Source organism: Astyanax mexicanus, chromosome 6, assembly GCF_023375975.1.
Source record: "Astyanax mexicanus isolate ESR-SI-001 chromosome 6, AstMex3_surface, whole genome shotgun sequence".
Taxonomy (NCBI): Eukaryota; Metazoa; Chordata; class Actinopteri; order Characiformes; family Acestrorhamphidae; genus Astyanax; species Astyanax mexicanus.
The window spans coordinates 7726275-7779531 of record NC_064413.1 but is presented as its reverse complement, the minus strand read 5'-3'; the positions used below and the strand labels follow the sequence as shown (position 1 = coordinate 7779531).

The window sequence follows — 53257 nt, the reverse complement described above, 5'->3', positions numbered from 1 at the left end:
AGGTGGTTATATTTAAGACCCAATAATTGATTGTAAAAAAATAACAAATACCTGTAGTGTGTTACTGAGTTCATCCTGTGGTGTTACTGAGTGTGCTTTTGGTGTATTATTGATTGTGCCCTGTGGTGTGTTACTCATCGCGTCCTATTGGGTGTTACTGTGTGCAAGCTGTGGTGTGTTGCTGAGTGTGTTAAATGGTGTGTTACTAAGTTTGTCCTGTAGTGTGTTTCTGATTGTGTCCTATAATGTATTACTAAGTGTGTCCTGTCTTGTATTACTGAATGTATGCTGTGGGGTGTTACTGAGTGTGTCCTGTGGTGTGTTAAAGAGTGCATCATGTGGTGTGTTAAAGAGTGCATCCTGTGGTGTGTTGCTGAGTGTGTCCTGTGGTGTGTTACTGAGTGCATTAAGTGGTGTATTACTGAGTGCATCCTGTGGTGTGTTACTGTGTGCATCCTGTGGTGTGTTACTGAGAGCGTCCTTTTGGGTGTTACTGTGTGCAACTGTGGTGTGTTGCTGAGTTTGTTATATGGTGTGTTACTGAGTGTGTCCTGTAGTGTGTTATTGAGTGTGTAAATATTTTTGGTGTATTATTGATTGTGTCCTGTGGTGTGTTACTGAGGGAGTCCTATTGGGTGTTACTAAGTGCGTCCTGTAGTGTGTTTCTCTGTGTTCTATAATATATTACTGAATGCATCCTGTGGCGTGTTACTAAGTGTATCCTGAAGTGTGTTACTGAGTGTATCCTGTAGTGTGTTACTGAGTGCATCCTGTGTTGTGTTACTGAGTGCGTCCTGTGGTGTGTTGCTGAGTGTATCCTGTAGTGTGTTACTGAGTGCATCCTGTGGTGTGTTACTGAGTGCATCCTGTGGTGTGTTACTGAGTGCATCCTGTGGTGTGTTGCTGAGTGCATCCTGTGGTGTGTTGCTGAGTGTGTCCTGTAGTGTGTTACTGAGTACATCCTGTGGCGTGTTACTAAGTGCATCCTGTGGTGTGTTACTGAGTGTGTCCTGTAGTGTGTTACTGAGTGCATCCTGTGGTGTGTTGCTGAGTGTGTCCTGTAGTGTGTTACTGAGTGCATCCTGTGGTGTGTTGCTTTGTGCATCCTGTGGTGTGTTGCTGAGTGCGTCCTGTAGTGTGTTACTGAATGCATCCTGTGGTGTGTTGCTTTGTGCATTCTGTGGTGTGTTACTGAGTGCATCCTGTGGTGTGTTACTGAGTTTGTCCTGTGGTGTGGTACTAAATGCGTTCTGTGGTGTGTTACTGAGTGCATTCTGTGGTGTGTTAGTGAGTGCATCCTGTGGTGTGTTACTGAGTTTGTCCTGTGGTGTGGTACTAAATGCGTTCTGTGGTGTGTTACTGAGTGCATTATGTGGTGTGTTACTGATTGCATTATGTGGTGTGTTATTGAGTGTGTCCTATGGTGTGTTACTGAGTGCATTATGTGGTGTGGTACTAAATGCGTTCTGTGGTGTGTTACTGATTGCATTATGTGGTGTGTTATTGAGTGTGTCCTATGGTGTGTTACTGAGTGCTTTATGTGGGGTGATGCTGATCTGAGCATCTGTGTTATGACCTTTCACCCCAGGCTATCAGTGGCTTTTGTGGAAGTTACGCAGGTATTTTATCCAGAATCAATCAGCCAATCAAATCAGCAGCACACCGACCCTCTGGTTAGAGTAATGCAGCAGGACAGCTGAAGACACACCACAGGACAGGTCTCCGCCGGGCAGTGTCCTCCTGTTGCAGGACTGAGCGAAGGTTTGGACTGGTGGTTAAATTCCTTGGATGGTAAGGGTTTGAGGATGAGCTTGTTTGCGCGAGTTTGTGTGTGTGTGTGTGTGTGTGTGTGTGTGTGTGTGTGAGTGATTGTTTGTGCCCATTCGGCATTAAGAGAATTGGGTGAAAGGTCTTTTAAAAGGAAATTTTACCCAGAGTTCAAAACACAAACCAGATGTGTGTGTGTGCTCCTGTGTGCATGTGTATCTGTGTGTGTGTTTGTGTGCTTGTGTAAGTGTATGTGTGTCCCTGCTCCACTCCTCCCTCGTAATCACCCCATCACCATACCCCCCCTCCCCCCGATCTTTATAGCCCCCTGTTCTGCTGGACTCCCTCATTAGCTCTCCGCTCAGCAGAAGCGAATGATGGACAAGTCTTCACTCTTCCTTCTCCTGCTGAACCTGTGGACCCTCAGCAGCCTGGCCCAGCCACCAGGTGAGTGCATGCTGAGTGTGTGTGTGTGTCTGTGTGTGTGTGTGTGAGTGTGTAACTGCATAGAAAAAAATATAAAAGAAAGTAAGAGCTGAAACCAAAAAGGTAATACTACCACTATGCCTTCTCTGTAACTTACACAAACTCCACCATGTATCCGCAATGAATTCTTCAGTATTTGCTTGTATTCAGTATGTACTATGAAATATTTAGTATTTTTTTTAATTATCTAGTATTCAGAAATAATTATTTGGTATGTACCATAAAATATTTTGTAAATACTTGAATTAGCAAGTATCCGTTATGTATTGTTCAATATATGCTATGAAATATTCAGTAAATACTTAAATTCTGATGTATCCACAATTAAGTCTTTAGTATGTACAATATAATATATTCTGTAAATGATTGAATTCTGTAGTATCCACATTGTCACGCCTGGCCCTGTTTCCTGTCTGTCCTCGTGCCTGTGTTGTCCCACGTGACCCGTGCCCCTGTGTTCTGCCTGTGATTTTCCATTACCTCATGTCTCATTTGTAGCTCCACCCCTTCCCCAGGTGTTTCCACTCCCAGTGTGTTTCCTGTTATGTTATAAAGCTTTCCTCTGTCACCTGTCCTGGTCGGTCTTTGCACTGTCCCCCGTTGTCTGTCTCTCTGCGTTTCTCTGTCTCTCTCTGTGTTTCATAGCCTTAGCCCGAGTCCCTTGTTCTTTGTTTATCTTCTTGTGTAATTCTTGTTTTGTTCAGTTGTGTTTTGTTTGTCTAGCTTTAGTTATTAGTTTACTTCTGTGTTCCCTAGTCACCTAGTGTTTAGTCTTTTAGTAGTTTATTCCCTAAATTTATACAGCTCTGCCTTGTTTAGTTTTGTATTTATTCAGTTCCTCGTTTGCTTTTGTCAGCCTCCCTATTTGTTTGTAGTTTATATTTATCTTCCTGTTTATTCTGTTATTTTCTAGTTCCCTGTGTTTTCCCTAGTTTATTCCCTTGCCCTGTTTTAGTTTATCCTGCCTAGTTTTATAGTCTCCCCGTTTGTTTATCTTTAGTATCTCTTGTTTGTTTGTTAGTTTTAGCTCGCCTCTGTTTCTTGTTTTTCTTTGTTTCTTGTTTACTTGTTTATTTGTTTATTTATCATTAGTCTCTCTCTCTTGTTTATTCCTAGTTTATTTTCCAGCGTTTGTTTAGTTTTATGTTCTCTAGCCTCCCTCGTTTGTTTAGTTATTTTGTTGTTACGTGTTTACTTGTCTCTTTGTTTAATAAATTCTCACCCTACCTGTGTTTACATCCGCCTCCTCGTCTCTCTGCCTGGGTCTAAAGCCTGACAAAAAGACCGACCAAATGGATGTAAACCGGTGGCATGCTGCTCGGAAGGCGGACCTGGAGTTTCTCCGCCTCCTCGCCGAGCGAATCCGGGGCGATGACCCGCTCCCGGCGCCATTCCTCGGGTTGGAGCCCGTGAACCCGGCTTCAGCGGTGCCCACCGAGACTCATAAGGGAAAAAAGTCTCGGAGGAAACAGGCCCGAAAAGCCCGCAAGGCGCGGGAGGACTCCCTCCGGAGCGGGGAAAATTTTGGGGGGGCGCTGGGGGTGTGTGCTGTCAGCCTCGGTCCTCGCCCCGAGGAGGAAGGGGGTGACTTGGATGCAGGCTGTGAGGAGTCCTTTCTCTGGGACTACTCCGATCTCCTCACACCTGCGTCCAGCGAGGAGGAAGAGGACTATCCTCCTGCACCAGCCCGCCTGCCGCTACTTCCTTCCACGGTGGCGGTGGAACCGCGCTCCGAGACCCCCTGCACGGCGAGCCAGCCGCGGTCAAAGACTTTCCCCGCGCTCCTCACACCTGACGCTGCACGAGAGAGTAGGAATCCAGTCCGGGTTTTTACTTCACCCGCAGCTTCGGGCTCCAGTGCTGCAGCGGATCTCTTCATGCCACGCCCCGTGAAACACGCGTCTGAGGCGCTGCACCCCATGATACGAGCGGCGGCCGCGCCGCTCTCCGAGATTTCAGCGGCGGCCGCGCCGCTCTTCGAGACTTTAGCGGCGGCCACGCCGCTCTCCCAGACTGCAGCGGCGGCAGCGCCGCCCTCCGAGATTTCAGCGGCGGCCGCGCCGCTCTCCGAGATTTCAGCGGCGGCCGCGCCGCTCTTCGAGACTTTAGCGGCGGCCACGCCGCTCTCCCAGACTGCAGCGGCGGCAGCGCCGCCCTCCGAGATTTCAGCGGCGGCCGCGCCGCTCTCCGAGATTTCAGCGGCGGCCGCGCCGCTCTTCGAGACTTTAGCGGCGGCCACGCCGCTCTCCGAGATTTCAGCGGCGGCCGCGCCGCTCTTCGAGACTTTAGCGGCGGCCGCGCCGCTCTCCGGGACTTCAGCGGCGGCCGCGCCGCTCTCCGAGATTTCAGCGGCGGCCGCGCCGCGCTCACAGACTGCAGCGGCGGCGGCGCCGCTCTCCGAGATTTCTGCGGCGGCCACGCCGCTCTCTCAAGCACCAGCAGTCCCAGCTGCTCCAACTCAAGCACCAGCAGTCCCAGCTGCTCCAACTCAAGCACCAGCAGTCCCAGCTGCTCCAACTCAAGCACCAGCAGTCCCAGCTGCTCCAGCTCCGGCCCCAGCAGTCCCAGCTGCTCCAGCTCCGGCCCCAGCAGTCCCAGCTGCTCCAGCTCCGGCCCCAGCAGTCCCAGCTGCTCCAGCTCCGGCCCCAGCAGTCCCAGCTGCTCCAGCTCCGGCACCAGCAGTCCCAGCTGCTCCAGCTCCGGCACCAGCAGTCCCAGCTGCTCCAGCTCCGGCACCAGCAGCTCCCAGAACTATGTTTGGGCCCAGGCCCCGTATTTCCAGGCCTGCTCCTAGGCCTCCTGACTTTGCCCCCAGTTATGTGCCCAGGCTGTCCCCACAGACTTTTGCCAGTCCTGGGCACCCACCTATGTTTTTGGTCCCCCTGTCTCTCCCTGTCCTGGTCCCTGTATCTGTGAGTGTTCCAGTTCCTGTCCCCGGTGGTTTCTCTGTTCCTGTCCCTGTTACTGTGTTTGTTTCCGTCCCCGTCAATGTTCTTGTCCCTGTTCCCATGTCCGGTCCCGTCCAGTCTCTGTCTCATGTCCAGTCTCCGTCACCTGTCCAGTTCCCCGTCCAGTCTCCGTCACCTGTCCGGTTCCCCGTCCAGTCTCCGTCACCTGTCCGGTTCCCCGTCCAGTCTCCGTCACCTGTCCAGTTCCCCGTCCAGTCTCCGTTCCCCGTCCAGTCTCCGTCACCTGTCCAGTTCCCCGTCCAGTGTCCGTTCCCTGTCCAGTCTCTGTCCCCTGTCCTGTCTCCATCTCCTGTCCGGTTCCCTGTCCAGTCTCCCGTTCGGTCTCCTGTTTTCCCCGGCCTCTCCCTGCCGCCAGCCCCCGGGGTTTGTTTTTCCGCGCCTCGGGAGCTGCGCGTTTAGGGGGAGGTTTCTGTCACGCCTGGCCCTGTTTCCTGTCTGTCCTCGTGCCTGTGTTGTCCCACGTGACCCGTGCCCCTGTGTTCTGCCTGTGATTTTCCATTACCTCATGTCTCATTTGTAGCTCCACCCCTTCCCCAGGTGTTTCCACTCCCAGTGTGTTTCCTGTTATGTTATAAAGCTTTCCTCTGTCACCTGTCCTGGTCGGTCTTTGCACTGTCCCCCGTTGTCTGTCTCTCTGCGTTTCTCTGTCTCTCTCTGTGTTTCATAGCCTTAGCCCGAGTCCCTTGTTCTTTGTTTATCTTCTTGTGTAATTCTTGTTTTGTTCAGTTGTGTTTTGTTTGTCTAGCTTTAGTTATTAGTTTACTTCTGTGTTCCCTAGTCACCTAGTGTTTAGTCTTTTAGTAGTTTATTCCCTAAATTTATACAGCTCTGCCTTGTTTAGTTTTGTATTTATTCAGTTCCTCGTTTGCTTTTGTCAGCCTCCCTATTTGTTTGTAGTTTATATTTATCTTCCTGTTTATTCTGTTATTTTCTAGTTCCCTGTGTTTTCCCTAGTTTATTCCCTTGCCCTGTTTTAGTTTATCCTGCCTAGTTTTATAGTCTCCCCGTTTGTTTATCTTTAGTATCTCTTGTTTGTTTGTTAGTTTTAGCTCGCCTCTGTTTCTTGTTTTTCTTTGTTTCTTGTTTACTTGTTTATTTGTTTATTTATCATTAGTCTCTCTCTCTTGTTTATTCCTAGTTTATTTTCCAGCGTTTGTTTAGTTTTATGTTCTCTAGCCTCCCTCGTTTGTTTAGTTATTTTGTTGTTACGTGTTTACTTGTCTCTTTGTTTAATAAATTCTCACCCTACCTGTGTTTACATCCGCCTCCTCGTCTCTCTGCCTGGGTCTAAAGCCTGACACACATAAAATTATTCAGTATATGCTATTAAATATTCAGTATTTACTTAATTCATCAAACATCCAGAAAGAACTATTTGGTATATGCTATAAAATATTCAGTAAATCCTTGACTTCTATAGTATCCATGATTAAATATTGAATATATGCTACGAACTAGTCAGTAATAACTTAATTTATCGAATTTCCAAAAAGAATTATTCAGTAAATGCTATGAAATATTCAGTAAATACTGGAATTCTCTAATATCCACAATGAAATATTCGCTATATGCTATGAAAGATTAAGTAATTACTTGAATTCCATCGTATCCACAATTTAGTATTTAGTATGTACTCTGAAATATTCAGTACATCCTTGAATTCTGTAGTATCCACAACAAAATATTCAGTGTTTGATATGAAAAGTTCTGTAAATACTTGAAATTTGTATTATTCACAATGAATTATTCAGTAAATGCTATAAAAATATTTAGTAATTACTTAATTTATTGAATATCCAGAAAAAAAATTATTCAGTATATGCTGTAAAATATTAAGTAAATACTCAAATTCTGTAGTATCCACAATGAATTATTCAGTATATGATATGAAAAATTTTGTAAACACTTGATTTCTGTAATATCCACAATTAATTGTTCAGCATATGATATAATATATTCGGTAAATACTTGAATTCTGTATTATCCACAATGAATTATTCGGTATGCTATGAAACATTCAGTAAATACTTAAACTATCGAATATCCAGAAATAATTATTCAGTACATGATGTGAAATATTTAGTAAATACTTGAATAATCAAGTATCCACTATGAATTATTCAGTATACGCTATTAAATATTCAGTAAATACTTGAAATCTGCATTATCCAGTATGTACTATGAAATAACTATGAATTTATATCCACTATGAATGATCTAGTGGCCACTATAAATTTAATTTAAAGGAGACTTTGGAATGTTGGGGGTAAATGGAGGTGGGATATTCGACAAAAGTTTGTACTCGTTATCATGTTTCACTAAAACTCAAGTTCATTTAACACCGGATTTTTCATTTAAATAAACCCCTAAAAAGGTAGTAAAAAGCAATGCCATAGAATAACTACACTGTAAGAAACCTTTTCATAGCAACAGATGTGAGTGTAAAGAACCAGCATATACAGTAACTGTGTACCAACTAATACAATATAATAACATAGTAATATAATAATATAGTAACTATTTTAGATTATTTTCCAAACCGACTTACACACATGCTTCATAGTTTCATACCCATAGCTAGTTTTTAGAGACTAGAATTAAAAGCTACATTAAACTAGATGCTGCTGAAGAACTACTACGTTTCTGAAGCTGAGATTGTGAGGGTACAGTAGCTGACAGAGTTCACATGTGTGTGATTCTCAGAGGAACAGTACGTTTTGTCCCAAATCCCAGAAGCCCCTCCCCCTTCCCCCAGCCTATACATACTGTATATGTTAAAACTGAACATCAGGCCCCCATTGGGAGGCCCTTCGTTAGCAGATGAAGGGAGTTGGCTGGAGATAGGGTTTCCTCCAGATCTGGCAGTGAGCTCTGGTTCCAGATTAAATATTGGTTAAGATAAAAGACTGTTTATTCATTATTAGAGACTTCTAAATATTCTATATATTCTATAGGACAAAACTCCTCCATAGTCCTTCACCAACATTCCAGTTATCAGTAAATGGCAAACTAGAGGAAACTGCTGAGCTCAGCCTATGGATTCTTTGCATTGTCTTCTTATCACTGCTCTGCTGGAAGCTATGTAGTGGTTGATTGACTGGACACTGTGTTGTGGGCCTGCATAGGATTGCAACAACCGTTGGTTATTGCAGGTTAAAAAAAACAAAAAAAAAAACTTGCACACACACCAAAGGATAACGAAACTTTACTTTTATATTCATTAATTTTACTTTTTTTTAAATTAAATTTAGAGTATTCTAAGGTATTCAGAGGTGAAATGAGTTTTATCTTTTTTTCTTTTTGAAAGGCCCTGCCTCTGCTTTCCTTTTTTTGGGGGGGGGAAAAAAGCCTTTATTTGACAAAAATTGACAGTTACAATATCACAAAAAATTACACAGCACTGCTACTAGACTACTAACCATAGGGGTGTTCTAAAACTTTTGACCAGTAGTGTATATGTTTATATGTGTTTAGATCCCGGTTAATTTCAGTGTTCTGATTTGTAGGTTCCTTGGTTCAGAACTGATTCCAATACCTACAGTCAAACCTGAAACATGCTAAAAAAATGGGAGTAGTTTAGTGTAGTTTGGGGAGGGGCACTGGATGATGTATGGTTTTAGAGGCAGGGCAGGAGGGAGAGCTGATTGGCTGAGAGGCTGCAGCAGCAGTGTGCCTCTGATAGCGGTAAGAGGCAGATGGTTGGACGTCCGCAGGGTGGAGGTATTATTGATTGACTGATCTGCATATCCTCAGCTACAGCATAGTTGAACCTAAGAGGCCCATGCAGAGGCAGAAATTACCACAATAAAAGTGTTTTTTTAAAAGGTTAGGAAAGGTTTATAAAAAAATTCAGCAGGACTGGTTTGTTTCATTGCTTCAAAGGAACATATTTCAGATTTTAATGCGAGAAATATGGTTTAGGGTTCAGTGGCTCTTTAATGAATGAAAGTAAAAAAAAAAAAGTAAAAAATGTATATTATTAATGTAAATTGTAAATTACATAATAATAATAATAATAGCAACAACAATAATAAAATAAAGTGAATTTGTTTTCTTGCGTTAAGACGGACAGTTATATTGTGCTAATGTTTTTTGTGTTTATTTTGTCTGTCTTGTCCTCTAGCAGAGGAGATCGAACAGTGCCCAGATAGGATTCTGGGTAACGAACAGAGGAGAACCTGCCCCAAAAAATGCCAGCAAGACAAAGACTGTGGCAACAAGCGGCAGTGCCTGTGTGACGGGCCGTGTGGACTCAGCTGCGTGGTCCCAGGTCAGACCATTAAAATCATAACACAAGACCTTATATCCATAAACATCTCCAAACATCTAACCTTATATAACATGTCATAACACTGCTTTATTATATTTAAAGGTATTTAAACTGTTATTATTAGGAAAATTCTATCAGTAAAGTATTGTTTTTATCACATACAGACCCTTGCTGTAAATTCAGCTCCCCTATGTAAGAATTTCCTACCTACAGTAACTAACTGCAAATAGCAATATTTAATTCAAATGACAGACAGACAGACAGACAGACAGACAGACAGATAGATAGATACTTTATTTATTACTTTGATAGAATAGATAGTATAAATACTAGAGTTTAAAATATTTCTGTAGAAGTTGAAGTGTCAACTCAAGCTTTTTACTCTTCAGTTAATAGTGTAAAAGTACTTATTTCAAAACTACGTAAAGTATAAACGTTACAGGGACAAACTACATTTAGGACAAAAGCTTAGGCATCGTCTGCTATGTTCTTGCTGGAGTTGAAAGTGGTGACGTGTGCAGGTGTGATGGATGGTATAAACCAATAGGATGTCGAAATGGTATATGTTTATACTTCTCATCCAACCATATATATTTATACATATTTGTATATTTATGTTTATTTGTATATTTATCTGCTTTGGGGTCACACCCTTTACATAAATAAATCATGCCAGATGCTACACTGTTAAACACCCCTGAACTCAAGTTGTAGTCAAAAAAATCTAACATTTCTACACATTTTACAAATTTGAAAAGAAAAGTCCCTGGAAAAGTTTTATTTGAAAGATTACATTAAAAAGACAAAAATACAGATAGTGTGAAGAGCTGTCTTCTCTTACTTTGTGCATCTTGTACTATTTTAGAGCTAGTAAACCTCACTCACCATCAGTGTGTAGTCTTGCCGACCAGGACTACCCAGAGGTGTCAAAAGTATTTTCATTCAGACAGACAGACAGACAGACAGACAGACAGATAGATAGATACTTTATTCATTACTTAGGTAGAATAGATAGTATAAATACTAGAGTTTAAAATATTTCTGTAGAAGTTGAAGTATCAACTCAAGCTTTTTACTCTTTAATTAATAGTGTAAAAGTACTTATTTCAAAACTACGTAAAGTATAAACGTTAAAGGGACAAAATACATTTAGGACAAAAGCTTAGGCATTGTCTGCTATGTTCTTGCTGGAGTGGGGGGGGGGGGGGGGTGGATGGAGGGGGTTGACGTGTGCAGGTTTGATGAATCGTATAAACCAATAGGGTGTCGAAATGGTATATTTGTATATTTATCTGCTTTGGGGTCACACGCTTTACATAAATAAATGATGCCAGATGCTACACTGTTAAACAGCCCTGAACTCAAGTTGTAGTAAAAAAAAAATCTAACACTTACACATATTTTACACATTTTAAAAGAAAAGTCCCTGAAAATGTTTTATTTGAAAAATGACATTAAAGTGACAAAAATAAACTCTTTACTGAATTATGTAATGGTTTTTAATCTGTGTTTAATCAGGCCGGGCGTGTCCGTGGCCTCTTCCACCCGGTGAAAGCTTCAGCGTGACGCTCCTTTCTCCATCACCTTCATTCTCTGCTCTGCTGGAGGTTCGCTGCCATCCAGGCCACACCATGGCCGATGGTGTGGATGCCATCATTCGCCGCTGCCAGGGTGACCGGCAATGGAGTGGGAATGACCCTGTCTGCACAGGTAATATAAGGCTAACAAGTGCTGCGCTCTGGCTGAGATAACGCAAAGTTAACACAAAATTCTAACAGTAAAATTTTGGCAGCATGTTCTACAACTGATTATGACCTGTTTTTGAAGTTCAGGTGTACTTGGGTTTCTGCAGCAGGACAATGATCCAAAGCACACAAACATAAAGTCTACCTCTGAATGGCTTAAAAAACTGAACAAAATGAAGGTTTTGGAGCAGCCTATTCAAAGTCTGACTGAGATGCCGTGGATGATCTTAAACTGGCTGTTCATACTGGAAACATCTCCAATGTGGCTGAATTAAAACAATTTTGTAAAGAAGAGTGGACCAAAATTCCTCCACAGAGATGTGAGAGACATGTTGCCAGTTATCGGTAAAGCTTGACTGCAGTTGTTGCCACCAAGGGAGGCACAAACAAGTTGTTAGATTTAGGGGACAAACATTGTTCACACGAGGCTACATTGATTTGGATATTTTTTTTCCTTTTAATAAATAAAAATATAATAATTTAAAAAGTGCTTTTTATATTTACTTAGGTTATCTTTGTCTGATATTAAAGTTTGTTTGATAATTAGAAAAATATCAGTATGACAAAATATATATATATATATATAGGTCGTAGGCACGAGACGAAGGCAAGTGCTGTAGATTATCACAGCTGTGATGTTATTCGTGATAACACACAACCTTGAGTGTTCTATTGCTTTTATACAACCTTTTTTTTTTACAAAAAGAATAAAGAAAATAAATCAAAGAACTTTAAGAAATTAAGTATGAATATGCTTTAATATGGACTGTGCCTTCCGCCAAAAAGTAGTTCCACAACAACTGTCACAGAATTAAAACTTAACTACAAAGCGGTGTATAGTATATACAGACTTAACACCACAAATGTTAGCTTGAAAGCAAAATTGGGAATAAGTGAAGATGGTAACATTAGGAGGGTGAAATAACGCTAATACTCTCCTCTCCTGCTCCGTGGAGTCGTCTTCAGGTGAACACTGCACATTTTTAGAGCATTTTTGCCTGTTTTGCTGGGTGGTGTTGGTTAGCATGCCGGTGGTAGGACAATTCAACAGAACACCGGCTGGACTGTGGTTAGTGTAGGTTAGCGTAGCTTGCTTTAGCTCAACATTAACTTAGCCTAGCCTAGCCTACCTGGTTAAGTTACCATTCTGGCTGTCAGACGGCATTAGCTGAGCGATTTTCTTTCCCTTTTTTCCACAAAAGATGAGCCAGCTCTGCGGGCGAGCGTGCCGTGGTTGAGCGCTAGCCTGTGCTAAGCTAACACTGCTGCCGCTGGAGGTGATGATTCAAAACTGTACTGTGTATATACGCCGTTACTCGGCAATGCATCAGCAGAGTGATACAAGTTTAGTGTGAGAAGGCCGTGATGTTATCACGAATATCAGCACGGCTAGAACACTTCTCAACCAATCAGATTGTGAGGTCGGAACTAACTGTTGTATAAATTTATATATATAGTACATACATACAACTATGCTGAAGTCTAGTGTGGGCTTTCAGCACCACAGTAATCAGAAGCAAGCCCCAAGAAGCACTCAGCCGTACTGTACCACACACACACGCACACACACACGCACAGGATGAGATGAGAGATATTTCCAGGAACAAAGCAGCATCCAGAGAGGCACTGTGGGCGTTCAGAGTGAGTCCTACAACACCTGCAGCTCACACACACACACACTGATAGAACACACACACACAGTGTAAATGTGTTAGATCCCCCCCCCCCCCCCCACTCCCAGTCTCACCAGTAAGTCACCCACACACATTAGAGGCTGTCAGATCTGAGTCAGTGGAATGTGTGAGCAGATCAGAGCAGATGGATGATCCGAGGCTGCGGCTGCGTTTAAACCGGAGAACCGTACACTCGGCCTATTCATCTGCAGCGCGTCCCACCTACACACGCCCGCCCACTCACTCACCCATCTGCCCACCACCGCCAGCCCTCCTGCTCACTCGCAGGGAAGCACGTCTTTCACCTTTACGCTTCCCAACTGCCGAACCCGAAATAACTCACTACCGCACATTCCCAACACTCCTCTCTCTCTCTCTCTCTCTCTCTCTCTCTTTCTCTCTCACACTGTACACCAAAACGGATCTGCACGCCTACTCACACTCAGGCCAGAACATTATCAGGGAATCGGTCCCTGTTTACTGCACTAACAGCCTCTACTCCTCTGATCGGAGCTTTTTTTGCTGTGTCTTTTTGCTGTCTGTGGGCAGTGGTGGCTCAGGGGTTAGAGCACTAAGCCATCATCCACAACAAGGTTGTGGGCTTGATGCTCTTCGGTGAGGCCCTTAACCCTCAATTCTCCCCGGGTGCAACAGCAATGGCTGCCCTCTGCTCTCGGCACATGTTCATCATCACTGATCTGGGAATAATAGTGAAAAGTATTTTTTTGTTTAGTATAAAACATCTCCTGCTTGCCTTAATTAATTATTTATTGTAATCAACATAAAATATGAAAATCATTAATCTCACATATTTGCAACCATCCCCTGCAAAAACTGGGTTATATATATTGGTCTTTCAAAAATAATAAAAAAACTAGTGAATTATCCTAAATAAACCACTACCTGTTAGAGGTAAGGAACATCACTGAACTTAATACTGATAGAATAATTAGCAATGGAGTTAGTAATTAAATAATATTCACACTGCTTATTAGGATTTTTTGGTTGAACAAAAAAAAATTAAATTACATCGTAGACTGCTGCAAACTTTTGCTGATGACACCCCATTTCATTTGTCACTTCCACCTGATGACCCATTAATCTCTGCACAGATATCACAGTGTCTCTCAGACATATCCTCATGGATGAAGAAAAAACACCACCTTCAACTAAACCTTTCCAAGACTGAACTTCTGGTTCTACCAGCAAAACCATCCATTCAACACAATTTCACCATAACCATCGACTCTCTCTCTCTCTCTCCAACAAAGGTTGCTAAGAACCTGGGTGTTATTGTTAATGACCTACAATCCTTTAACGAGCTAAGCGCTGCCACTATGAAGGGGAGATCGCTGATTTAAATCCCGGTCATGCATCTAGCCATCAGCAGCCTGAGCCCCGAGAGAGCACAAATGGCCTTGCTCTCTCTGGATGGGTAGATGGCACTCTCTCCCCACAGCACTCCAAAGGGTAATGTCAAACAGCACGAGGCGTCTGTGAGCTGATGTATCTTATCCGATTCATATTTCGCATAAATACATATGCCTAAAATGAACAGCTACTTTCTCTTGGGCTTTCAGGTAAATTTGATAAAATAGTTGGTTGCCTGGACACTCTATTGTAGGCCGTAAGAACAAGTTATGCTGACAGTATTTTACAGTTCATTTACAGTAAAATACTATACAGTGTTTGATTAGCTATATATTTTTTTTCTCCCTCTTTCTCTCTCTCAGTGGGCGGTGGTTTTGGGGAGAAGGTGGTTTCAGAGGCTGGGGGTTCATGCGTTCTGCCTGATGATGAGCTGCTGGTGGTGCGGGGCGGTACTGAGGTGGGAGCCTCAATCCAGTACGAGTGCACTGCAGGGTAAGACACACACACACACACACAGTATGTAAGTATGTTGACAATATGCAAATCAGTCAATCAATAATACCGCCCCCAAGGACGTCCAACCATGTGCGTCTCACCGTTATTAGAGGCACTCTGCTGCTGCAGCTCAGCCAATCAGCTCTCCATCCTGCCCCACCCCTAAACCCATACATCAACCAGTTCCCCTCCCATTTTTTTTGCCTTTTTCAAATTTGAGCTGAGGGTGGAGTCAAACCCCTCATATTTTAGTAAGTACAGCCTTAAACCTGAACTTTTAACTACAATTCTGAGTTGTTTGAATGGGAGAAATCTGTTCACAATGATGTTAATGACCAGTGCAACACAAAAGAAACATATGCCTGTTATTTAAGAAAGCTGTTTACTGTGGTTGTGTAAAAAAGGTTTTTCAAACAGCTCTAGTGGACACAATTTTCAAGTTATAAAAATCTAATTCTACAAGTTTCTAGAACACATTGATTAATTTCAGAATTTATGCTTTACTAACTGATATAATGTACAGTTTTTTTTTTCGTAAATCTTCGTACACATTTTACCCATGGAAAATGAATGGTGGAATGTTCAAATATAAGGATTCTATTCCACAAAGCGCTCCAGTACTGTGTTTGCCAGCTTTTCTCTATTAGCCAAACATACATTTTGCATTCCAACATCAAGCAACACCTTAGCATTGACCTAGCAATCACATCGCAAACCTATAGCAACCACACTGTTGCACCAGTGCTCCGTGATTATACCATTCTTGTTATAACTAGCAGCTTTGTTTATGATCACAGTGTGATTTGATACTGGTTTGAATCCCTGTCATGTAGCTTGCCATCAGCTGCCAGAGCCCTGAGAGAGCACAATTGGCCTTGCTCTCTCTGGTTGGGTAGATGGTGCTCTCTCCCCTCATCAATCCAAAGGGTGATGTCGATCAGCACAAGGCGTCTGTGAGCTGATGTATCGGAACCGAGTTGCTGCGCTTTCCTCCGAGGCGGTGACTAGTTGCCGGTGTATGGCTTCACATGTATCGGAGGAGGCATGGTCTAATCTTCACCCTTCTGGTGTTGGGGCCTTACTAGTGATAGGGGGAGTGCTAATGAGTGGGTTGGGTAATTGACTTATATATAAAAATGTATAGCGACGTCACAGAGCATTTTCTTGAGCCTGAGGAAACGATGAGACAATTGTGTATTGGGTCGGGCTCTGGACACACCACACACATACACACACACACACACACACAGGGAGAGATAGAGTACAGTGTGTAGCTGTTCAGTTTTCTCAGCCTGTCTGTTCCTCCCTCACAGAACCGTGCTGCTCGGGAACTCTGACAACGTCTGTCTCCAGAACCAGACGTGGCGTTACCCTCACCCCATCTGTCAGCGTAAGTGTGTGTGTGTGTGTGTGTGTGTTTGTGTGTGTGGGTGTTTGTGTCACTGGCAGACTTTTGGTGCCCCAATGGTGGAAACAGCATCACTAAAGTGCCCTCTAGAGTGACAAAAAGAGACAAAGTGCCCTTTTAGCTGCCCTAGTTGTGAACAAAAAGTGATCAAATGCCTGCTAGTGTGCTACTTCCTGCAATACATTACGATGATGTGCCTCTATATCAGGAAATTTGTCCTTAGGTGCCTTTTACTCCACTGTCTACATTGTAAAATGTGATAAGTTGATTTTATTTGAGAGAATTTAACAAACGTCTGCATTAATAAATGGAAGTAAATATAAGCGCTATTTTCACATTATGTTAATGATCTAATTATCTTATTATCTACTATCTAAGGATACTTAAAATACATATATACAGTGGCATGAAAAAGTATTTGCCCCTTACCGATTTCTTTTGTTTAAGCATTTTTGTCATACTTTTTTTAGATTATCAAACAAACTTTAATATCAGACACATATAACCTGAGAAAATATAAAACCCCTTTTTAAATGATGAATACATTTATTAAGGGGAAAAAACTATCCAAAACCAACTGAATAGCCCTGTGTGGAAAAAGTGTTTCCCCCCAATAAATTAACTGTGATTAACTGATTACTGCCAGACCTGTAGAATCAAACAATCACTTAAATAGAACCTGTCTGACAACATGAAGCAGATAAAAGATCTCAAAAGCAACATATTATACCCCAATCTAAAGAAATTCAAAAACAGATGAGAAAACAAAGTCATTAATCATCTATCAGTCTCTGGAAAAGGTTATAAAGTCATTTCTAAAGCGAGAACCACAGCGAGAGCTATTATTCACAAATGGAGAAAACATGGAACACTGGTGAACCTTCCCAAGAGTAGCCGGCCAACCAAAATTACTCCAAAAGGGCATGAACAACTCATCCAGGAGGTCACAAAAGAACCCACAACTGCAGGTCTCATTTAAGGCCTTATTTAAGGTCAGTGTTAATGATTCAATAATATGGGAGAGTTTCAGGATAAAAAAAACACTGCTGACCAAAAAGAACACAACAGCCCATCTCACATTTACCAACAAACATCCTGATGATCTGCAGGATTGAAAATAAATATTCTTTAACATTTTTATAAATCTTTTTCCAAAGTTTAATTTATTCCATTGCTAATTTTTATTTATTTATTTATGTATTATTTTTTGTCTCCAATGTACTAATATACTACATTATAAATTATTTTTTTCCCCAGAATATTATTCCATTGCTAATTTTATTTATTTAATTATTTATTTATTATGATATACTAATATACTACATTATAATAACTGTCTATGTTGTGTATATTAAGCAAATTATTGTTATTCTGTGAATTGTTTTTTTCATTAAAATTATATTATAATATAATGCATCATGCATGTATAAATACAATGGTGTATTTATATACATATCCACAACAGACATATAAACACATTGACATCATATTAACACCCTCTTATCCACTACATACAGCTGTGGAGGTGTTGGAGATTGTGCCTGAGGTATAAACAGTATTAACTGGGATTATTCTGCCCTCTGCTGGATCAGTGGGGAATTACACTGTTTAGTATTATTCTTTTGCCATCTGGTGGCCAATACAGCACATTAAAGCTGTTTTCATAAAGCCTGTATGTGAGTTTGAATTAATTTGGCCCTTTAAAGTTTTTTTATTGAGTTGTTGTAAATTAAGCTCCTCCTCTGTATCTCTCTGAAGAAACTCTCTGCTGCATTAATATTCTGTCCTGTGTTTGTGCAACAGGTGTGTTCTGCCCGCAGCCGCTGGAGGTAGATCGAGGCTACCTGGTGGCCGTGCAGAAATCTGAATATCAGGTGGGCGACACCGTCTACTACCTTTGCAAGAAGACCTACCTACTGGACGGACCGAACCAGGTCACCTGCCAATCAAACGGCACATGGAGCACTGTACCCTTCTGCCGAGGTAATCAGGGAGATTTTAGACTTATTTAGGTCTGTATTATTTAACATTTTTCATTTATTATGAATTATTTGTGTATAATAACTCTAGGCACGTATTTTATAATACTTTATAAATAATCCATACTATTTACTGAATAATTGATACATTGTGTATTAAGTATAGTAAATATGGAATAATTATACTAAATACTAAATCATTCATAAGAGAAAAAAAAATCATGGTTGAGAATTCATAATTCATAAGAGATATTAAATAATTTACAGTGGATACTGAATCATTCATATTTGATACTGAATCATTCATAGGGGGTATTGACCAATTTAGAGTAAAAAACTAAATAATTCATAGTGGTTAAAAATAATTCCTAGTAGTTACTGAAATAATCCTTAGTAGATGCTGACCAATTTATATTGGATAAAAAAATAATTCATAGTGGATACTGAATAATTCATATTTTATACTAAATAATTCATAGTGAAAACTACTATAGTGGATGCAGAATAATTCATAGTGAAAACATAGTAATTTATAGTGACTGGACAGTAATTCCTAGTAGTTACCGAATAATTCATAGTGGGTACTAAATAATAGTGGTCAAAGAATAATTGCTAGTAGTTACTGAATAATTCATAGTCGATACAGACCAATTTATATTGGATAATAAAAAATTCATAGAAGATACAGAATAATTCGTATTTTATACTAAATAATTCATAGTGAAAACATAATAATTTACAGTGACTGGACAGTAATTCCTAGTAGGTACTTAATAATTCATAGTGAATGAAGAATAGTTCCTAAACGAATAATTCATAGTAGATACTGACCAATTTATATTGGATAATTAATAATTCATAGTGGATACTGAATTACTCATATTTTATACTAAATACTGTATTTCATGGTAAAAACAAAAAACTCTATGGTGGCTGCAGAATAATTTATAGTAAAAATTTAATTAATATAGTATTAATTGTGACAGGACAATAATTCCTAGTAGTTACTAAATAATTCCTAATGGAGTTAAATCATTTATAGTGGATACCGAATCATTTGTGTTTGATACTGAATAAATTATAGGGGGAACATACTAATTCAGAATTAAAGCAAAATAATTCATAGTGGTTAAAGAATAATTCCTAGTAGTTACTGAATAATTCATAGTAGACACTGACCAATTGATATTGGATAATAAATAAATCATAGTGGATACTGAATAATTCATGTTTTATACTAAATAATTCATAGTGAAAACTACTAAAGTGGATGCAGAATTATAGTGACTGGACAGTAATTCCTAGTAGTTATTGAATAATTCATAGTAGATACTAACCAATTTATATTGGAAAATGAATAATTCATAGTGGATACTGAATAATTCTAATTTTATACTAAATAATTCATAGTGAAAACTACTAAAGTGGATGCAGAATAATTCATAGTGAAAACTGAATAATTCATAGGGGTTGGAAAATAATTTTAGGAGTAACTGAATAATTCATGGTGGAGTAATGTATAGTGGATACTAAATCATTTGTGTTTGATACTGAATAAATTATAGGGGGGAACTGACTAATTCAGAGTGAAAACTAAATAATTCATAGTGGTTGAAGAATAATTCCTAGTAGTTACTGAATAATTTCATAGTAGATACTGATCAATTTATATTGGATAATGAATAATTCATAGTAGATGCTGAATAATTAATTGTAGATACTGAATAATTCATATTTTATACTAAATAATTCATAGTGAAAACTACTATAGTGGATGCAGAATAATTCATAGTGAAAACTACTATAGTGGATGCAGAATAATTCATAGTGGCAGGACAATAATTCCTAATAGTTACTGAATAATTCATAATGGATACTAAATATTGGATAGTGATTGAAGAATAATTCCTAGTAGTTACTAAATAATTCATTGTAGATGCTTACAAATTTATATAGGATACTGAATAAGTCATAGTGGATACTAAATAATTAATGTTTGATACTGAATCATAGGAGGTACTGCTCAGAGCGGTACCAGTTCAGAGTGAAAACTGAATAATTCATAGTGGATGGAGAATAATTCCTAATAGTTACTGAATAATTTGCGGTGGATTCTGACCAATTCATAGTGGATACTGAATTACTTATATTTTATACTAAATCATTTCTAGTGAAACAAAAAAATTATAGTGGATGCGGAATAATTCATAGTGGATACTGAGCAAATCACAGCAGACCCTGAATAATTCAATACTGAAGGGTTGAATTTGTCTGTTTTCCTCTCCCCCCAGCCCGCTGTCCAATCCCAGCCCAGCGCAGTCGGGTGCTGGTGGGCGGTGAAAAGCGCTGGCCGTATGATTTGACGGATGGGATGGTCGCTCACGGGGAGGAAGTAACGTTCTTCTGTAAACATCCAGAAAAGCACTGCAGCTACACCGCCGCGGCCACATGCTTCGACAGCCGGCTCACTGCACCCAGCTGCTACCTCGGTCAGTCACACACACTTTACATTTATCAGCACATAATCTAGTAGATACCTTTGTAAAGATTTGTGCAACATGCTCATAACACCCGAGCAACCACATGCGGCACCACAGCAACCACTTGACAACACCCTAACAACCACACAAAATACCATAACATAATATGGCGTCACATCAATGTCAAAAGTCGAGGGCGCAAAGATACCAGGTGAAAAAAATTTACCAGCGTGTTTTAACATTTTGTAAATTATGTAAATTAACTTCTCGTGAGCACAAATGTGAAACTAGCGAGCAAAAAAAAGAGAATTTTGTGGGCGCTGAAGAAAATGTTGCCCTTAAGATTAATTTTTCTCCTCTCGGGTGCTTTTTTTCCTCGCGCGCTGTGTGAATTACCTGCTGCAGCAGCTTGTGCTCGACTAGTGTTTTGCGCTCGAGTTTTAAAAGGGTGGTTTTGACAGTTTGGGGGCAAGGCCAGGGTCGCCTCCCTCAGCAAATGGTATTGGCTGATATCTCCAGGGTTTGTGACGGACTGCCTACCTCCACGAGCCGGAGGAGGGCGGGGAAAGATAGATGGCAGGAGAGTTAGCTAACTAGACATGGTCTCTATAGGCGTTAGACCGAGCAGACAGAGCGGTTCGCTCCGGGCACTAAACCCGGGCAGACAGAGCGGGTCGCTCCGGGCACTAAACCCGGGCAGACAGAGCAGGTCGCTCCGGGCACTAAACCTGGGCAGACAGAGCGGGTCGCTCCGGGCACTAAACCCGGGCAGACAGAGCGGGTCGCTCCGGGCACTAAACCTGGGCAGACAGAGCGGGTCGCTCCGGGCACTAAACCCGGGCAGACAGAGCGGGTCGCTCTGGGCACTAAACCCGGGCAGACAGAGCAGGTCACTCCAGGCACTAAACCTGGGCAGACAGAGCAGGTCACTCCAGGCACTAAACCCGGGCAGACAGAGCGGGTCGCTCTGGGCACTAAACCCGGGCAGACAGAGCAGGTCACTCCAGGCACTAAACCCGGGCAGACAGAGCGGGTCGCTCCGGGCACTAAACCCGGGCAGACAGAGCAGGTCACTCCAGGCACTAAACCCGGGCAGACAGAGCTGGTCACTCCAGGCACTAAACCCGGGCAGACAGAGCGGGTCGCTCTGGGCACTAAACCCGGGCAGACAGAGCAGGTCACTCCAGGCACTAAACCCGGGCAGACAGAGCGGGTCGCTCCGGGCACTAAACCCGGGCAGACAGAGCAGGTCACTCCAGGCACTAAACCCGGGCAGACAGAGCGGGTCGCTCCGGGCACTAAACCCGGGCAGACAGAGCAGGTCACTCCAGGCACTAAACCCGGGCAGACAGAGCGGGTCGCTCCGGGCACTAAACCCGGGCAGACAGAGCAGGTCACTCCAGGCACTAAACCCGGGCAGACAGAGCAGGTCACTCCAGGCACTAAACCCGGGCAGACAGAGCGGGTCGCTCTGGGCACTAAACCCGGGCAGACAGAGCAGGTCACTCCAGGCACTAAACCCGGGCAGACAGAGCGGGTCGCTCCGGGCACTAAACCCGGGCAGACAGAGCAGGTCACTCCAGGCACTAAACCCGGGCAGACAGAGCAGGTCACTCCAGGCACTAAACCCGGGCAGACAGAGCGGGTCGCTCCGGGCACTAAACCCGGGCAGACAGAGCAGGTCACTCCAGGCACTAAACCCGGGCAGACAGAGCGGGTCGCTCCGGGCACTAAACCCGGGCAGACAGAGCAGGTCACTCCAGGCACTAAACCCGGGCAGACAGAGCGGGTCGCTCCGGGCACTAAACCCGGGCAGACAGAGCAGGTCACTCCAGGCACTAAACCCGGGCAGACAGAGCGGGTCGCTCCGGGCACTAAACCCGGGCAGACAGAGCAGGTCACTCCAGGCACTAAACCCGGGCAGACAGAGCGGGTCGCTCCGGGCACTAAACCCGGGCAGACAGAGCAGGTCACTCCAGGCACTAAACCCGGGCAGACAGAGCGGGTCGCTCTGGGCACTAAACCCGGGCAGACAGAGCAGGTCACTCCAGGCACTAAACCCGGGCAGACAGAGCGGGTCGCTCCGGGCACTAAACCCGGGCAGACAGAGCAGGTCACTCCGGGCACTAAACCCGGGCAGACAGAGCAGGTCACTCCAGGCACTAAACCCGGGCAGACAGAGCGGGTTGCGCCAGAGAGTGGGTTGTTTTAATGTTAGCATAGCCAGCTAGCTAACTCTCCTGCCGTCCTTCTGTCCCCGCCCTCCGCTGGCTCATGGAGGTAGGCGGTCCGTCACGAACCCTGGAGATATCAGCCAATAGCGTTCGCTGAGGGAGGTGACCCTGGCCCCGCCCCCAAACTGTCAAAACCACCCATTTCAAAACACTAATCGAGCACAAACTGCTGCAGCAGGTAATTCACACAGCACGGTAGGAAAAAAAGCACCCAAGAGGAGAAAAATGAAGCTCAAAAGCAACATTTTCTTTAGCGCACACCATTCTCTTTTTTTTCTTGCTAGTTTGACATTTGTGCTCACGAAATGTTTATTTACGCACGCAAAATGTTAGAACACGCTGGTTAATTTTTTTCACCTGGTATTTTTGCGCCCACTACCTGTATTTTTGCGTCCTCGACTTTTGACATTGATGTGACGCCATAATAACGTCCATCTAAGAACACCTTAACACCATTGTGACCACCTGGGAATACCACAGCAACCGCATAGCAACACCTTGACAACAACCAGGAATGCCATGTCAACCATTTACCAAAAGCAGCTCCATCCTAGTGACCATACAGCGACAGAGTAGCAACTACCTGGGAGCCGTTCTTCAGGAACCACACTTTCCTTCACTACTTTACTAATAACTCTTTGCTATAAACAACAACCATATTTTTTTGTTGAATTTAAGTTTGCTTAATAATACAGATGCACCAAAATATTCTGCATTGAAATTATTTAGTCAAAAATCATGTGCATCTCAGAAAATTAGAATTTATTTAAGTAATTCAATTTAAAATGTTATACAGAGGTTTAACCACAGCCAATGAAAACCCAAATGTCAGTATCTCAAAAAAATTGAATTATTATATAAGACTAATTGGTACTTTTGGCAGTATGGGCAGTGTGCCAAGTCCTGCTGGAAAATGAAATCTGCATCTCAATAAAGGTTATCAGCAGAGGAAAGCATGAAGTTCTGTCAGAATTTCCAGGAAAACACAGTGGATATAACACACTTTTTTATTCAGTTGAGTTGAGTTCACTCCATATTTTGAGAGAGCTCAAGCTGGGATGCTCTACTTAACATTTTTAGTACATTATACTAAAAGTACATCTTTCCTATTGGCTCTTACCATCACTTATCATTTATTTACATAATGGTAAATAGTCTGACTTGCTGTCAGTGTGTAATCTTACCCACAGGAGCTACCTTTTTCTTGAGTATTCAGTGATAGTTTACATAATGGTTGTCCACAGTGTTTTAAGCTTTAAGAGCAACCTTGTGCTGGCTGAACTCTGTGATGTAATAACTTCCCTATATAATTGGTGAACAGGCTTTTTTAAGTAATAATTAAATACTAAAGGGAAGATAGCTCTGATGGGCAATACTACACACTTAAGGGTGGTGTGGACATGCCCATTATGTACATTAACCATGCCAGAAGCCAAGAGGAATAATGTACTTCTTTAGCGGTGTATTGAAATGTTCGGGACATGTATCTTTACTTCTCAAAAGAGTTAAAAGATCAACTCTCAAAAGAGTGGCACTGAAACTCTACATTAGAGTCTAATTTATGGTCCCATATACAGTGCCATCTAAAGTTTAGACACATCTTCTCATTCAGTGTTTTTACTTTTTCCTACACTGTAAATTAACACTCATCCAAACTATGAAGGAACACATAAGGAATCATGTAGTAACTTAAAAGTGTTAAACAACCAAAATACTCTGTAAAGCATTTAGGTGCTCTTATCTGGGGAGCTGTTAACTTGCAGTTTCTGAGGCTGGTAACCCTGCTGAACTAATCCTGTGTAACAGAAGGGTCCTGATGAGTACCAGTTTAATCGGAACCTTTGTAAGGGTCTTTGCTACCACATTTGAGGATACTTTCAAAGTTCTTTACATTTTTTAGATTGACTGACCTTTATTTCTTAAAGTATTTTTTTACTTAGTTGAGTATTTCTTGCCATAATATGGATTAGAACATTACTCAAATAGAGCTATTCACTGTATACCTGTAACTCTACCTTTTCACAACTTTACAACTGATGCTCTCAAACACATTAAGGGGGCAAGGTGTTACTTTGATTAAATGTAAAATCAAAAAAATATTCTGGTTTGTGTAACACTTTTTGTTTACTAAATAATTCCATGCATTTTTCTTCATAGTTTGGATGACTTTATTATTACTTAACAATGCAGGCTTTTTTTAAATAATAAAGAACCACTAAATTTAAGGTGTGTCCAATACACAAACTGAAAAATATAATACAGACTGACGCACATGGCTTATACTGTATAAACCTGTATATACATACTATATACTGAAAACCCTATTCTCTCTCTCCAGACCCCACCTGGTTCCAATATAAACTCTACCCACATCGGCTGGTGTCTGAGATCAACACATGTGATCCTGCTGATCTGGAGGGTATAGAGCAGTGAAGCTGCTCTCATTTTGGTAAATATGTAAATAACAGGAAGTGAACTATGGACGCTGTTTTAGAGAAACACAGGACTATTATTATAACACCGGCCAATTTAATGTTTCCATTATTTTGTCCACTCCTGTAGTACAAGGACAAAAGTAGTGTTTCCAGTATTGTGTCCACTACTCTTGAGCTTGTATATGAATCACATAAGCCAAAGCAGTTTTTTACTTATTTTGTCTACTCCACTGTTCTGCATGTATTAGAATTAAATAGTGTGATGTTTCCATTATTTTGTCCACTCCTCTAGTGCATGTATTTGTATTACACTGACCAATGTGATGTTTCCATTATTTTGTCCGACCAATGTTCTGCTTGTATTTTGCATTACACGTCTTGTGATGTTTCCATTATTTTGTCCACGCCTGCAGTGCTTGTATTAGCATTATACAAACCAAGGTAGTGTTTCTGTTATTTTGTCCACCCCATTGTTCTGCTTGTATTATTAATATGTGTGCTTGTATATGTATTACATGGACCGATTTGATGTTTCCATTATTTTGTCCTCTCCTGCAGTGCTTGTATTTGCACTACACAGGCCAAAATAGTGTTTCTGTTATTTTGTCCCCTCTCATAGTGCTTGTATTATTATTACACCAATGTAATGTTTCTGTTATTTTGTCCACTCCTGTATTGCTTGTATTAGCATTACACAAGTCAAGGTGGTGTTTCTGTTATTTTTTTCACCCCACTGTACAGATTTTATTATGATTACAAAGGCCAATGTGGTGTTTCCATTATATTGTCCACACCCGCACTACCTGTTTGAGAGTGTTTGAGTGGGTGAGCAGCTTGCTCACCTCATATTGCACTGACAAAGTTAACTTAAACTGAATAATTATAGATGCATTCTTATTGCTGATTGTTGTTATCAGATTAATATTTTACCAGAGCTAAGATAACTCAAAAAGCCAATGTTCTCTGCTTCACCACTATAAGACTTGTGTTGTATAAATGTGTTTTCCTTGTGTAACTACTGTAAGCTGTATTTTATGTTCTATTTTAATGTAAAGGTTTGTTTCCACAGTTGGATTAACTGCATGTTTCTGCATAGCAAGGCCATACACTGATCAGCCTTAACATTAAATCCACTACATAATATTGAACACCCAACGAGACCTGCCTGGTGTTTTGGAGTTTCCTGTTCTCGGCTCTTGGATTCTTTTATTTTTCCTGATGTTCACTCGCTGCCTAATACTGTAAATCCATCCCTTTAACAACAGCCACTGGATCCAGATCTTTAGTGTTATTCACCTCAGCCTTTAGTGGTTATAATGGTCTGGCTGATAGGTGAAAATGTGAACAGTATGGTTTGTGTTTAATGTTTTTAAGCATTAATGTTGTATGTAGCAGTACTAGCAGTATGTAAATACGACAAGCATAAGCATTCTACTGAATAAAAATGTAACACAAATTCACTGGTATTAAACTTTGTAGTGGCACGGCTTAAGATTTTGTCATTTTTTCCCTCTTTTTTCTCTTACTCTAACTTGTACTTTTATACTTTAAGTTGAACTTTTACACTTTTACTTGAGTAAAAAGCTTGAGTTGATACTATAACTTTTACACATTTGTTTTTAATCCTAATATCTATACTTCTACCTGAGGAATGAATGTCAACAGTTTTCACACCTTAGCTAGCTAGCTAGCATAGCTAAATATATCAGTAGGTGTTAATGTTACTTAGGTTAGCTAGCTTGCTAGTTGTCAAACTTATTTCAACAGTTAAACTATTGCTAAGGTTTGTTAACAGTGCTATAAACCGGATGAGAACATTTACCAATATTCAATTTTTAAGGCTTTTATCTGCCTAATTAACATTACATATGTTTTTTGGGTGCTTACCAAGCAGTTGGCTAGCTAGCCAGCCGACTAACTACAGAGCAGCGACCTAATTTGAACTGTTAGAGCAGTAGCTAATTCAGATATGCTGTAAAACAGATACTTTTCAGTTTTTCAGGCTTTTGCAAGCCTAATTAATGTCAGAGAAGTTAAGAACCGTCGAGCAGCTAGTGAGTTAGCTAACTAGCTAGCTCAGGAGCCGGCTAGCTTAGCTATGAGGGTAGCTATGCTATGAGCTCACATTAAGCATCCACTACTTCATTTATTTAAATAAAAAAGAAAATAAAATACATCTGTAAGTACCATGTGTGCTTCATTTCATAATTTGCTGTTGCAGTACATATGTGTTGGATATTTGAGGATTTTCTAACTTAATTGGTTCTGTTTTTAGACAGTTTTTTATATACATTACTTTGGCCAATTATATAACACATTCTGTTTTTAACACTCTACTTATTTTGTGGTGTTCTGTTTTGTTAGAAATGTATATTTTCCAATACATTTACTTAAATTCAATGTTTTACTTTATTAGCACATTTACAGAAAATATATCTGTAGATGGCCACCTTACTACAAGCAATGCCAGAACTCTTTTTACCTCCTAATTCATAAAGTGACTAAATCACATGATTTTGGGTGACTCCACCCTCAGCTAAAAAAAATGGGAGGGGTAGTTTTGGAGGGGCACTGTGTGATGTATGGGTTTAGGGGCAGGGCAGGAGGGAGAGCTGATTGGGCTGAGCAGTGTGCCTCTGATAGCGGTGAGACAGAGGTGGTTGGACATTACCAGCGGGCCGGTATTATTGATTGATTGCTTTGCATATTGTGAGGTGTCTGCGCACCATAGTACACAGACGCATCATCCTCACCTATGGCACAGTTGAAACTGAGAGGAAGCTGCAGAGGCAGAAATTAATTCGATAAAAATACGCAATTTTTTTTAAAGGTTAGGAAATGTTTACACAAATTTTAAGCATGACAAGTGTGTTTTTATACTTCAAAGGAACACATTGCATTTACTAATTTAAATAAAATGATGGTTATATGATTTAATGTTTGAAAATACACATTTATTTATTTTTTGTGTATTAATTAACAATGATACTAAAAACAGTTCCAAAAAAAAAAAAAAAGATTGTACAGATATATTATTTCAGTGTTATGCATATTATATGTGAGTGTATTGGGGTAAGGATGGTGGCGGATGTATAACTGTGTGACACCACACCGCCCCTATGCCCCCCCACTACCCCCCCGCCCCGCTCTCTCTGACCCCCCACCCCCCTCTTTCTCTCCGCCCCCTCATTCATTCAGATTTGGTCTTCCGGAAGTGCGCGAGGCTGGGGTTAGCCAGTGCTGTCTCGCGGGGTGAGAACAGTTTCATATTCAATATTATTCAGCGGATTCGCGCGGAGCCGGGCGCGAGCGGCTCTCCGCGCGCTCCGTACCGGCGACGGGGCTGCCGCGCGACCGATCGCGGGTACAGCGGCGCGGTTAGGGTCCGAAACTTTGAGGTAGCGGGCTGTGCGTGAGCTGCGCTGCGTGTGTGTGTGTGTGTGTGTGTCACCGGCTCGAACCGCGGTGAGAAAATGGCCGGTCGCGGGTTCGAGCCCCCGAGCGCGTGCCCGGCCGTCCGCCCCGCCGCGTGCAGGGGAGCCGCGCTGCGTCTCGCGCTGTAAACTCGCCGAGCGCGCGCGGGAGAGAGCTCGGGTCCGAGCGGCCATGACGGCTGACTCGCCCTCACCTCCCTCCTCCCCCCTCCCCCTGATACTGCTGCTGCTGTCGGACCTTCAACTCCTCGTAATGGCGTCCGTCTCTCTCTCTCTTTCTCCCTCTTTCTCTCTATTACACTCTTTTCTCTCTCTCTATCTTTATAACACTCTCTCTCTCTCTTACTTTATCTCTGTATTACTCTCTCTTACTGTATGTCTGTATCTGTCTCTCACTTACATACTCTCTCTCTCTCTCTCTCTCTCTCTCTCTCTCTCTCTCTCTCTCACTTATATGCCCTGTCGCTCTCTACCTCTCTCTTATATACTCTCTTACACGCTGTACACCTGTCTCTCTACATCTCTTTCTCTCTCTCTCTCATACTGTATGTTTATCTTTCTTATATACTCTCTCTTTCTCCCTGATCTCACTTATACTCTCTCACACACAATTATATATTGTCTCTACCACTCTCGCACTGTATGTCTCATTCTCTCACTTCTATTTACTTTCACTGTTTGTCTCTAATCTCTCTACCAGTCTCTCTCCCTAATACTCTCTCTTTCACTGTATATCTGTATCTTTTTCTATCACTCTTCCACATGCTGTCTCTCCCTTTTTCTCTCTCTTTTTTATTTCTTTGTCTGAACCCCTATTACTCTTGATATAATATTCTCTGTTACTCTCAACCTCTCTCTACCTCTACAACTGTGTGTCTATTACTCTTTCTAACTTTATATACTCTCTTTTTCTATTATTTTCTCTCTCTCTCTTTCTCTCTCCCTCCCTCCCTCCCTCCCTCCCTCCCTCCCTCCATGCACTGTAAAGAATGATAGTAAATAAAGAAGTGAAAATGGGCCGGATTGGACCAGGATTTGATGTGTCACTTCTGCCCACCGAGCCTCTCTGAGTCTCCAGCAGAATCGGGGCAGTGATGTAATTCAGTGTTATACAGTATTAGAACCCAACCCAGGCCAGCAGCTGCACTGTAAAAAAAAAAAGAAAAGAATGTTTTATAAAGTTTATAACTGCAGGATTATAAATGTACAAGGTTATAATTGTCTGTCATCCCTTCTGACTAAAAAAAACAGTATGTCAAAAAACAGTTGTTATATTTCGCAGTTTAAAAGTTTTGTCACAATGGAGTGTGCCAATGGTGCTTTGGGTTTATATTTAGTTAGAAGGAACGCATGTTTAGTAGTAGGTTGGTAATTTTGTGTTCTGTAATGTAGAAGAGTTTTGGGGTATTTTTAAGTAATTCTTGCCATGAAGAAAACTAATGACCCAATTGTAGCCTGGTTTTTCAGTCGTCGGCTGTTTTTTTTGTAGCTCGCCAACAAAAACCTCTGCTCAGAGGCAGTTTGGTGTTTATTTAGCGAACAGCAGCAAGTCACAGATGCCTGGCAAATATCTGGCAGGTTTAATATCTAGACCTGTTAGCTAATATGAGTCAAGATCAGTGAATACCTACAGCCAATGGGATTGCATGAAGAGGGAACCACTTGTGTAATTACAGTTTCTGCATGGTGTTTGATCTTTTGATGTTTTTGCCAATAAGGTTTCCCTTAGTGAGGAAAGCCCCTAACCTGAATTATCTAAATTGTTCATATATTCATATTATGAGGTATTTCATATTTCAAATGGAGTATCTGAATATTTTTAATAATTAAGTCAATTGCTCTTTTAACAAATACTGCCTTAATTTTATTTGCCTTAATTTTATAAATTGTATAAAAAATTATTTGAAATTTTAGCATATATATACACACACACACACAGTGGCGTGAAAAAGTGTTTACCACCCCTTCACCAAAAAAAATATATAATTACACTAAAAAAAATTCATTTCACTAGCCACAACCAAGCCTGATCACTTCCAAACCTGTAGAATCAATAAATCACTTAAATAGAACCTGTCTGACAACATGAAGCAGCTAAAAGATTATCTAAAGACATTCAAATACAGATGAGAAAGTAATTGACATCTGGCAGTTTAGAAAATTTTACAAAGTCATTTCTATGGCTTTGAGACTCCAGTAATCCACAGTAAGATCTATTATTTACAAATGGAGAAAACATGGAACACTGGTGAGCCTTCCCAAGGATGACCGGCCGACCAACCGAAATTAAAGGGTATGGACAACTCATCCAGGAGGTTACAAATGAAGAACAACATTTAAAGGTTAGGGTCAGTGTTAATGATTAAATAAGAGAAGAGAAGAGACTGGTCAAAAATGATCTCCATTGGAGCGTTCCAGGGCAAAAATACAGCTGAATAAAAAGAACATAGCGACCCATCTTACATATCCCAACAAACATCTTGATGAAGTTTGGATAAAAATTCTTTGGACTGATTTTGGTAGGTGTGTGTCCCGTTAAATCTGGCATAAAACTAACACATAATTTCAGAAAAAGACCGTTATACTGAACGTAAAACATGGTGGTGGTAGTGTGTAGTGTGATGGTCTGGTGCTGCTTTGCTGCTTCTGGGCCTGGATAACCTGCTGTAATAAATGGAACCAGGAATTCTGTTGTCTACCAGACAATCCTGAAGAAGAAAGTCTGGCCATCTGTTTGTGACCTCAAGCTCAGGTGTACTTGGGTTTTGCAGCAGGACAATGATCCAAAGCACACAAACAAATCCACCTCTAAATGGCTTAAAAGATGAGATGCTGTGGATGATGTTAAACAGGATGTTTATGCTCGCAAACCCCCCAATGTGGCTGTATTAAAACAATTCTGTAAAGAAAAGTGTAACAAAATTCCTGTGATGAGATGTAAAGGACTCACTGCCAGTTATCAGTAAAGTTTGATCAAATACTTTTTCACACAGGGCTTAATTTGTTTCGATTTTTTTTCCTTTAATAAATATAATGATCATTTAAAAAGTGACTTTTATATTAACTTTGTCTGCTATTAAAGTTTGTTTGATAATCTGAAAAATATCAGCATGACAAAAAAGAAAAAAACAAGAAATCTACAGGGGGAAAAAAACCTTTTCACGCAACTTTATATTCAATGTATGTAATATATATATATATATATTATTGGATTATTAAAAGTGTTTTTAATAGAAAATATATATACTGTTAGGTAAAGTTCTCTAAAGTAAAGGTTAATTTTATTCCTCTTTGTAATAATATGTTTATTCGTATTAAATATTGAAGTATTTATAATTGTTGTAAAATGACAGAAGTTCACTGTAAAAAATTATTACAGCATTTTACTGTATAATAAGAATAATAATTTACTGTAAACAGGTCTTCCCCGCATAAATAAATACATTACAATATTATAATAATTTTAATACATATATATATATATATATATATATATATATATATGTAGTAAACCTCCATTTATTTACAGTAACATTTTCAGCAGTGCGGTTAGCAGCAGTGCTAGCTGTGGTTAGCAGTGATTAGTGACAGCTGCGGTTAGCAGCAGAGCTACTCACGGTTAGCAGCGCAGCACGTAGCTCTGCTAACTGCAGCTGTCACTAAGTGCTGCTAACTTTTGTTCATTATCTAAATAGATGACAGGAACCAATAGGGAAGCATGGGTATTATGGTGCTACGTTCTTTAAGTAAAATCTATTAAAATACAGCAGCTAAAAAAATACTTCAGTGAGTGTGAGTTACAAAATGTGTATTAGCATTTATTCAGCACATGCTCACTGATGAACTTGAGAGTGTACTCAAGTGTATTTAGTTATAGAAGTCGTTAATATGAAATTGCAAATTTACGAAAAGGGTTAAATGAATGGGTTAAATAAATAAGATTCTTTTTAAGTAAGTGAAGTTCCCTAATGTTGTTTGAGAAAGCAGTGACGTTACCTTTCATAGTGTACTCTCCTAGACTATCCTAGAATCAATTGTGCATCACAATAGCTTGATTTAGGGTGTGTTGGTGTGCCTTTGGTAACATGAGGATGCAGAAAGCATGCCTTACGTGGTTCGAAGTGTTCAAAAGGCATTAACTAAGCAGTTTATGTAAGAAAATGGCAATGAGCGGATTTGTTCACTGTGGTCAGGGTTTTAATCAGTCAGTGGCGCACTTGCTTTTTTCACCGCCAAGATAGAAACACGCCATATATTTACCTGAACACACCTCACCATGCCATTCAGTGTAAATATATTCCTAATCTTCGACGTTATTTTAACAGCGTAGATGCTAGGTGTGAAAATAGACCATTGACGGGGTGTAAGATAGCTATGTGCATCAAGACATGCCTTGTGCATGGTGTATGATAGGGCCTAAATACTGTTTAAAACATTATGTCATCTTCTTTTAATGCTCACCATTGACCTTTGTATGCTGGCTGTCTGGCAGCAGCTTGGTGTTAACCTGTACCGTAGAAACTTTGGTTCATCTCGGCGGTAAAAAAGTAAACAGAGCTGAGATTTGATACTGCAATTTGATGGAAATGTAAATGATTTGATATCAAAATACATGTCTTTTGCACACTCCTGGTGTTTTATAATTCTGTGATTTGTGATGTTTTGTAGGGAACAGTAAGGAAGAGCAAGCCTGCTGAGATTCATGAGATGACTTGACAGCTCTGAAATGGCACTGTAACTAAAATCTGACATCAGTCAGTGTGGTGAGTTCAGTAATTACTATTGCTTTATATGTTAGCATGAAAGAGTGAAAACCACACGAATAGGGTGTTCTAAAAACTTTTGACCGATGGTTTATGGCATAATCTGAAGCATGAAATTCATAAAATGTTTAACCAGTCCCTGTCTCCGAGCAGTCCCCTTAATTAATAATTAAAAATGATTTAAATGCAGTCTTTAACAATAATAATTAAATTTAGTTTGTTGGTATTGGCAGCTTCTTTTCCATTGGCTGCTGGAACCATCTATTTGCATGTGTCCTCCAGTCACTGGGCTGAATGTTCTTTGTAAGCATGTAAGAGTGCAGGTTTACGGCCGAGGCTGTTTTGTATTCATACTGTCCCTGTAGCTCTTGACAGCGCTGCTGATTGGTCTTTTAAAAGGTTATTTGAATCAAGAGCAACAGCTGAGACCAAATCTGTTTAGCATTTAACGAAATTACATCACTTATCACGGGAATGTGTACAAGCTCTAAAGCTCAAAGTCTCCTTTATATGTATACTTTTCTTTCTTACATCAGTTACATCACCTTACAGTAGGGGTACATTAATTAACAGTACATACCACAAATACTGATATTCTTACACATTTATAACCTATAGAGACAGGCTAGACACCCTGGTATCACTTTTGAATTTTAAAACTAATTCAAATAAATGGGTGGGCGAAATGTCCCTAAAATAATCACGATATTTCATGGTTTTTTCGTGATAATAAGAACACACTACTGCAAATTAAATGTAATTATTGCATACAATATGATATGACACACCCCTAACTGATATATTAAAAAAATACAATAATTTTATCAGATTTGTAACATAAGTCAATGATCCAGAATGTCATGATACTAATAATGCACTCCAAATATCTCAATATATCCAGGATTAAAGTAAATTAAAGGATACTGGACAGAAATAATCTGTCTCTAGTATATATATAATGGGATTTTTTTTAGAGTGTGAATTTTTTTCTTCATTAAGGTGCTTTTATCTGGGGAGCTGTTAACTTGCAGTTTCTGAGGCTGGTGACACTGATGAACTTAAATTGTGCAACAAAGGTGACTGGTGCGGTCCTGATGAGAGCCAGTTTCATCATAAAATTTTTGATGGTCTTTGGGACTGAATTTAAAGACACTTTCAAAGTCCATTATTTTTTTTTGGATTGACTGACCTTCATTTTCTTTACTTAGTTGAGAGGTTCTTGCCATAATATAGATTAGAACATTACTCAAATAGATCTATTCACTGTATACCTGTAACTCTACCTCTTCACAACTTTACAACTGATGCTCTCAAACACATTAAGAGACAAGAAATTCAAGTAATTAACTCTTAAACAAGTTCAGCACTGCTGTTAACTGAAAGTCAGATCTGTTATGTAAGCAAGAGGTGCTACTTTGAAGAACTTAACATATAAAATATTCTGGTTTGTTTTATTTGATTAAGTCTTTTCTTCATAGTTTGGATGACTTTAGAATTAATCTACAATGCAGAACAATTTTAAAATAATGGAAAAACTCCTGAATTTGAAGGTGGGTCCAAATTTTGACTGATAATGCAAGAGTTTCTTCAAGTCTGCTGTTGTTTCTCTTTTTTCCAGATTAATACCTCTGACCAGTAACATGGACAGAGACCAACATCTGCATCGATGGTCCAAGAGGCTTTGGAAGAAATGCTTTTGCAGTTTCTCAGGTAGTAATAAACTGACCGCTTCAGTGAGCATCAAGTGACATCATTGCAGATGAACAGATGAAGTTCGGACACTCATGCTTCAAACATCAGAGGAGATTAGTCAGGACCTTATCCATATCAGAGAGTGACCTTGACTCCTTAAAAACAGCCAATCAGATCAGAGGAGAGCGATAAGTTGGGTCCTCAATGGAATGTGAACCTGAAGACCAAATCCTCCAAACTGTCCCCTCCATCTCAGGGGTCTCTCAAGAGCAGGATGAAGGAAGCCCTGATGGCAGAGACGGTTACAGCAAGAAATCACCAAAACCTGACTCTGATCCAGTTTCAGGCAGCGCTGTTCAGTCAGGTCGGGCTGTCATGAATGGTGCCACATCTCCAACAACCAAAACAGACACTGTACCAATAGATTCACAGTTAGAACCCAACTGCATGTCTGAAGACAGTTTGGCAGAAATGAAGGAACCAGTTACCAAAGCGAATAATTCAAATTCCAACCTCTCATCTAGCAAAGTACCAGAGATTCAAGTTCAACGACAATCCCCTCCACCAAGGACTAGTTCTACTAGTAGCAAAGAATATGATGAGGGATCTAGTTCCATTACCAAAGAGGAGGTTCAGATCCAGGACTGTGCTCAGGGTGTTGACTCTGCTGATGAATACTCTGCTACTCACGGGAAAAGTAAAAACGAAGACGCAGAGGAGCTGGAAATAAAAAGACACTGTATCACAGAAAGACCAGAATTCAGTCAAGCTGACTGTAACCCCCAAATCCTGCTTTATGAAAGACAGCAGGGATTTGATTTAGCAATGCAAAACGACGCTCTGACTCACTCTACATCAGTACCGGTGCAGGAAGAGCTGTGCGAAGCTCTGGATTTAAGCCTGCCGAAAAAGACGGGCAGGGATAAAGAAAAGTGTAAATGGGTTCTGGATTCTGGATATGAGGGTTCCTTACTGATGGAGGTCGATGAGATTGAGGATGACACCCCACTTATAGAAGTAGAGCAAGATGAGGATGAGGAGGAAGAGTGCTGGATTGAGGATGCAAACAGATCTTTCCACTTGGGAGAAGATTGGGATCAGCATTCTGTTTCTCACATAGCCATACCCTCTCCTCCAGCTGGAACCTGCTTCTCACCTCTTGATCCCAATGATACGCTGCTCATAGACGACCAAGGCATTCCCTACACTCTCACTTCTGATGGTCAGAAGGTTCCCCAGATAGATCCTTCAGAGATGCCAAAGGATGTGCTGAGAAGTCCTATATTTGCCCAGTTTGCACAGCTAGAGGATGAGTCGATTGGTCTGCACCAAGATGCTGACCCTTCCCAGGAGACGCCTCTTCTAAATCTGTCCCTGCGGGAGTCATCTCCTGTCCTTTCGGTAGAAACTTCGCTTGAACCCTCGAATGAAAAGTTAGAGAAGGCATCTTCCGCTGCATATACTACCGCTGAGACTACATCCACAGCCGTGCCGGTCATATCTAACTTGCCTTCCCTTCCTATTCAGATTGTGGCTAGTAACACTGGATCAAACACTCCTATCCTGCTTCTCCCGCAGTCTCAGCTTCAGACGCTTTCAGCATCAGCAGCAAATGCTAATCCAGGAGTCATGACCCTGTCGCTACCTTTGGCACTTGCCCAGAACGCTCAGTCTTCCTCTTCCTCTGTCTTTCTTGTTCTTTCATCTCCTCAAGTTTCTCAGATTTCCGCCACATCTTCTGTTGCACTTTCCTCAGCTTCAGGTTCCCTCAGCCTTAAACCAGAACCAGTCTCCTGTACTACGGCTATAAACCTCTCAGGACAAAACAAGCCGTGTAATTGTTCTCCTGCCCCTACCTCACCCATTCCTTCTGCTCCTTCAAGCACTGCTTCACTGACCTCGAAGAGTCTCACCAAGCAAGTTAAAACCGAACCCTGCACTGACTCACCCACTTCCTTCCAGGAGGCGCTAGTCAGATTAGCGGTATCTGCCATACAAAAAGCAGAAAGCCAACCTAAATCTGTTGGGACACCTTCTGTTGTTACAACCTCAACCAATGACGAAGTGACCGAAGCGGGCTCCCCCTCAGCAACTAATGTTGCAGAGGCTGAACATGTTTTATTGCCAGTCTCTGAGCCAACTTCTTCTACGCCTGTGGACCAAACAGAATCTTTGCGAAGTCCCACCTCTGGTGATGACCTTCCGCCCCCATCATCCGCTTCACCTCTTCGTCCACCTTCACCCATATTCCCAACCAACCATCCGAAAAACCAGGATCCGCAGGGACTAGGCCAACGTCGCATCCTCTACTGCCAGTACTGCCCGCGGGTCTTCTACTACCTCTCAGACCTCGAACGCCACTCCATCACACACTCCCAGAACAAGCCCCACGTGTGCCAGCTCTGTGGCAAAGCCTTCAAACGCTCAAGCCATCTGGAGCGGCACAAGCACATCCACACAGGTCAGCGGAACTTCGTGTGCCAGCTCTGCCCGCGGCGATTCCGAGAGGCGGCGGAACTGACCAGGCACCAGCGGGTGCACACAGGTGAAAAGCCTTTCCAGTGTCTGTTGTGCCACATGCGGTTCGCCGAGCGCAACACTCTGCGGCGGCACACCAAACGCAAACATCAGGGTCAACAGCAGGAAGCCATGAACATGAAAGTGAAGCTGGAGACCGAAGGGGTCTCCGCTCTTGGCGTTCAGGGGCAGCAGGAGGAGAATGCAGAGTGGTACAGCTCTACAATGACTGAAATGGACTCTGACAACGACACGGGGGGAGAATGAAATTTTAAAATATGAGATTTATTTTATATTTATATTTAAACTGATAGTTGTGCAGTTTCCACTTACCTTGAAATGTAGTCAGCCAAGTACTTTACTTTTACATTTTCTGCTTTCTGCAATTTTGAAGCCTAAAGAAAACTAGCTCACTTAAAAATGAGCATTTACAAATGTGGACAACTCTCTAAATTGGCAGGGGTGGTGAGGTCAATTTAGCTCAGCTTTAAAGACATATGTGTTGGTGGTGGGTTTGAAGTTGTTGGTCACAGAGATGGAGGGAGTTTTTAAGATACAGTATATTGGTTTTGAAACAGTGGAAGCAGTGTTCAATATTCTTTGAATTTTATAAGCCAGGTTTAGGAAATTCTAACATTAGCCTGGTTGAACTTACTAACCTGCAGATTGGTGGCTAGTAGGGATGGGCGGTGTGGCCCTAAAATAATATAATAAAATAATATTTCTGGGTATTTTGGGAATAATATTTTTCCTGATGTGACAAAACATTATAATATGTTATGGAACAGTCCTAATTGAGATAAAATATTTTAAAATCAAACTAATAGTAGATGTTAATTTATACAGATTATTCCACCTCAAAACTTTATTTGGGTGAGTAAACTTAGAATTCCAATATTTTGTCCAAGCTAGCTAGTACAGTTCAATATACTCCCCTCTGAGCGGCGAAAGTGCTAGCGCTACTAATGTTAATACTGCTCCAGCCTCAGTGCTGGAGAAACTTCACTGAAACTCCTTTATAAGTTTAAGTTACTGTACTTCAGCAGAGTGGCTTTACTGCTCCTTAATACCTGACTGGAAAAAAATCATACATAAGGCGCACTGGATTATGAGATGCACTCACGATTTTTGGAAAAAATCAATGGATTTTAGGTGCACCTTATAGTCCGGTAAATACGGTACCCACACAGCACATTCAGGACTAAAATCACACCTCCCCATGTAAAACTAATCCTGCCAGAACAGCACTTTAGTCTTTAAAGTGTAAAATCTCTCTCTTAAGCACTGTGACCACTTTAGTTAGATAGATAGATAGATAGATAGATACTTTATTGATCCCCGAGGGGAAATTCTTGACATCCAGCAGCAGGTGTGTATAGTACACAAAGTTACAAAAAGTAAAAAAAAATATATATATATATAAATGATACATATAAATACAACAAAATAAAAAATAAAATGAAATTATAATAGTACAGTCTTTAGTGTGTGTGTGTGATGTAAAATGGAGGTAGTGCAGTTGAACACAATAGACAGCGAACACCAGTTGATGTGCATAAAGTAAGGATAAGGATAACTGATGTCCGCCATACAGAAAGTGCAAACACAGTTATATAATAATTTAAATTTAGCAGTGCAAATGATACGTAAACAGTAGATGAATGAACTAGTGAATGAAATACTAGTGCAAAATAGGGTAGAACTATAAAAATAGTGTTATGGGCATCAGCAAGATAGTGTGACCATAGATGGGGGTGTGTCCATGGTGTGGCCAGAATTGCTGGAAAGAAAAGGTGTCACAGAGTCTTCAGTTTGCTGTGCTGAGATGAGTTGAAAAGTCTTATGGCCTGAGGGACAAAAGACTTTCGAAGTCTGTCTGTGGAGCAGGACTGGGACAGCAGTCTGCCGCTGAATGAGCTCCTCTGCCTGGTGATGGTGCTGTGTAGAGGGTGGTGAACATTGTCCATGATGTTCAGCAGCTTGCTGAGGGCTCTCCTCTCTGCCAGTGGTGTTAAGGACTCCAGCTCTAGTCCCAACACAGAACCAGCTTTCCTCACCAGCCTGTTCAGTCGTCCAGCGTCCCTCTTGCTGATGCTGCCTCCCCAGCACACTACAGCGTAAAAATTAATTAATCTGGCGATTAGGCTCATTTTTATTTGATATAGTGTTACATATCATTTTTAGTGACTCAAAACAATCTGATCATTGTAATTGGTGTATAAATTTGGATATATATCCTTATATATCCTTATTTAACTACATTATTATCTTATCAAACTAATGAAGCAGACTTTACATCAAACAAGTATTGGCTGATGTACATTCAGGGTAAGAGGTGAAACTGTATGTATTTAATATATGATTAAATTATGCTTGCAGTCCTTTTTTCATATACATTCCTTTCCTTGCTGCTTTCACCAGATTAATTTATCTTAATTTAATTCCACAGATGATTAGATTAGTCAGTGCTGTGGCTGTGCTATTTAATTTCAGTACTGTTGCGTTTGACAGTAGGACAGTTGCTCTGAAGAGGTTGTTTTACCCTTCTTGCTTCTGAGATTGGCTTGTTTTGAACGGAGTATAATTCCTGCTCTGGTAGTGTGAGCTGATTTGCTGTCAGAGATCAGATATACTATGTCTACTGAAGAGATCTCTGGTAAGCTTTCAGCCCTTCACAAACAGAGCTGATTGGGAGTTTAAAAAGTTTGCTGTGTGTTCTGCCATAGAAGGACCACTTTTTTGATATAATATATTTGAAAATTCCCATTAAACAGAAGACTGTGAAAGCCTTACAAGATTTAGGGCTGCCCGATATTGGAAAAGTTTGACATTGCATTGTTTTTTTTCGGTGATATATATTACAATATTACACAATGCAGGACCCGTGACATCACCAGGCCCGCCCCCACCCAAGCAGAGATTAAGACCGACCAGAAACTGAGTCAACGCTTTAGAGTCAGCCAAGCAGTTAAAACACAAGGAAAACAGCAAAACAACAATAATCAAGCATTTAAATGGTCTTTTAAATGTTAAATATAAGCGTTTTTTTCTGGGATTAAAAGCGTGCTTCTGGCTGTAACTGGAAATATCTGCGCAAAACTGTGCAGAACTAAGGTGCGCTCCCCCTCCCCTCGCCCTTCTCAGCAGCAGACAGAGACGGCGCTGCTTACTCAGAATGCTGTGTATCTATGGCAAGCCAACTAAGCCAAAACGTGTTAGAAAGAAACGCCTCCACACGTAAAAATATCACGTGTACAGGCGGTAAAACTGTTTGTGTATACACGTCTTGGCATCTAACATCCAATCAGTAAACACGCCTATGCATACATTTGCATTGTAATAAGGCAGCCTGACCACACCTGATGTCAGGCAACGTATTGTATTCCATATTCATAAGACGCTTATGTGGGTTACAACGCAGTGTCAACGTACCGTGACATAGCCCCTTACATACTCATACACACTCTGCACGTAAGGTCCACGTAACTGAAACGTTGTAATCATGTGACTATGATGTACCCCCTATTTCACATCTACCTCTGTACAGGTAATAAAAAGCATGTGATATACAGACTGCATAAATTTACATAGTCTACACATAAAAAGATCACGTCTGTACACGTAAAATATAACGTCTTTATCTGTCAACACGTGATATTTTACGTGTGGACACGTGATATTTTTACGCGTGGAGGTGTTTCTTTCCCACACGTTTTGGCTTAGTTGGCTTGCCATATGTATCTACTTGTGTCAAGAATGAAAACACTGCAACATGACATTGTTTTTATTGCCTTAGGCGACATTGCACATCCCACGATGTGACTATTGCGTATTCGCACATCGCGATAACGATGCTTAAATGGTATATCGTGCAGCCCTAACGAGAATCAATTACATTAATTAGATTAACAGCTAGCATGCCAATGTTAACTGCTCAACTGGGAACCAAAAAGCTTTGTCCACAAGTTCTGTGTGGGCTACAAATATGGGGACATTCGTTAATTGGCCAATGATTGGACCAGGACTAAACATGGGCCACCTCAAGGTTCTACACCAGACCTGGGCATTGTACGGCGTGAGACTGTTGGTAAATTATAAGGGAATAGTAAATCTGTCACGCTATCTGCACCAAAAACCTGTGTGCGTGTCTAAGCGGTGTATTACGGTAGCCGCGTGCACAGCGGAGCTGGATGAACAGAGCCTTTTTTTTTTACAGCTAAATAAACAAAATTTATCCAGATCTAATCAACCAATATACACCAGAAATACAACTAGCTATCTGTAGATCAGTGTAACATTTTATAAATATTTGTCCTATAAAATAAGCAAATTAAATCATAAAAAATAACTGCTGAACATTGTGTAACATTGTTCATTGTATCCAATATGTATGTTTTCAGTAATAATACAGAAAAATAAGATATGAGTTTGGTGCCCTACAAAACAGGAAAATCAAAGGGTTGTTATATCACACCACTAAATTCTTCAAGATCTCTTTTTCATGTATTCAAGATATACATTTCAAGTGATATTACTGTATCATTTTAAAGTAATGGGATGCCAAACTTAGGAAAAACTATATTCAGTTGTTCATAAAACAGTTGTTCACGCCAAAAGCTAGATTTCTCTCACTAAACACAAAAATAGAACTGAGGTAAAACAAACAAATGCATTTATTGCAAGTAAAATTTTCATTAATGTCTCATTTACTGTTTTTTATATTGGAAAGGGTTATTATAACTAAAGTACAAATGTTTATCGAATAGCCAACCTCCGTTCTCCCCCAAGAATTCCCAAATACATTGCTTACAATGCTAGCAATAAGGGCATATTTTTTCACTATTGAGAAGCTCGAAGCAGCTCCACACTTCACTGGTAGAATTTTGAAGACTCTGGCATTTAAAATGAGGAAGCACCAGCATTTTGCTGTTACTGTTTCTTGTGGACCAGAGTCCCTAGTGTATTCAGATAAATCTTAAAAAAAAAAAAAAACGGACAAGACTTATTGCTTGTAGGTGATCCATCATTATATTTTTTTCTTCAGTAGGAAAAAAATTGCCCTGCTTCTGTTCAGAAAACGGTAACTTGCTCTTACAGCCTGCAACTCCATATTGAAGCAGTCAATTACTATACAAAATAACTGCAGTCCCCAGGGAAGGTGAGAACCTTTACAGTGCGCTGTAAAGGTTTTCTACAGTCACCACATTAATTAGTACATAGTCCAAAGTCTTCTAGCAACTAAAGGGTCTTAAAAAAATGTTTCTTCTATGGCAGAACCCTGTGTGGTACCATTCTGGTTTGTTATAGAGTGTTGACACTCAGAGAGGAGGCTTATACTGGTTTATTATTTATTAACTGTGAGCAGATGTATTTAATGATGTTTTATTGCCCTTCGTGCCTTCAATTATTGTTTTTGTGTTTTTCACTGCAATGAGGAACACTGTCTCCTGTAGTATAAATAATTCTAGTGCACCGTGTTCTCCAAAACCACGCTGAATGCTTTATAATAAGTGCTTCTGTGTAACGTTCTGCTGTGAAAAGAGTGAAGATCCCCACCCACCAGTGATGCTCAGGATGCAGGAGGTTCTTGACAGGAACCTTCACTTCAAATTATACGCCATACACTCTTACTAAATATATGTATAAATAAGTCATACAAATGGTTCTTTGAGAGATACCATGGAAAAGGCTTTTTTGGTCATGGCCGAAAGTGTTGGCACCCTGAAACTTTTCCTAAAAAAAAATTCTCAGAAAATGAATGCAATTAATTGTTATTATTGGAACAACACAAAAAAAAACAGAGAAGAAAACCATGGTTGATATAATTTCACACAAAAAAAAAGAAAAAAGAATGTGCCGGACAAAATTATTAGCACCCTCAAATTATTATTTCTAGCACATCCTTTGGAAAAAATAACTGACATCATTTGCTCCCTGGAATTTTGGACAACTCTTCTTTTGCAAACTGCTCCAGGTTTCTCATATTTGAAGGTTTTTTTCTTCAGACAACAATTTTAAGATATCTCCTCAGGTGTTCAGTGGGATTTAGACTTGCACTTGTGCTTCGTTTCCATCCATCTCTAGGTTCTTTTTGAAGTATGTTTGGGGTCATTGTCCTGCTGGAAGACCCATGATCTACATTGACCCAAAGTCTCATGTGGACTTTAATCTTAAGCTCTTTCCACACGTTTTCAATTGGGTTACGTCAGGAAACTTACTAGGCCACTGCAACACCTTGATCTTTTCCCTCTTGAACCAGGCCTTGGTTTTCTTGGCTGTGTGCTTGGGGTCGTTGTCTTGTTGGAAGGTGAAATGATGACCCATCTTAAGATGCTTTATGGAGGAACAGAGGTTCTTGGCCAAAATCTCCAGGTAGGCTGTGCTATTCATCTTTCACTGGATGGTGGCCAGGCCCCTTCGCTGAGAAGCAGCCCCGCAGCATGATGCTGCCACTACCATGCTTGACTGTAGGGATGGTATTCTTGGGGTCGTATAGAGTGCCATCTTGTCGCCAAACGTCATGGGTGTGGTTGGCACCAAAGACCTCAATCTTGGTCTCATCAGACCAGAGAACCTTGAACCACAAACTGTAGACGAGCCTTGACATGGCACTTTGAAAGTAAAGGTACCTTACGGGCTCACCTGGAACAGAGACCATTGCAAAGCAGTACGTTACTTATGGTATTGACTGAAACAAATGTCCCCACCGCCATGAGATCTTCCCGGAGCTCCCTCCTTGTTGTCCTTGGGTCAGACTTGCGGTTCGGACCAGCCTGGCCTCGGCACAGGAGGAAACTGAAAGGCTATCCAGGCTGTGGAAGGTTTGCAGTAGTTCCATAAGCCTTTCACTTCCAGATTATGCTTCCAATAGTGGAGAGAGGTAGGCCTAATGTGTAATGTGTAAACCTACCAATTGTGCAGGGGGTTGAATACTACTCGGAGGCACTGTATATGTAGAATGATTATGTGTCAGCAGTGGGTTCCTCCTGGGTCTTCTGGCATTGCGTTTTATTGCACACTGACACTGATGCAACCTGAGCCTGCAGGACAGTGTGAATTTCTTTGGAACCCAATTTTGTAAAGGTCCCAGTAATTTTGTCCGGCCTATTTTTGTAGTGAAAGTTTGGGAAACTCTTTTTTCCATTTTTTTGTGGTCCAATAGAGAGCCAAATTTACCCAAGCGAGTAAAGTTTTTGAAGACTCCTTAAACTGTCATGCATCTATTTTACAGAAATGCTTCTTTATGGATCCAAAAATCCTGAAAGAGGAACTGCATAACATGCATTTTGCTCTTTTTTTTTACCCCATATTTTTCATACATATGACATGAATAGCAGAGATATGCTGAATAAGTTTATCAAACTTTTTTGTACATTACACAGAAATAACATTTTCCTTATTGGCTCCTTGCATCCGTTATTTTCATAAAGGGTGTGTCCCTCCAACAATCCCTCACCATCACTGTGTGTAGTCTTGCCCACAACTGCTTCCTTCCATTGGGTAACTTCTTATATGTTGTATTATGGTTGATTGTTTGGCGACTCTGTGTTGTGGGCTGTAAGAGCTAGTTACCATAAACTGTTTAATTACTTTCTCCTATTGCAATGGGAAAATAGGCTGGCAGAAAGCGAACCATTTTTCTGTATTAGGAGGAAAAAAAGCATATAATATGACGTAAATGAAGAATTGCCTACTGGTAAGTATTAACTGAACACCCATGTGAATGTAGTCCTGGTGGGAAAGACTACACACTGATGGAGAATTAGTAGTAGGGGAAACACAGTCCCATTATGCAAATAAGGAATGCCAGAAACCAATAGAAAAGATGAAAAGATGTACCTGAGTGATGTAGTAAATGATAAAAATATCATCTCCAAAAAGGCAGAATTTGCTGTGTGAGGTTCTGGGGTTAGTGAAGTGATGTAGAACTTTTGTTCTTTAGGAGTGTCATCATAAAATTTTAAAATATGAAAGTTACTCTAAAAATATATATATTTTAGTATTTTCTTTTAGTGGCATCCCTCAAAGAACCCTCTGTTGGACCTGTTGGACCTAATTTTTCACATGATTGAAGTGAAGAGCCTGTAATTAGCGTTTATAGCCAGATTTGCGACGTTCAAAGAGGAAATCTGAGATTGTTTGCTCTTTAGACTTGATTTCCTTCCTGTGGCTTCTGCTTAAGCGAAGTGGCCATTCTGCAGAGTAAATAAATATATAGTGCTAATATATTAATATATTCCCCTGTAAATAACAGAAGATCAGCCCGGGTCCGACGGCCTGGGGTTAATTTGAACTCTCTATAGCTTGTATTTCAGATTTAATTAGAAATCGGGAATATTTGCACACTGTAATTAAACCTTGCTTGCTGACCCTCCTGCCTTTACTCCGATGGCTTCCTTGCTCAATTATCCAGGCAATTTGCCCCGCTTTAGCCTCACTGGACCGCAAATATTGAAAGCATAGGGGGCTTAGGCCAGGGCGGCTCAGAAATATCACTTAAACGGCTCTATTTGGTTTGAGCCGCCGCGCCGTCCTCATTTTACATTCAAATGGATTCGGATCGCTTTTATTTACCAAACTCATTTCACACTAGACTTGCCACGGACCACAGAGTTATTCAGCTCATCTCGGGTCTTCATTACGATATAACGGTGTAGCGCTAAATGCTGTGTTATGGTATGTAATTGTGGTGGGAGAGGGACACTAGGAACACTACTGTAGTTAAGGCCGCTTGACACCTGCATTGAATTTCAGTTAAATTTATTACGGTATGGATGATATATGGTCTCATTCAAGAGTTCATATTTTAGAGTTAATTGAACACTGTATGAAGTCATACATTATGTATTAACACTATGTAACACTTATCACACATAGTTAATTTGAATTCATTTCCAGTATATATATATTTTTCATGAATCCCAAATAAATCACCAGAACATCTATAGGAGAAATAATTCAGTCCTAAATTTCTTTCTGGATCAACAAAGCATCTATCTATTTATCTATCTAGCTAAAGTAAAGTAAAGGTTACTTGGAACCACAAATAAATCTACACAGAGTGATCTATTTAAAGTGTTTATTTCTTTTATTGTTGATTATTATGGTTTACAGCCAATAAAAACCCAAAAATCACTGTCTCAGAGAATTTGTACTTTTGGCAGTGTGGCTAGTGTGCCAAGTCCTGCTGAAAAATGAAAGAGGGAAGCATGAAGTGCTGTAAGATTTTCTGGGAAAACAAAACTGCACTGACTTTAGACTTGATATAACACAGTGAAATCTTACAGCACTTCATGCTTCCCTCTGCTGACAACTTTTTTTGTATTTGTGAATTTCATTTTCCAGTGGGAATTGGCACACTGCCAAAATTATACCAATTGGTCCACTTTAAAAAAAAAAATGATTTTATTTGATTTTACCAATTTAAAAACCTCTGGAATATAATCAAGAGGAAGATGGATGATCACAAGCCATCAAACCAAGCTGAACTGCTTGAATTTTTGCACCAGGAGTAAAGCAGCATAAAGTTATCCAAAAGCAGTGTGTAAGACTGGTGGAGGAGAACATGCCAAGATGCATGAAGACTGTGATTAAAAACCAGGATTATTCCACCAAATATTGATTTCTGAACTCTTAAAACTTTTCTTTGCATTATTTGAGGTCAGATCTTTTTTGTTATTTCAGCCATTTCACATTTTCTGCTAATAAATGCTCTAAATGATATTTCTCCTAATTCAGAAACTGAAGTTGCCTCTTAATTTTTTCCAGAGCTGTATATATATATATATATATATATATATATATATATATATATATATATATATATATATTTACAGGTATACATGCACAGTATACATTTGACTACTGAATAACACTATTTGTCCAAAGGTTTGTGGACACTTTCTCAACCTCACGCCTTTGTATTAAACGAGCTTGTTCTCTGTATATCCTAGCTGTCACTTATATAGAGCATTTGATTGCATTCAGCCCCACGAAAGCATTAGTGAGCTACTCTATCGCTCCAGAGAGCTCCATTGCACCACGCTCAGTGTTGGGTGTGGTGGCCGTTCTGTGGGCAGTGCTTTTGTATGGAGATTATATGAGCCGAGTGTGCACAACTGAACACCTGTGTCAGCGCCTTTAAAGGGCCTACGTCCCTTTTCACTGTTCTCAGACCTGTCTTTATCCCATATCATTCAACAGGTTGAGTGTGTCAGGACTAAACCTTTAGTACCAATGTATACAGTATGTTAATGAGCTGTGTTCTGATTGGCTATCTGCTTTTGAAGCTTTATTCACCAGCAGTCCACCAGAATGATCAGGGCTGAACTGTGGTAAATCTGGTTGGGGGGCAGTTCTCACTAAAACAGTTCATTCAACATGGGGCTGTATATGCTTTCCATACAGGACCACAAAACTCTGATTTGATCAAAACCTCGTTTACAAAGTTTTTTTTCTGCTTGTGGCTTTTCAAGCAGTCAGGTTTATTAATCAGAAAAAAGATGCTGTTGGGCATGCATTGAATCACATGGCATATGTAGTCCCTGTCACACACTGAATCACAGATGTTTAAATAAAATGCCTAAAAAAAAAATAATAATAAATGTTTTCATCTGTTTATTTACACTTTATATACTTAGCTGTGGTTTACAGTAGGGCTGCATTGTGAAAAAAAATCCCTGTACATTTCAAAGTAAGTTAACAGCATAAAAAGTTGATAATAAAGGATTGAAATGAAATTACAGGAAGTCAATAACTAATAATTTACTGTAAATCAATTACAGTGTTATAGCTTTTTTTTAAATAAACTTAGATGTTTGATTATTTTTTTTTCTTTTTCCCCTTTTCTCCACTATCCCCCACTTCTTATTTTTTATTATTATATATATATATTTTCTTCTTATTATTGTTATTATTTTTTTTTTCTATTATTATTATTTATTTATTTATTTATTTATTTTTTCCTATTATATATTTTTTTGTTTTCTTCTCACAATGCCCACAGTACCAAACAAACTTTGGCGGGAAAAAAAAAAAACTTAGATGTTTGGGTCTTTATTTTTCAGTAAAATGCTATAAAATTCTAGCTAGCCATACACTCAAAATTTTGTGAATTACACTCTAAATTAACACCAAAATGCTGGCAGCAGAGACACTGCAAACATATTCCACTTATTTACCTTTAAAAAACCTCCTAGGTTACTTTCACAGTATGTTTTGCATCATTGTCTGCATTTCTGCATCTGGTTGAATCTGAGCAGAAAGTAAATTAGTTTTTCTCATTTTCTTAATTTATACAGCCAATCACCCAACCCACTCATTAGTACCTCTTTTATCACCAATACCAGGAAGGTGAAAAGTAGCATACACCTCCCCCGCCTTGATCGTGGTGGCATCGCTTAGCCTTAGATGTGTCTTCTGTCACATCTATAATGTACAATAGTGACCTGGTGACATTGGAAGCCATGCACACCCATACCACCACCACCATGTTTTACAGAGGATTTGGTGTGCTTTGTGTCAAGCTGTTAAGCCTTCTCCATACTTTCTTTATCTTCCCATCCTTCCAGTACAGGCTGATCTTAGTTTCACCTGTCCAAAGAACACTGTTCCAGAACTGGGCTGGCTTCTTTAGATGTTTTTTGGTAAAGTCTAATCTGGCCTTTTTTGTTAATGATTTCAACTCTGTGGTGAATTCTCTGTATTTGCTCTTATGAAGTCTTCTCTTTACCATAGACTGAGATACTGATACACCTTCTTCCTTCTGGAAAGGATTCTGTGATCATCCACCACTGTTGTCTTCTATTGATGCCCAAGTCTTTTATATTTCTCAAGTTCAACACTATGCAATTTTTGGTGTTGATTTGGCCACTCCTAACATCTCTGCTCTCTCTCTCTCTGATTAATTTCTTAATTTTTTCAGCCTAATGATGATCGTCTGTTTCACTTTCATTGAGAGCTTCTTTAACCGCATATTATGGGCTTACAGCAATAATTGCAAAGCTTCCAAATGCAAATGCCACACCTGGAATCATCGCCAGATGCCATTGCTACTTGCTTAACTGATGAGAGATTAATGAGGAAATAGATTATGAGATCATTTGCCCAACTATTTTTGAGCCCCTGAAATGAGGAGGCTTTGTAGAAAGTTGTTGTAATTTCTAAACACCTCATATGATATCTGAGAGTCTACACTTGAGTTGCATCTCAGTTGTTTCATTTTAAATCCAGTGTGGTGGCTTGCAGAGCCCAAATTATTAACATGTGTCAGTGTCCAAATACTTATGGGCCTAACTGTAGGTAAAATGAAATAAAAATGATTGCCCTAAAAAATAATTAGTTGAAGTTTCCGTATTATTAACCCTTGTGTGGTGTTCATATTTTTGTTACTCGTTTACTTTGTTACTTGTATTTAATTCAGCATAATTAAGCAATTCTACATTAAAATGCTTTACACATGCTTGCTTCACCTAAATTGCAAGCAATATAAACAGCTTACATGGTTAATATTTGCCCTTTACCTTTCTTATGTTACATTTCTTTCAAAAAGTGCTACTCTTTTTTTTATTAGTTTCTTAATAAAATGTAAAAGAAAATGAATTAAACTCAAGATATGAGTAGAAAATTTGTTTAGTTTCCAATTTACAAATGAAGCAATGTTTATTAGCCCTTGGCCAAACATACTGTATGCAATATAAATGTGTGTGTGTGTGTGTGTGTGTGGTGGGGGGGGGGGGGTTGATATATGTTTTTCACAAAAAATGAGACAATGCCAATGAGTTTGATGAAAAATGAAAACGGGTCCCACAGACCCGAACACCACACAAGGGTTAATGTGGGTTAATCAATGCATTGACGATTACAGCACTAATAATTATAAAGCACTGAGTTATGCAATTTTGATAAATGGGTGGAATTCCACTTTAGTTTTGTTTCACTTCACAGGTGTGTGTGTGTGTGTTTGTGTGTGTGTGCTGTGGGTGAATGCGTTTGCGTTGAGTGACACCCCAGATGCGCCTTTGGTCTGTGTTCCATTTGGCAGCATCTTCAAAGGGGTGGACGACCTAGCAGAAGCAGGCTGACAGTGTGTGTGTGTGTGTGTGTGTTGGTTTGACATGTTCTGCGTTCACGTTTTGACTCAGAACTCCCTCTTTATTTCACAGTTAGTGGTCCCTGACACTGTGGTACTGCAGTAACCGTAATATACATTACATCATTCTTTATCAGTTATTCATTAAAACAACAGCAGCATCTGAAGCATGTCGATGCTAGTCATGTGATTAGCTGCTATAATAAAATATATGCAGATATGATGGAATGTGCATTAACCTGTTAACTGGGTAGCTAAGCTAGTGAAATTCCCATATGACGAGTCTTTTTTACATACGACGTTTTAATAAAAAAACTGATACGCTCTTTGTCAGCTTTATGTGTAATAAAATAGTGGTGGAATGGGCACTAATGTGGTAGGTAGATAGTTCTGTTGTACAGAGCCACCAAGCAGCACATATTAATTAGCAGAACTCAACTGAACCCCCTGCCAAAAATAAGCTAAGCTAAGATAAGATGGCTAAGGTAAACAGGTTAAGCTGTGGTTAGTGCTATGTGATAATCTGATGCTCTTTAACTAGTCAAAATGACCAAACACAGGACATCTATATGAACACCTACTACAGTGGCTTGCAAAAGTAGTCATACCCTTTGAACTTTTTCACATTTTATCACCTTACAACCACAAACTTTGTGTTGGTTTATCACTTATAATCTATAAAATACATAAAAGTTTGTGGTTGTAAGGTGAAAAAATGTGAAAAAAAAATCAAGAGGTAGGAATACTTTTGCAAGCCACTGTATTTGATCAAACCCTAAAGGTTGAACATTTACTTGAAGGTTTAGAGGAGGAGAGTCCGCTTGCTGGTGAAGAAGCTCCTTTTTCCTTTGAAGATGTGCGCAGATGCAGTAGCCATAACCATAGCCACTAGCCCAACATTCACGTTTTTGTGCATTTCTGAGGCAAACTTTACAAACTAATCATGAGGTTGTTATCTGATTTTTTCAGTGATATAAAATATGTTGTTAAAATGGTAGTTAAAGCTTCGATTTCATGTATTTTGGTTCAGCACAGCTGTTACCTGAAAGACATTCCAGGTGACTCTAGCTCATAAATCTGACTGAATATGAATTTAATATTATATAATATGAATTTTACCAGTCAGGTTGTAAGGAGCAGTAAATGCACTTTGCTGACGTCCAGCATTATAAAGGAGTTTCAAGTTTAGTTCTCCAGCACCAACACTTAAAACCAGAGCAGTATTAGCATTAGCTGCTAACCAAGCTGAGCACTAGCTATTTTGCCTTTTAGAGGTGAGTATTATCAGCCAGTAGCCTGCTGCTAACCCCGGCTAGCACTGCAGGAGCACCTTTAGCATTAGATGCTAACCATGGAAATCTAAGCTTGCTGTAAATAAATAGAAGCGCTTTACTCACCCAAATAAACAGTTTTTAGGAGAGAAATCTGTGTAGATTAACATCCAGATCTCGTTTAACCCTCGTGTGGTGTTCGGGTCTGTGGGACCCATTTTAATTTTTCATCAAATGATACTAAAAAAATATTTTTTCTAACTCAAACTCATTGGCATTGGCTCATTTTTTGTGAAAAACATATATCAAAACACATTTTCGATAAACACACACTGTACACCCCCCCCCCCAAACACCCCCCCCCCCCTCCCCTTCACATTTATATTACATACAGTATGTTTGGCCAAGGGCTAATAAACATTGCTTCATTTGTAAATTTGAAACTAAACCATTTTTCTACTCATATCTAGAGTTTAATTCATTTTCTTTTACATTTGATTAAGAAACTAATGAAAAAAGAGTAGCACTTTTTGAAAGAAATGTAACATTAGAAAGGTAAAGGGCAAATATTAACCATGTAAGCTGTTTATATTTAGGTGAAGCAAGCATGTGTAAAGCATTTTAATGTAGAATTGCTTAATTTTGCTGAATTAAATACAAGTAACAAAGTAAACGAGTAACAACAATATGACAGTTTTGTTTACTTAACTTAGCTTAGCTTTACTTAACTTAGTTACCCCCCCTCCACCAACACACAGCGGAGAATTAAAAGGAACTGCTGAATTAAAGGAAAACATGGCAACACCCCGGTTCTTACTTGTGTCGCTTAAAATGCGCCTTATAATCTGTTGTGCCTAATTTATGAAATAGAGCAGAAAATAGATGTTTATTGATAGTACACCTTATAATCTGGACTGCCTTAAAGTGCAAACAATACAGTAGAACATTTATGTGAATGATTGAAGGTAATTTAAATGTGTTTGTTTACAGTGGATTTATTTATAGCACTCTGTTCCTGAATGTTCTGAGTGTGATGTATTTTCCAGCATTTAGCCGGTCAGGGCAGTGCCTACAGACATGGCCACTGCCAATTGCCAACCTGTCCTCAGATGACTAATGACCTTGCTGTGGTGGGCCTGGGCTGCTACAGCAGGGCCTGATCACTAGGGGGCAGCTTC

At 40.3% G+C, this 53257-nt stretch overlaps 2 protein-coding genes across 5 annotated transcripts; both read left to right on the top strand.

Annotated features, from left to right (window-relative positions):
* The first annotated feature begins 1688 nt into the window (after window positions 1-1688).
* On the top strand, window positions 1689-26460 carry ntd5 (ntl-dependent gene 5). 3 transcript variants are annotated; one of them, XM_022674013.2, is made up of 9 exons: window positions 1689-1761; window positions 2092-2214; window positions 9346-9492; window positions 11011-11202; window positions 14644-14773; window positions 16090-16166; window positions 17988-18167; window positions 20455-20652; window positions 25216-26460. In XM_022674013.2, the coding sequence occupies exons 2-9, from the start codon at window positions 2142-2144 to the stop codon at window positions 25308-25310; spliced, it is 1092 nt and encodes a 363-aa protein (XP_022529734.2). In that variant the 5' UTR covers window positions 1689-1761; window positions 2092-2141; the 3' UTR covers window positions 25311-26460. The 3 variants fall into 3 exon arrangements, with proteins under 3 accessions (XP_022529734.2, XP_049336358.1, XP_022529735.2); XM_049480401.1 differs by lacking the exon at window positions 1689-1761 and having other exon boundaries at window positions 2042-2214; XM_022674014.2 differs by lacking the exon at window positions 1689-1761 and having other exon boundaries at window positions 9349-9492.
* A 2049-nt stretch (window positions 26461-28509) lies between these two features.
* Window positions 28510-43195, top strand: LOC103029219 (zinc finger E-box-binding homeobox 1). Of its 2 annotated transcripts, none has more exons than XM_007256469.4 (3): window positions 28510-28564; window positions 33415-33509; window positions 35128-43195. In XM_007256469.4, exon 3 carries the CDS (start codon window positions 35406-35408, stop codon window positions 37983-37985), a length of 2580 nt encoding a protein of 859 aa, XP_007256531.3. In that variant the 5' UTR covers window positions 28510-28564; window positions 33415-33509; window positions 35128-35405; the 3' UTR covers window positions 37986-43195. The 2 variants fall into 2 exon arrangements, with proteins under 2 accessions (XP_007256531.3, XP_007256530.3); XM_007256468.4 differs by lacking the exon at window positions 28510-28564 and adding an exon at window positions 29903-29996.
* The last annotated feature ends 10062 nt before the right edge of the window (window positions 43196-53257 follow it).

What these genes read in the sequence shown, in the direction of transcription:
- ntd5 (XM_022674013.2), top strand. Translation starts at nt 2,142, where the DNA reads ATGATGGACAAGTCTTCACTCTTCCTTCTCCTGCTGAACCTGTGGACC. An exon ending in CAGCCTGGCCCAGCCACCAG is followed by an intron (nt 2,215 to 9,345) that starts GTGAGTGCATGC and finishes CTTGTCCTCTAG; the next exon opens with CAGAGGAGATCGAACAGTGC. An exon ending in CCCTCACCCCATCTGTCAGC is followed by an intron (nt 16,167 to 17,987) that starts GTAAGTGTGTGT and finishes TTTGTGCAACAG; the next exon opens with GTGTGTTCTGCCCGCAGCCG.
- LOC103029219 (XM_007256469.4), top strand. Translation starts at nt 35,406, where the DNA reads ATGGAATGTGAACCTGAAGACCAAATCCTCCAAACTGTCCCCTCCATC.